Genomic DNA, 72,089 nt, shown 5'->3' with positions numbered 1-72,089 from the left:
TTCTTTAAAATACAAGTTGATTTTTTTTCGAAATTCACAATCAACATTTTGTAATAGGCGAAGTAAATTTTTAAACATGCAACAAACTTCTTGAAATACACGAAGAATAACTATTTTCAACTGCATGACGAACATATTTGCGTAGCAAAATAAAATATCACTCTAACTATATATTTTGGGGATCTGTAAAAGTAATGAAAAACAAAGAGAAAGAAAACCGGAACTTGAGCAATGTTTGGGACCGACTTGCTACTTTGTAGTTGGGCCTGGCCCATTTGCTGACCATAGAAGGGCGAGCGCTTGATCCAACTCACGTGAAGCCATATATGTGCGTTATAGCCACATCTCACTTACTGCGAGACCAAAGGAGTGTCGCATTTAGCATTCCCTTGAATGGCCAGCTCAACATAGGTTCTGCCTCTGTTTTTGGAAAGCTTGCATCTAGAGTAAAACTTGTTTAGGAACCCTTCTGCATTGTTTTTTCTTCTCTATTCTGTGTTTAGGAATCCTTCCGTATTGTATCTAGAGGTGGAACTAAAGTTTAGTCCCATAGTTTAATGGAAGTTGGACCTCCTTATAAGGGAAGATGCTTCCCCACATGTATGAGCATGAGAATAAGAGGGACATTCACGCTCGCTCCTCCTCCGCCGGCCGCCGCGCCGCAGGAATGAGCCGAGCCCTCCTACTCTTGCGCCTATCAAAGGGAGGTCGCTCCTCTCAGAGAGACGCACCAGAACTTCTTCTTCTCGCCACTGGTTCCAATCTCTGAGCTGCTGTTGTCTTCCTCATCCCGGCATGCGGCGTGCACCGCGAGTCGGAACAGTAGGTCCCTGAAACCGCACATCTTTGAGTCCTGTACGGGAGAAGGGTGATAAGGTTTTTGGGGAGCGCTCCGTGCAACCACTAACTTCTTCATCACGGATGCCCCAGACTCTGAGGACTTCTTCCCCGATGTCGACAACCTCCTCGACGACATGGCTGGCGAGGACACCGACCGCAAGTCCAGTGCTACTGCTGCTGCTGCTATCCCGTACGTGTTCTTACTCTTTCTGTTAGAGGTCCTGCCACAGTTCCTTGTTCTAGTGTTTGCCCTACATATGTTAAGTTCTATTTCATATATGCAACTTGCTCTACTGTCTGCTCTAAATATGTTCGGTCTAGTACATATTTGCATATGTTATTTTTCTTCTCTTTGTCAGATTGCATGACTTGCTTTATCTCTGCTATTTTAGTCATGCTTTATCTAGTATTTCTGTTAATAAAATCATATGGTAAATTGCTCATATTTCCAACAATCCAAAAACCTCATTATAGGCACCAAGTGGTTTTGCTGCTTTCATGAGACCTCCTACATTTGAGGGTATCCGCTATAAGAGGTGGCGTGTGAGAGCAGTCTTATGGTTTCAAACCATGAGTTGCTATGACGCCACTCTTGGCAAACCTGAAGGAGAGTATGATGCTCAACAGGAACACACTTTTCAGAAAATGGATACCCTGTTTAAGGCTGCTCTCTTGAGTGTTCTTGGTGAGAACATAGTTGATGCTTATGCGTCAATTGATAATGGAAAAGATATGTGGGACGCACTCGAGGCCAAGTTTGGGGTCTCGGATGCTGGCACCGAGCTGTACATCATGGAGCAATTCTATGATTACAGAATGCCTAAAGAGCGCTCCGTGGTTGAGCAAGCTCATGAGATACAGTCATTTGCTAGAGAACTTGAGCACTTCAATTATATGCTACCGGACAAGTTTGTTGCTGGAGGTATCATCACTAAGTTTCCTCCTTCGTGGAGGAACTTTGCTACCTTACTGAAGCATAAGAGGCAGGAGTTTTTCGTTCTGGATCTCATTGGTACTCTTGATGTGGAAGAAAAGGCGAGAGCAAATGACAACCGTGCTCGAGGTATTGAGGGAGGTTCTAGTGCCAATCTGGTACAAAAGAAAAACTTCCAGCCCCACAAGTTCAAGAACAAGGGCAAGATTGATGGTAAAGCAAAATTTGATGGGAAGAACAAGGCTGTACAGCACACCAACTTCAAGAAGAAGAATACAAGAAGAAAGGTGTTTGTCATGTGTGCGGAGATCCTGACCATTGGGCTCATAGTTGCCCTAATCGTTATGACAAGCGTCATCTTGGGTAAGGCGGCAAGAACTGACATGAAAGATATTGGGTATGGTATATTTTCCACTATTCTTTCAGTATGTCATTCTCCTGATTGGTTGATTGACACGGGTGCTAATGTGCATGTATGCGATGATATTTCCATGTTTTTGTCTTATCAGACCGAGGGACTTCCATTGTGCTGACGGGCAACGGTTCAAGTGCTTCTGTTCGTGGTGTTGGCACGGTCGATCTGAAGTTTATTTCGGGGAAGATCGTGCGGCTGGAGAACATGCATTATGTCCCTTCCATCAATAAAAATCTTGTTAGCAGATCTCTTCTGTGTAGAAATGGCTACAAGCTTGTCTTTGAGTCAAATAAAATTTTAATATCCAAGTTGTTGGGGAATGTAGTAATTTCAAAAAAATCCTACGCACACGCAAGATCATGGTGATGCATAGCAGCGAGAGGGGAGAGCTTCATCCACGTACCCTCGTAGACCGTAAGCGGAAGCGTTATGAGAACGCGGTTGATGTAGTCGTACGTCTTCACGATCCGACCGATCCAAGTACCGAATGTACGGAACCTCCGAGTTCAGCACACGTTCAACTCGGTGACGCCCCACGAACTCCGATCCAGCAGAGCTTTGAGGGAGAGTTCTGTCAGCACGACGACGCGATGACGGTGATGATGATGCTACCGACGCAGGGCTTCGCCTAAGCACCGCTACGATATGGATGATGTGGATTATGATGGAGGGGGGCACCAAACACGGCTAAAAGATCAACTGATCAACTTGTGTGTTTTAGGGTGCCCCCTCCCCACGTATATAAAGGAGGAAGGGGAGGCCAGCCTGTCGGGACCCCGATCCTAGGTCACACCGATCTAGCATGTAACACATCATATCACCTTGCGGCCTCACGCACGGTATCCCCACGGGTGTCGCCTTACCATGGCCTGGGACCGTTTGCGCCTTTTGGCTCACGTATATGATAGTGTCGCTAGCATCCATATGACAGAGAACCCGGGCCGACATGACTAGTCGTGAAACCAAAGTGGCACTAACTTACAGGGACATGCATACATGAATCAACCTCGAGCATGTCGGTCAACATCGTATGAATCCGGGCTGTAGCAACTTGGCTAACAGGACTCCGGGAACCCGGGCTGTAGCAGGCTAACAGGACTCCAGATGTCTCCGCGTGACATTTCCCCGAAGGGACAGACACAGGAACAAAGTGAATCACATGCCGGCCAGTCTAAGTGTTCCAGAGCAGTAGTGCTGGGCTAACAGGACTCCGGTAAACTGGGCTGTAGCGGACTACCAAGGCTCAGTGGAAGCACTAGACTACATTTTCCCATAAGAGAGGCTACCAAGGATAAACAATTAGATTGTCGGATCCACACATAGCAATACACGTTACACGTACGCATAACATGCCAGTATGTGCTGTACAACATGGCATCACAACATAACTCAAACTCATATATATATAAAGGTCCGGAAGAGCCACATAACATTCAATACAAACAGGGGTCTCATGACCCATCATTCAGAGCATACAAGCAACGGAAGCATTACATGTCTGAGTACAAACAACTATAAAAGAAAAGGGCTGAGAAGCCTGACTACCTACAAGACCCTCCAAAGGGTACAAGATCGTAGTTGGGATACAAGCTACTCGTCGAAGTCACTAGTGTAACCAACAGCAAAACATAAATAAGCAAACGTGAGTACGAATGTACTCAGCAAGTCTTACATCAGAACTATCTACATATGCAACATTATCAACAAAGGGGGTGGTGGAGTCTTAACAGCAGCAAGCCAGCTTTGAATCAGTGGCTAACCTATACTACAAGTATTAGAAACTTCTTTGAGGTGAGAAGATGCACATGAGTCCACATATTCACCATATCAATACTCCACTACGGATCCGTTCCCGTCTCCCTATGAGAAGGCCATCCATAGCACTCATGCTTATCTTGCGGATTTTAGAGTATCCACTTCAAGTTGTCTATGTACTACATAAGTCCTCCAAGTTTCCATATCCGAGGAAAACGGCTATTCGAATAGATAAGGTTAACCCTGCAGGGGTGTACTTCTTCACACACGCTCTCGCCACTTATCGCCCTGTATACGTCATGTACCTCGACAACCTTCAAGCGGAAGCCGGGCGAGGGTGTCGGCCACGACCTTACTAACCACACAAGTCTCTCGTCCAGGTTTATCGCCTATTCAAGTTCCATCCGCAAGGAGTTCCGGCCGAAGTCTCCAGTACGGCCCCAAACGATGTGTGTAGGGTTCCCAAGCCCACCATCCGGGTGCCACTTGGTACACCGTGCCATGGTGCCTAGTCTGTCCCAAGCCCGTCCCGTCGGATACCACCTGGTAGACAAGTAGCACTACCTACAAACACCAGAAACTAGTTGCAACTACTGGACAGAGATCAAGTGGATTAATAAGCCGAGAGGGGCCGGATAACCGGAACCCAATGTGTGGTAGTAACTGGACTTGGATAACATACACAGAACTCAGTGCTTAGGGACGGTTCCAATGAGACAACCCACCATGTACTCCTACATGGCCTCTCATCGCTACCTTTACCAAAACGTGTTCACACACTTAGCCTTTATGGGTAGGACATGTTCACCACTCCGATTCATTCCCGATGAATCCGACCTGACACAACTCTAAGCATAACTGACATAAAGAAAACAAGCATGGATGAGCAGGCACATCAAGGCTCAAGAAACTCCTACTCATGCTAGTGGGTTTCAACTATTTACTGTGGCAATGACAGGTCATGCAGAGGAAATGGGTTCAACTACCGCAGCAGAAAGTAACAGTTGAATCGTTGTTGTCCTAATGCAGTATAAGGAGCAGGGGCGAGAGAGTGGGATTTATCGAAATGCTCAAGGGGGTTGCTTGCCTGATAGAACGATGAAGGGGTACGGCTCCTCTGACAGGTACTCGGGAACACCTTCCGGAGTGGAACCTATCGAGAAGAAACGGTGCCGGCAATCAATACACAAACAATGCAACAATATGATGCATGAACATGACATGTGCAAATGGTAGTGTTTGGGCTAATGCAAGATGCTACCAAATCGGTTGAAGCCCATTTGAATCAAAGATTCAAATGCAAACTCGAAATGAAGCATTTAAAATGCCCATATTATGTTTTCACTTACACAACATGTATAAGTTAGTTTTTCATGCATGAAGCTGGCATAAATGGATTCCTTGCATTTTTCTTATAATTTTTCATATATAAATTATTTCATTATGAGCTACGGTTGAATTTCTATGAATTTTAGAAGTTTATATCATTTTCTGGATTTTCCTAATTATTCTAATTTAAACTAAATCCAGAAATGACTTATTGCGTCAGCATGATGTCGGTGTGATGTCAGCAAGTCAACAGGTGCGGTCCAGGTCAAACCTAACCAGTGGGACCCACTGGTCAGTGACAAACTAAACTAACCTAGTTTAATTAGCACTAACCTAGGTTAAACTAATTAGTTTTAAACGTAAATTAGACTAATTAATTGGGCGGGGTCCGCATGTCATAGACCCAGGGGAGGTCAAATCCCCTGGTCAACTGGGCAAACCTGCCGGCGGCTTGACGCCGGCGAGGCCAGACGCGGCGGTGCGCTGCGGGTTTTGCCTACCGGGCGCCATTTGGCGCGCGGAGCGCAGCTACGGGATGCAGATGCTCGTCCGCATCCAAACATGATGGTGGCGCGGCCGGGGAGTGGCCGGAGTGGCGCCGACGACGACGAGTGCGGCGGCCGGAGTTCGGGCATGCTCGGGTTGGAGCTAGGGGGCACGTGGGGAGGAGCTGATGGTGGCTACATGCTCCTGGGGAGGTGAGGAGAACGACGACGCATGCGGGAGCGGCTGGTTCGGGCTCTGGCCACGGTGGCGCCATGGCCGGCGGCCCGGAGCTCTCGGCTCTGGTGGCAGAGGCGGCTAGAGGAGAGGAACGAGCTCAGGGAGGAGGGGAAAAGGCGGCGGAGCTCACAGAGAGGCTAGCGCAGGACTCGACAGGCGCGGGGGCGGCCGGTGGGCAGCAAATCGACGGTGAGGATCTCCGGGCACCGAGGTTGAAGAAGACGTCGGGGACGGTGTTGCAGGGCCTCCGGTGAAGCCTGGCTCGAAGTGGAGGTTGAGGGAGACACGACGGAGCTTCTGGACCTGGCGGCAGGGCGAGGGAGAGCTGGTGGCCACAGAGGTGCTCGTCGGCGTTCTCGGGCGGTCGTGACGATCGCGGGAGAGAGAGACAGAGGAGGAGACAGGGACGAGGGAGAGTGAGAGGGGGTCGGGGAGGCTGCGTGGCGTCATCTAAAGAGGCCAGGGCGAAGCGGCAAGCAGGAGGTGGCCGGGCGTGCGCCGGCGTGCGTCGGCCACGCGCTTGGCGTCCTCCTGGCGCGGTGGAGACGACGACTGGCAGGGCCAGCTGGCTGGGCCGCACAGTGCGAGGCCTCAGGTAAGTGGCCCAGGTAAGTTTTCCCCTTTTTTGTTTTCTTTTCTTTTTCTGACATTTGTTTTTGACTTAAAATAAATACTAGCACAATTCTAAAAATGTTGGGATTCCTTGTGACCACTAGTTATAATATACCAGAGGCCCTCACCAATTTCCAACATTTTTGGAGCCTTTAAAATATTTATATTATTTTAAACAGCTCCAATTCAAATACATATGGGTTCATTCAAAAATCCAAAATGTTTAGCAAAAATGTGCATCACCTCTGGTTGTTGTTTGCAACATTTTCCAAAGACCATGAACATTTTTGAAGAGCATTTTGGGTTTATTGAAATTCCATTTTTAATTTGAACCTATTTGATTTGCTTTGGTGCTAGGGTTTGAAACATTCCCCATTTCAAATTCATTTGAAACTTAAACATGATGCACAAAGCAAGCCTAGATCATACCAGAACTAGGGATGTGACAACTCGCCCCAACTTGAAAGGATATCGTCCAGAGATTTAGGAGTCGGCGGAAAGAAAGCAGGGTACTCAAGTCGAAGACGATCTTCTCGCTCCCAAGTAGCTTCTCTCTCGGAATGATGAGACCACTGAACCTTGAGAAACTTGATGTTATGACATCGAGTGACACGCTTTGCTTGATCCAGAATGTGAACGGGGTACTCTCGATAAGTGAGGTTATCTTGGAGATCAAGCGTTTCGTGGTCCACTCCGCGGATGGGATCCGAGAAGCAACGCGTGAGTTGAGAGACGTGGAAGACATCATAAACTCGAGAAAGATGTGGGGGTAGTTCCAACTAGTAGGCAACATCTCCTCGTTTAGCGAGAATGCGAAAAGGACCAATGAAACGAGGAGCCAACTTGCCCTTGATACCGAAACGATGGGTACCCTTCAAAGGAGTAACCCGAAGGTAAGCCTTGTCGCCAACTTCATAAGCCACTTCCTTATGACGACGGTCATACTGGCTCTTTTGACGAGATTGGGCTGTTTTCAAATTCTCACGAATGATGCGAACTTGCTCTTCTGCCTCCTGGATCATATCCGGTCCAAAGAATTGTATTTCACCGGTTTCTGACCAGTTCAAAGGTGTTCGACATCTTCGTCCATACAGAATCTCGAAGGGTGCTTTCCTAAGACTGGATTGATAGCTATTGTTAGAAGCAAACTCGGCGAAAGGAAGACACTTCTCCCAATCCATACCGAATGAGATAACACAAGCTCTAAGCATGTCTTCAAGAATTTGGTTGACCCTTTCCACCTGACCACTTGACTGAGGGTGGAAAGCGGTATTGAAAGAAAGATGGGTTCCCATGGCATTCTGGAAACTTCCCCAGAAATGAGAGGTGAAAAGACTACCACGGTCTAAATTGATCTCTAGTGGAACACCATGGAGTGACACTATTCGGGAGATATATAAGTCAGCGAGCTGACTAGCAGTGATACTCTCTCGAACAGGTAGGAAGTGAGCCACTTTGGAAAGACGATCAATGACTACGAAGATAGCATTATTTCCTTTCTTGGTCCTGGGAAAGCCGGTGATGAAGTCCATACCAACTTTGTCCCATTTCCACTCGGGAATAGCTAAAGGTTGAAGGGTGCCAGCAGGTCTTTGATGCTCTGCCTTAACGCGACGACAAACGTCACAGTTGGCAATATACTGAGCGATTTCTCTCTTCATCCTAGTCCACCAGAACCTCTGGCGTAGGTCCTGATACATCTTTGTACTACCGGGATGAATCGTGAGAGGGGATTCATGGGCCTCCTTAAGGATCAGTTGCTGCATCTGTTGACATTTGGGAACCACCAAACGGTTTCCAAAGTAAACAACACCTCGTTCATCCATAGAGAAACAGTCGGCAACTCCCTTGGAAATATTTTTCTTGATCCGGGAGATTCTCGTATCATTCTTCTGAGCCTCTATTATCTGATCCGTAAGGGTAGGTTTCGCCACCAAGGTAGAAAGGGAACCATGAGGAGCTATGTGAAGGTTAAGCTTACAGAATTCCTCATGGAGGGGTGGTTGACATTGTTGCAACATGAGGTTGTTGCAATAGGATTTACGACTTAAAGCATCAGCCATGACATTGGCTTTGCCTGGGGTGTAGGTGATTCCTAAGTCGTAATCCGAGATCAACTCCAACCAACATCTCTGTCTGAGATTCAGATCCGGTTGGGTGAAGATATACTTGAGACTCTGATGGTCAGTGTAGATTTCGCATCGGTTACCAAGAAGGTAATGTCGCCAAGTCTTAAGTGCATAGACTATGGCTGCAAGATCTAGATCATGTGTAGGATAATTTTCCTCATGTGGATGCAACTGTCGAGATGCATAGGCAATCACATGACGATCCTGCATAAGAATGCAACCTAGTCCTTGACGCGAAGTGTCGCAATAGATAACAAAGTCTTTAGTGAAATCCGGTGGCACGAGTATGGGCACAGAAGTCAGGCGTCTTTTCAGTTCCTGAAAACTATGCTCACACTATGGGGTCCACTCAAACCTTTTATCTTTCTTGAGAAGTTCCGTGAGGGGTTTGGCCACTTTGGAGAAGTTTTCAACGAAGCGGCGACAATAACTGGCTAGACCAAGGAAACTCCTAACTTGTTTGACCGTTTCGGGTGGAGTACAATCGAGAACGGCTTTAACTCTCTCGGGATTGACAGCAATGCCCTTACCAGAGATCACGTGGCCTAGATAGGTCACTTCCGGCAACCAAAATTCACACTTGGAGAACTTGGCATAAAGGCGGTGCTCTCTGAGTTTTTCTAACACAAGTCTAAGATGTTCGGCATGCTCTTCCTCGTTCTTAGAGTAAATAAGAATACCATCGAGGTAAACCACGACGAACTTATCTAAGTACTCCATAAAGGTCGAGTTCATCAAGCGGGAGAAAGTAGCTGGAGCATTGGTTAGGCCGAAAGACATCACGGTGTACTCGTATTGACCATAACGAGTGACAAAGGCCGTTTTGGGGATGTCCCCATTTCTGATTTTGATTTGGTGGTAGCCTAACCTCAAATCCATCTTGGAAAAGACTGAGGATCCAGCGAGCTAATCATACAGGTCGTTGATCCTGGGGAGCGGATACTTGTTCTTTATCGTGACCAAATTAACGGGACGATAATCTACAACCATCCGATCCGTACCATCCTTCTTCTTGACGAAGAGGACATGACAAGCCCAAGGAGAAGAACTGGGACGGATGAAACCCTTTTGCAAGGACTCATCAAGCTGTTTCTTAAGCTCGGCTAACTCCAAAGGTGCCATCTTGTATGGTCTCCTAGAGATTGGAACAGTTCCTAGGATAAGTTCTATGACAAACTCTACATCTCTGTCAGGTGGGACACCTGTCAGTTCTTCTAGAAAGACATCCGGGAAGTCACGGACTACCGGAATATCTTCAAGGTCTGGAAGAGGGCTGGCATTAAGAGAATAGAGTTGACGCCTTGCAACTCTAGTGGAGACAGTGACTATTTTGCCAGATGGATGTGTAAGTTGAACAGATCTAGTGTAACAATCGATCTTGGCATGATGAGATGTCATCCATTCCATGCCCAAGATGATGTTAACATCTGAAGACTTGAGAGATATCAAAGAAGCAAGGAATACCAGTCTGTCAACAAGGATTTCATTACCATGGCTTACCTTGGAGGTTTGCCATTTGGAACCAGGAGTCTGGATTATTAGTGGAGTTGGCATATCACAAAATGACATGTCATGCAAATGAGCATAGCCTTTGGATATGAAGGAGTGGGATGCTCCAGTATCGAACAGAACTGAAGCTGGGTGGCAATTGACAAGAAGCGTTCCCAATACGACGCCGGGATCATCTTGAGCTTCTGTAGCTGAGACATGGTGCACACATGCTCGTTCAGTGGTGGTTGGCTTGGTACTGATCATCTTGCCTGGTGGCTTTTCACGGCCAACAGACCTCTCATACTGGGGTGCAGTATAACTGGACTAAGGGCAGTCACGTGCATAGTGTCCTAGTTCTCCGCAGGTGAAGCAAGTTCCTGAGGTAGGATGTGGTCCTACATTCGCAAGTGGTCCACTAATAGGCCTGGGTGGAGCACGTTGCTGAGTTGGGTGAGGCACCACATCGGATGGCCTCAGTGCATATCCAGATGGAAGAGCTGAGTTCGGGATCCAAATCCGTCGCTTCCGAGAGCCAGAGCGGGAGGAAGAACCCAGATCACGGTTGTGCTTACGAGACTCCTCGTAAGTGAGCTGAGCTGTCTTTGCATTAATGGCCTTATTCACAAGAGCCTGGAAAGTATCACAATGATGCAGGTGGAGATGACGACGAAACTTAGGGTTGAGACCCTTCCGGAACCTAGCCTGCTTTTTGGCGTCCGTGGGCACTTCCTGTAGCATAGCGGGCGAGGTTTCCAAACTCTATACTGTAAGTATCAACAGGCAGCTTACCCTGGGTAAAACTACAGAAATCTTCCCTCTTGCGGTCAATGAGAGCCTGAGGAATGTGGTGCTCACGAAAAGCCTCGGTGAAATCCCTCTAGGTAGGAATCTGGCCAGCTGGAAGCATAGCCTCATAGCTCTGCCACCAAATACTAGCAGGACCTTCCAGGTGATAGGTAGCATAGGTGACCTTGTCACCTTCAGCTACGTTCACAGAATGCAACTTGTGAGTGATGCTCCGGAGCCAGTCATCTGCATCGAGTGGCTCAATGGAATGATGGAAGGTGGGTGGTTTCAGACCAATGAAGTCGGTGATGGAAACCAACTTCTTACACTGATGTGCGGTGTTCTGCTCAATCTGTGCCAGCAAGCGGTTAGTCTCACGCTTGTTCCTCTCGGATGCTAACAAGAACTCTGCCATCAAAGGCTGGTCAGGAGGATCCTCATCCCTACCATCTCCGTGGTTCTTGCTATGAGCAACTGAACCTCGGTTAGCAGATGACATCCTGGCATAGAAACCAAGGAAACAAGGATGGAATTAGCATCGACATAAGGATGCGGAATGTAATGCGAAAGCATTGGAAACTCTTGAAATCCTAGGACAATTCCGGCAGCATAACGGCTGTGAATGCTCAAAAAGGATTTTGAGACATTCATCAAAGGAATAGCATAATCACTCAGCATCATAATATCAAGGTTCTGGGTCAAACTGATGACACATGGAAGTAGTAGAACTGAACAGAGACACAAACCCAACAATCCTAAGACTTTACGGTTTAGTAACACGTCATCCTAAGAGATAGAGGAGAATCCTAGTCCTTAACCCTCGTAGAAAAGAAGAGGCTGACTCAGAAAGAATGACATGAGGTAAAGGAGTAAAAAGAGCCTTACGTTCCCTTCCACAATCAATTCCCTTATATAACTAAAGCATTTCTAGACTCAACTTCGACCAGTTTGGCTTGGTAATCCTACAGTTAGTCAGGCTCTGATACCAACGCTGTCGGGACCCCGATCCTAGGTCACACCGATCTAGCATGTAACACATCATATCACCTTGCGGCCTCACGCACGGTATCCCCACGGCTGTCGCCTTACCATGGCCCGGGACCGTTTGCGCCTTTTGGCTCACGTATATGATAGTGTCGCTAGCATCCATATGACAGAGAACCCGGGCCGACATGACTAGTCATGAACCCAAAGTGGCACTAACTTACAGGGACAAACATACATGAATCAACCTCGAGCATGTCGGTCAACATCGTATGAATCCGGGCTGTAGCAACTGGGCTAACAGGACTCCGGGAACCCGGGCTATAGCAGGTTAACAAGACTCCGGATGTCTCCGCGTGACATTTCCCCGAAGGGACAGACACAGGAACGAAGTGAATCACATGCCGACCAGTCTAAGTGTTCCGGAGCAGTAGTGCTGGGCTAACAGGACTCCGGTAGACCGGGCTATAACGGACTACCAAGGCTCAGTGGAAGCACTAGACTACATTTCCCCATAAGAGAGGCTACCAAGGATAAACAACTAGATTGTTGGATCCACACATAGCAATAGTTACACGTACGCATAACATGCAAGTATGTGCTATACAACATGGCATCACAACATAACTCAAACTCATATATATAAAGGCCCGGAAGAGCCACATAGCATTCAATACAAATAGGGGTCTCATGACCCATCATTCAGAGAATACAAGCAACGGAAGCATTACATGTCTGAGTACACACAACTATAAAAGAAAAGGGCTAAGAAGCCTGACTACCTACAAGACCCTCCAAAGGGTACAAGATCGTAGCTGGGATACAAGCTACTCGTCGAAGTCACTAGTGTAACCAACTGCAAAACATAAATAAGCAAACGTGAGTATGAAGGTACTCAACAAGTCTTACATCAGAACTATCTACATATGCAACATTATCAACAAAGGGGGTGGTGGAGTCTTAACAGCAGCAAGCCAGCTTTGACTCAGTGGCTAACCTATACTACGAGTATCAGAAACTTCTTTGAGGTGAGAAGACGCACACGAGTCCACATATTCACCATATCAATACTCCACTACGGATCCGTTCCCGTCTCCCTACGAGAAGGCCATCCATAGCACTTACGCTTATCTTGCGGATTTTAGAGTATCCACTTAAAGTTGTCTATGTACTACATAAGTCCTCCAAGTTTCCATATCCGAGGAAAACGGCTATTCGAATAGATAAGGTTAACCCTGCAGGGGTGTACTTCTTCACACACGCTCTCGCCACTTATCGCCCTGTACACGTCATGTACCTCGGCAACCTTCAAGCGGAAGCCGGGCAAGGGTGTCGGCCATGACCTGACTAACCACACAAGTCTCTCGTCCAGGTTTATCTCCTACTCGAGTTCCATCCGCAAGGAGTTCCGGCCGAAGTCTCCAATACGGCCCCAAACGATGTGTGCAGGGTTCCCAAGCCCACCATCCGGGTGCCACTTGGTACACCGTGCCATGGTGCCTAGTCTGTCCCAAGACCGTCCCGTCAGACACCACCTGGTAGACAAGTAGCACTACCTACAAATGCCAGAAACTAGTTGCAACTCCTGGACAGAGATCAAGTGGATTAATAAGCCGAGAGGGGCCGGATAACTGGAACCCAATGTGTGGTAGTAACTGGACTTGGATAACATACACAGAACTCAGTGCTTAGGGACGGTTCCAATGAGACAACCCACCATGTACTCCTACATGGCCTCTCATCGCTACCTTTACCAAAACGTGTTCACACACTTAGCCTTTATCGGTAGGACATGTTCACCACTCCGATTCATTCCCGATGAATCCGACCTGACACAACTCTAAGCATAACTGGCATAAAGAAAACAAGCATGGATGAGCAGGCACATCAAGGCTCAAGCAACTCCTACTCATGCTAGTGGGTTTCAACTATTTACTGTGGCAATGATAGGTCATGCAGAGGAAATGTGTTCAACTACCGCAGCAGAAAGTAGCAGTTGAATCGTTGTTGTCCTAATGCAGTATAAGGAGCAGGGGCGAGAGAGTGGGATTTATCGAAATGCTCAAGGGGGGTTCCTTGCCTGATAGAACAATGAAGGGGTACGGCTCCTCTGACAGGTACTCGGGAACACCTTACGGAGTGGAACCTATCGAGAACAAACGGTGCCGGCAATCAATACACAAACAATGCAACAATATTGTCGGTGTACAAAAAGAGGGGTACACTTTTTGTACCCCTATAACTGTGCACGGGCAGTCTGAGCCACGGGCACCACCACACAAAGCAAGGCAAGGGAGGTGAGCCAGGGTAAGACTGAAGCTCAAGAGAACTAGAACGACGCCAAGGCCAAGACCACGAAGAGTAAAGGGGACGAAGCGGACTCCCCCGGCAAGATTCTTGCCGGGAGACAGTTCTAGCAGCCCCAGCAAGACCCTTGCCGCGGCGACTCGTCCCGCGCCTATGGAGCAAATCACCCTTGAATCCACTGCCCCCAAAGGGCAAGGATTCGGGAGACATCCCCGTGGTGGCATGCAGATCTTTGTGAAGACATTCAAGATCAGATACGCACTAAGGAGACGACAACCCTTGGCGGGATCCCAGCCGAGGAAGACCACAAGGCCCCTGGCAAGCGCCTTACTGGGGATGACAGCAGGCGCCTCGGGAAAACCCTTGCCGGGGCCTCGGCAAGGCCCTTGCCAAGGACATCCATAGGACCACCACCAGGCCCACGCCGACTAAACCTCCACCATCGTTCGCATGCAGCTGTCGAGCCAACCAGCTGGGCAGGCACCTGCGTGGCGGCATGCAGATCTTCGTGAAGAACCACCATTGCGCCACCTCAGCTGCCTGCCTACCTACATGGCATCTCAGGCATCGCTGGCCAGGGTGCGTGTCGACACAAGAAGGAGCGGAGACGGACGAGATAGATCTCTCCCCCGTCCCCGATAAAGCAAGGATACCTAGGCAAGACGCATTAAATGTGCCTTGTCATGTAATGCGAGGGATAACCTCGCATCACTGTACCCTTTCCACCTCCTGTGTGCCACTGTGGCAACCCCTTTTTCTATAAAAGGAGGCCCGAGGCGACCAGAGGAAGGATTCGACTTTTTGGAGCTCCTCACGCCCCATAGCTAGCTCAAGAACACAGATATACAATCCACCAAAGCAGGAGTAGGGTTTTACGCAATCTCGCGGCCCGAACCTAGATAAACGAACCATGTGCTATCTGTTTGATACACTCTTCTCACGACCCCGCGCCCCGCTAACCACAGTAGGGATTCTTGTGATCCCATAGGTGTCGTTCCCACCGACATCTTTGGCGCGCCAGGTAGGGGGCGCAGTTGTGAGAATCGGCTTTAGCAGTTAGCCCGACACTCCTTCATCTTCGTGACCCTTGGAGAAGAAAGGAGGCCAGAAGATCAGCACTCGAGCGATTGCAAACAAAAGCTAAGTTGCACTGAACCCTTATTTGTTCTATCCTTCTTATATGAGGTTATTCCCCCCGGAGATGTCACACCTTTGTATGAGAAACCTGCACGCCAGGGGGCTCTCCCACGATCGGCAACGCCCTTGCCCTGTTTCGAGTCTGCTCAACAGCTCAAGCTGCTGCATTGAGAATGGCAGAGTAGCCTTCCGCGATCAACAACGCTCTCGATTCTGACTCGAGTCAAGCTCGACAGTTTGAGCGTCCGCGTTCAGAACGGAAAGGTGGCTCGTCTGGCAGCACGCATACCTAGCAGGCCCATGGGGATCCGTCCCCAAAATGCCGCCAGGGGCTTCCGGGCCGGCGAGCCTACCCAATCGACGTAGGGCGCGCATACAAAGAGGAATTGAACGGGGAAATAACATGCATGAAATTAAGAGTACTGCAAAGCTATATTACATCACATCATTGCTGCGGTTCTAACTAAAGATGAAATTTGTCTTGGTCATGAACCTGCAGCGGTGGTGAAGAACGGGATGCCTAATCCCGGTGCTGGCCTTCCACCCTCTTGATTTCGTCGATGCTGCTGATGACAGGCTTGATGCGCTCCTTGAGCACCGTGAGGTCAGTACCATCCGGCAAGCTATCCATCGCGGCATCGAAGTCGAGGTCGGGATTCCAGTATGCCATCTTGGTGAGGATCTTGGTCATGACCCCCCGGCAAAGTCGCCGGGCTTCCCCGACCAACGTGGCCGCTCGGTTGGAGTGAAGATAAGCCAAGGCTCCAAGGACGCCCTTGAAGAACTGGGTCAGCTTGGTGTTGACGGTCCCGCTGTGCTCAGGGGCGTACCTCACGTTTGGCATCCCCATGGTGGCCAACAGCAAGGTGACCCTGCCGGCGACGTCCTCCAGACGGCTGATCCATTTGTTCTCGCCGGCCACATATTACTGGTGGGAGGCGGCCTCGTTCGCCCGTAGCTGCTTCTCCCCCTCCAGACTCATGGTCAAGGTCTCCTCCCGAGCCTTGCTCTCCGACAACATCTTCTTGAGATCCTCCAGCTTCAGCTTGAGATCTCTGACGGAGTTTTGTGCTTCGGAGAGCTCCCCAGTCCCGCTGATGACCGCTCCTTGTGCCTCTGCCAAGGCGCTGTTGAGCGTGCTCTTCTCGTTGGACAGCTTGAGGGCCTGCTCCTTCAGCTCGTCCCGCTCCACCTCCAACTCTCTTACTTTTCCGGCATGGGCCAGAGCCTGGGCATCGAGTGCCTCCTTGTGCCTCTGCTCCAGCTCACGAGTCCGCCACGTGACAAGGGCCTCGAGCTCCTCATCCTTGCCACGGAGTGCTGCGGCAAGCTTCGCCTCACGCGCGGTGAGGTCCTCTTCCTGGGAATCCAGTGCGGCTTGATGCTGGTTCCGGACAGCCTCGACCGCGACAGCCAAGTTCGCCGCCTTTTCCTGGGCCTTCTCGATGTCAGCCATCTTCATGGTGAGCTCGACATTGCGCTCGGCCAATTCCTCCTGAAAGGCCCTCTGCTCCTCGTGAGTCTGGTGGAACTAGGTCTGCGTCTCAGCAATGCGCGCCTTGAAATCCACCTCTGCCTGGTCCACCGTTGCTGTCCTGGACTTAACCTTGTCCAGACGGACACGGTAGAGCGCCTGGAGTTTTCGGAAGTTGGCCCCCATAGCGCGGAAAAGCTGCTCTTCTGGAGAACCATCACCGCCAACGCCCGGCTCATCGACAACCTCGAGCCCGGTGGCGGCAAGCACCTCGCCGTCAAAGACTTCCCCTTCGGCGGGTGCTCGGGAACTTGACGCCCCTGGGAGATGGACGAAAAGATCGTCGCCCACCTTCAGATATCTGCCGGGGCCCGAGGTTGAGGAGGAGGGAGGCTGATCATCAACCACCTCTTCCTCGGCAGTGGCCTTGCCGGCTTCCCCGGTAGGCCCACCGTTGGCACCCTCGGCAGAAGCCCCGCCGGTCGCCTTGGCGGCCCCCGCAGCGGTGTCCTCGGCAGCATCCTCGGCGGCCTCATCAGCGGAGACCTCATCAGCATCCCTGGCGGCCTCCTCGGTGGCAATCCTGTCGGCCTCCACTGCGGCCTCCTCAGCAATATTCCCAACAACAGTATCCACGTCCTCCATACCTATTGAAGGAGGGCCTGGGTAGTAATGGGAGCATTGAAGCCAAGAAAAAGAATAAGGAAAAAACAGAGACGGAGGACAGGCGACTCACCAGTGCCAGGCTGTGAAGCAGAAGTCCCCTCCCCGCCAGCATTCGGCGCCGTGGCAGAGTCACCAGCGCCCAAGTTCCCCTCTTCCTCCATGGGTGTGGGCTCCGTGCTTGATGCCCTTGCCGGGGACGCCCCTCGCGGCGGTGTAGTCGATGGGGGTAGCCCTCTACGGCTCCTCCTGCTGCCACTCCCCTCCTGCAAACCCGACAAGGTCAACACCATAGCGTCGAACGTCTACCACGTGTCGATAAGAGGAGGGTGACGAACTTACGCTGGGGGCTGTGCTGGGGGCTGCTGTCCGGGCTGCTCAGCACCACCAGTGGCGACTTTGAAGCACTGGCCGGGGGCTGGCCGCCCGCCAAGGCCTTGGCCCTCTTCACCCTCTGGGCCAACGTCTCTGCATCCCTGCAAAAGCAAAAACGGATCAAGATAAGTGGCTTAATTCAGGGGAATGGAAATGGCAGTAAGGGACAGTACTTACTCATCACCCATCTCCTCTTCCTCCACCACTTTCCTTTTCCTCTTCGGGCTGAGAGGCCTGAGATCAAAAGAGACCTCCGCGTCAACATCCGAGTCGACATTTGCCAGAGGAGCGAAGACAGCGGGGTTTGTGCGCGCCCAGATGAGGAAGGGGCTGTTGTCTTCTTCTTCTCAGTGGCCTTCGTCAGCCTCTTGGCTGCCGTGGCCCTCGTGTGACGCCCAGACCCCTCCAGGGTCAATTGAGGCCTCGTAGCCCTGCCGGGCCGGACCGGCTCGCCGGAGCCAGCCCGCCGTAGGACTCGCCCTCTTCCCCTGGTTGGCGTCGAGCTTGCCGCCACGTCCTCCTCCTCCTCCGACTCGTTGGCCGCGTCTTCGACAAGCGGAGCTCCAGTGTCGGCGCTGCTGACCTCCTCGGTGGCCGCCGCCCACCGGTTGAGCTCCTCTTCCTCTGCAGCCGTTGCGGCCTTGTCCTCCACACCACCGGCGCTGCCGGCCTCCATGGCAAGCTGTGCCTCCCTCGCCCTAGTGGCGATGTAGTCCAGCTCTGCCTGGGTGGTGTCCATGACAAGCCACCGCTCGACGTCAGCATTGACATACACCTCGATCAGGGTGTCAAAGAATTGCTGCACATCAGCATCCTTCGGCTCCTTCCAGCTCGGGACAGGGCCGTGCGCGTTACAGTCCAGCATCATAGCGATGATCTCGGACCGACGTGAATTATTGCACAACGGGACCACCCCCGCTGGCAACTTGAAAAACGGCCCCTTGATGGCCTTGCCGACCTTTGCAGCAGCCCTCGCGGCCTTGCCGGTCCGTTCGACCTCGCCGCCGCGACCCACATCAAGCTGGAAAAGCCGCTGGCAGAAGTGGGCATGTGCCATCACTGTGAAGTTGTGATCGAGGCCGGGGCGGAGTCACATAATGTCAGCCGGATTCGTAAAGAGCCAAGCTGGCCTCCCCTTTTTGTGCAACAGGGCGATCCGGCGGTGAATGAAGTCCGCCCCGATCATCTCAAGGGTGAGTCCGGACCGGGTGAGCCGGAGAATCCTAGTAGTGGCAACAGTGAGCCTCCCGTCAGTGGCGTCGACATTGCTCTAATCGCTGCCACGGACCGGCGGCACTCGGCGGATCTTGCAGAATTCCGGCGGGTCCTCATCCTTAATCCAGCACCACCGGCCATGCCATTCCTCCCACCTCTCCTTCACGGCACCGTCCGGGTATGCCCCCTTGGATCTTGGGATCCAGGTGACGCAACCAGAGACGGCACCTCCCGGCTGGATCCGAGGGAAGAAATAATGGCGGAAGAGCGCCGTGTTGGGTTGCATCCCGGCAAAGCCTTCGCAAAGATGCACGAAGAAAGCCATGCACGCCACCGCATTCAGAGTAAAATCCAAGAGGCGAAAGCCGAAGGTGTGCATAATGTCGCAGAAGAAATCGGAGAAAGGGGGGCATAACCCGCAAGAAAGATAATCGACGAAAAAGGGATACTGATTTGGAGCAGGATCGGCGCAAGCAGCAGGAATGACGCGCGTCACCGGGTGTCCCGAATTCTCTCCCCCCGTCTTCGCTCCCCATAGGGGCCTGAAGAAGGCCCGGAGCTCATGAACATCAACCGTCGAGGGGAAGAAAAAGGCGGACTTCGTCCGGTCCCCCGACAGCGCGCTCTCCGGCAGCTCCTCAGTCCCAGCACCCTTAGCCACCCCCTTGCCCTTGACGGATTTGGGCGCCATGGCGGCCAAGAAGTTTAGAGGGCTGAGGAAGGGGGATGGCGAAGCAACGACGGCGGGCGACGGAGGAAGCTTAGGAAGGAAGGGAGAGAAGAAACGGCGGCTCTAAGCTTGGAAAAGGCACGAGGAAAGAGGAGAAAGTGAGCAGCGCGCCCGCGGTTATTCCTTTTTTATGGGGGAAAACATGGGCCGCCTCGTTTCACATTAACTGTGGTGTGACGCATGCCCGCGGGAACCAACCCCACGCATGCTGCCCACGTCACACGCACCTCCCCACGCTGCGCCACGCGCGGGAGTCGTGGGAAGCGCAGCGCACGAAGAACCTTACCACGGTAAAAACCGCCCTGCCTGCCCGCGCACCGTTTTTGGGCCTAGCCCAACAACGCGTTGCACTTATGTGTGGGCCAGGCCCCGGGGCTCCTGTCGGTGTACAAAAAGAGGGGTACACTTTTTGTACCCCTATAACCGTGCACGGGTAGTCTGAGCCACGGGCACCACCACACCAAGCAAGGCAAGGGAGGTGAGCCAGGGTAAGACCGAAGCTTAAGAGAACTAGAACGACGCCAAGGCCAAGACCACGAAGAACAAAGGGGATGAAGCGGACTCCCCCGGCAAGATCCTTGCTGGGAGACAGTTCTAGCAGCCCCGGCAAGACCCTTGCCGCGGCGACTCATCCCACGCCTACGGAGCAAATCACCCTTGAGTCCACTTCCCCCAAAGGGCAAGGATTCGGGAGACATCCCCGTGGTGGCATGCAGATCTTTATGAAGACATTCAAGATTAGATACGCACTAAGGAGACAACAACCCTTGGCGGGATCCCAGCCGAGGAAGACCACAAGGCCCCTGGCAAGCGCCTTGCCGGGGATGACAGCAGGCGCCTCGGCAAAACCCTTGCCGGGGCCCCAGCAAGGCCCTTGCCAAGGACATCCGCAGGACCACCACCAGGCCCGTGCCGACTAAACCTCCACCGCCGTTCGCATGCAGCTGCCGACCCAACCAGCTGGGCAGGCACCTGCGTGGCGGCATGCAAATCTTTGTGAAGAGCCACCATTGCGCCACCTCAGCTGCCTCCCTACCTACATGGCATCTCAGGCATCGCTGGCCAGGGCGCGTGTCGATACAAGAAGGAGCGGCGACGGACAAGACAGATCTCTCCCCCGTCCCCGATAAAGCAAGGACACCTAGGCAAGACACATTAAATGCGCCTTGTCATGTAATGCGAGGGATAACCTCGCATCACTGTACCCTTTCCACCTCCTGTGTGCCACTGTGGCAACCCCTTTTTCTATAAAAGGAGGCCCGAGGCGACCAGAGGAAGGATTCGGCTTTTTGGAGCTCCTCACGCCCCATAGCTAGCTCAAGAACACAAATATACAATCCACCAAAGCAGGAGTAGGGTTTTACGCATCCTCACGGCCCGAACCTGGATAAACGAACCGTGTGCTATCTGTTTGATCCGCTCTTCTCACGACCCCATGCCCCGCTAACCACAGTAGGGATTCTTGTGATCCCATAGGTGTCGTTCCCACCGACAAATATGATGCATGAACATGACATGTGCAAATGGTAGTGTTTGGGCTAATGCAAGATGCTACCAAATCGGTTGAAGCCCATTTGCATCAAAGATTCAAATGCAAACTCAAAATGAAGCATTTAAAATGGCAATATTATGTTTTCACTTATACAACATGTATAAGTTGGTTTTTCATGCACGGATCTGGTATAAATGGATTCCTTGCATTTTTCTGATAATTTTTCATATATAAATTATTTCATTCTGAGCTACGGTTGAATTTCTATGAATTTTAGAAGTTTATATCATTTTCTGGATTTTCCTAATTATTCTAATTTAAACTAAATCCAGAAATGACTTATTGCGTCAGCATGACGTCTGTGTGATGTCAGCAAGTCAACAGGCACGGTCTAGGTCAAACCTGACCAGTGGGACCCACTGGTCAGTGACTAACTAAACTAACCTAGTTTAATTAGCACTAACCTATGTTAAACTAATTAGTTTTAAACCTAAACTAGACTAATTAACCGGGCGGGGCCCACATGTCATAGACCCGGGGGAGGTCAAATCCCCTGGTCAACCGGGCAAACCTGCCGGCGGCTCGACGCCGGCGAGGCCAGACGCGGCGGTGCGCTGAGGGTTTTGCCTACCAGACGCCATTTGGCGCGCGGAGCGCAGCTACGGGATGCGGACGCTCGTCCGCATCTAACCGTGGTGGTGGCGCGGCCGGGGAGTGGCGCCGGCGACGACAAGTGCGGCGGCCGGAGTTCGGGCGTGCTCAGGTTGGAGCTAGGGGGCATGTGGGGAGGAGCTGATGGTGGCTACATGCTCCTGGGGAGGTGAGGAGAACGACGACGCATGCGGGAGCGGCTGGTTCGGGCTCTGGCCATGATGGTGCCATGGCTGGCGGCACGGAGCTCTCGACTCCGGTGGCAGAGGTGGCTAGAGGAGAGGAACGAGCTTGGGGAGGAGGGGAAAAGGCGACGGAGCTCACAGAGAGGCTAACGGAGGACTCGATAGGCGCGGGGACGGCCGGTGGGCAGCAAATCGACGACGAGGATCTCCGGGCACTGAGGTTGAAGAAGACGTCGGGGATGGCGTTGCAGGGCCTCCGGCGAAGCCTGGCTCGACGTGGAGGTTGAGGGAGACATGACGGAGCTTCTGGACCTGGCGGCAGGGCGAGGGAGAGCTGGTGGCCACGGAGGTGCTCGTCGGCGTTCTCGGGCGGTTGCGACGATCGTGGGAGAGAGAGACAGAGGAGGAGACGGGGACGGGGGAGAGTGAGAGGGGGTCGAGGAGGCTGCGTGGCATCATCCAAAGAGGCCAGGGCGAAGCGGCAAGCAGGAGGTGGCCGGGCGTGCACCGGCGTGCGTCGGCCACGCGCTCGGCGTCCTCCTGGTGCGGTGGAGATGACGACTGGCAGGGCCAGCTGGCTGGGCCGGCCAGCTGGGCTGCATAGTGCCAGGCCTCAGGTAAGTGGCCCAGGTAAGTTTTCCCCTTTTTTGTTTTCTTTTCTATTTCTTACATTTGTTTTTGACTTAAAATAAATACTAGCACAATTCTAAAAATGTTGGGATTCCTTGTGACCACTAGTTATAATATACCAGAGGCCCTCACCAATTTCCAACATTTTTGGAGCCTTTAAAATATTTATATTATTTTAAACAGCTCCAATTCAAATACATATGGGTTCATTCAAAAATCTAAAATGTTTAGCAAAAATGTGCATCACCTCTGGTTGCTGTTTGCAACATTTTCCAAAGACCATGAACATTTTTGAAGAGCATTTTGGGTTTATTGAAATTCCATTTTTAACTTGAACCTATTTGAATTTGCTTTGGTGCTAGGGTTTGAAACATTCCCCATCTCAAATTCATTTGAAACTTAAAAATGATGCACACAACAAGCCTAGGTCATACCAGAACTAGGGATGTGACACAGCCGGCCTCTCTAGGCGCGCCAAGGGGGGAGGAATCCTCCTCCTAGTAGGAGTAGGATTACCCCTTTCCTAGTCCTACTAGGAGGGGGAAGGATGGAGAAGGAAAGAGGGGGCGCAACCCCTCCCCTAGTCCAATTCGGACTAGGTCCATGGGGGACGTGGAGCCAGCCCTCGTGGCTTCTCCTCCTTTTCCTTTAAAGCCCACTAAGGCCCATATGTACTCCCGTATTCCCGTAACTCCCCTGGTACTCCGAAAAATACCCGGATCACTCGGAACCTTTCTGATGTCCGAATATAGCCTTCCAATATATCGATCTTTATGGATCGATCATTTCGAGACTCCTCGTCATGTCCGTGATCTCATCCGGGACTCCGAACAACCTTCGGTACATCAAATCACATAAACTCTTAATACCAATCGTCACCGAACGTTAACCATGCGGACCCTACGGGTTCGAGAACTAGGTAGACATGACCGAGGCATGTCTCCGGTGAATAACCAATAGCGGAACCTGGATGCTCATGTTCGCTCCTACATATTCTACGAAGATCTTTATCGGTCAAACCGCATAACGGTATACGTTGTTCCCTTTGTCATCGGTATGTTACTTGCCCATGATTCGATCATCGGTATCTCAATACCTAGTTCAATCTTGTTACCAGCAAGTCTCTTTACTCGTTCCATAATGCTACATCTCGTAACTAACTCATTAGCTACATTGCTTGCAAGGCTTATAGTGATGTACATTACCGAGAGGGCCCAGAGATACCTCTCCGACAATCGGAGTGACAAATCCTAATCTTGATCCATGCCAACTCAACAAACACCATCGGAGACACCTGTAGAGCACCTTTATAATCACCCAGTTACATTGTGACGTTTGGTAGCACACAAAGTGTTCCTCCGGTATTCGGGAGTTGCATGATCGCATAGTCATAGGAACATGTATAGTTATGGAGAAAGCAATAGCAACAAACTAAACGATCATCGTGCTAAGCTAACGGATGGGTCAAGTCGATCACATCATTTCTAATGATGTGATCCTGTTAATAAAATGACAACTCATGTCTATGGTTAGGAAACATAACCATCATTGATTCAAGGACCTAGTCAAGTAGAGGCAAACTAGTGACACTCTGTTTGTCTATGTATTCACACATGTACTAAGTTTCCGGTTAATAAAATTCTAGCATGAATAATAAACATTTATCATGATATAAGGAAATATAAATAACAACTTTATTATTGCCTCTAGGGCATATTTCCTTCAGTCTCCCACTTGCATTAGAGTCAATAATCTAGTTCACAGCGTCATGTGATTTAACACCAATAGTTCACATCTTTATGTGATTAGTTCACATCTCCATGTGACTAACACCCAAAGGGTTTACTAGAGTCAATAATCTAGTTCACATGGCTATGTGATTAACACCCAAAGAGTGATCATGTTTTGCTTGTGAGAGAAATTTCGTCAACGGGTCTGCCACATTCGGAGCCATGTGTATTTTGCAAATTTTCTATGTCTACAATGCTTTGCACGGAGGTACTCTAGCTAATTGCTCCCACTTTCAATATGTATCTAGATCGAGACTTAGAGTCATCCAGATCGGTGTCAAAGCTTGCATCAACGTAACTATTTACGACGAACTCTTTGTCACCTCCATAATGGAGAAACATTTCCTTATTCCACTAAGGATATTTTTGACCGCTGTCCAGTGATCCACTCCTAGATCACTATTGTACCCTCTTGCCAAACTTATGGTAAGGTACATAATAGTTCTGGTACACAGCAGAGCATACTTTGTAGAACCTACGACTGAGGCATAGGGAATGACTTTTCATTCTCTTTCTATTTTCTGCCGTGGTCGGGTTTTGAGTCTTTACTCAAGTTCACACCTTGCAACACAGGCAAGAACTCCTTCTTTGGCTGTTCCATTTTGAACTACTTCAAAATCTTGTCAAGGTATGTACTCATTGAAAATATATCAAGCGTCTTGTTCTATCTCTATAGATCTTGATGCTCAATATGCAAGTAGCTTCACCGAGGTCTTTCTTTGAAAAACTCCTTTCAAGCACTCCTTTATGCTTTCCAAAAAATTCTACATTATTTCCGATCAACAATATGTCATTCACATATACTTATCAGAAATGCTATAGTTCTCCCACTCACTTTCTTGTAAATACAGGCTTCACCGCAAGTCTGTATAAAACCATATGCTTTGATCACTTTATCAAAGCATATATTCTAACTCTGAGATGCTTGCACCAGTCCATAGATGGATCGCTGGAGCTTGCTCACTTTGTTAGCACCTTTAGGATTGACAAAACCTTCTGGTTGCATCATATACAACTCTTCTTTAAGAAATCCATTAAGGAATGCAGTTTTGACATCCATTTGCTAGATTTCATAAAATGCGGCAACTGCTAACATGATTCGGACAGACTTTTAAGCATTGATACGAGTGATAAAATCTCATCGTAGTCAACACCTTGATCCTGTCAAAAACATTTTGCGACAATTCGAGCTTTGTAGATAGTAACACTACTATTAGTGTCCGTCTTCCTCTTGAAGATCCATTTATTCTCAATGACTCACCAATCATTGGGCAAGTCAATCAAAGTCCATACTTTGTTCTCATACATGGATCCTGTAGGTGTCAAAACCAGCGGATCTCGGGTAGGGGGTCCCGAACTGTGCGTCTAGGCCGGATGGTAACAGGAGGTAGGGGACACGATGTTTTACCCAGGTTCGGGCCCTCTTGATGGAGGTAAAACCCTACATCCTTCTTGATTAATATTGATGATATGGGTAGTACAAGAGTAGATCTACCTCGAGATCAGAGAGGCTAAACCCTAGAAGCTAGCCTATGGTATGATTGTATGTTATGGTTGTTGTCCTACGGACTAAAACCCTTCGGTTTATATAGACACCGGAGAGGGTTAGGGTTACACAAGGTCGGTTACAAAGGAGGAGATATCCATATCCGTATTGCCTAGCTTGCCTTCCACGCCAAGTAGAGTCCCATCCGGACACGAGATGAAGTCTTCAATCTTGTATCATCATAGTCTAAGAGTCCGGCCAATGGAGATAGTCCGGCTGTCCGGATACCCCCTAATCTAGGACTCCCTCAGTAGCCCCTGAACCAGGCTTCAATGACGATGAGTCCGGTGTGCAGTATTGTCTTCGGCATTGCAAGGCGGGTTCCTTCTCCGAATACATCACAGAAGAATTTGAATACGAGGATAGTGTCCGACCCTGCAAAATAAGTTCCACATTCCACCATAGAGAGAATTATATTTTCGTAGATCTAATTTGCTGGCTTGTTTTGGCAGCCTGACGTTACGTCATGGCCCGGTGATTATTCGAACCGTTTCTTTTAACCAGCCCCGCACATAACGCGAGGCAGTTTTTCGACACATCTTATCAAAGCAGAGATCGTGTCCCCTTATTACGGGATTCTCATCAATACGGGCGTGGGTAACCCAACCGCGCCATCAATTGCGGTGCTTGGGGGATAAGCGAGTTTTACCAGGCAAGTGGGGATGCTTAGTTTCGTCCGCCCATATAAAGGGATAAGGATTCACCTTTCTGTCCACGCCTTCTTCCTCCCTTACCCATCCATTTTCGCACACTCGAGCTCTAGCGCCCAAGTCTGCACTTCCCACCTCAACCTTCTCCAATCATGTCCGGAGCAGGAGGCAAGTGGATGGTCTCCTCCACCACAGAGGGAGACATCAAGAAACTGAGGAGAGCCGGATACCTGCCCGACGACATCGCGCACCGGCTCCCAGATGAGGGGCAGCTCATCCCCACCCCAGGCCCCATGAGAGGGTAGTATTCCTCACCCATTTCCTCCGCGGACTGGGGTTCCCTCTCCATCCCTTCGTCCGGGGCTCATGTTTTATTACGGCCTGGATTTCCACGATCTGGCCCCGAACTTCATACTCAACATCTTGGCGTTTATCGTCGTGTGCGAGGCCTTCCTCCGCATCAAGCCCCACTTCGGCTTATGGCTGTAGACCTTCATTTTCAAGCCAAAGGTGGTGGGCATGTTCCATGCGGAGTGCGGAGGCGCCATGGTGGGCAAGATGCCCAACGTAACATGGCTCAAGGGCTCCTTTGTGGAAACCATAAAGGGGTGGCAATCGGGGTGGTTCTATATCACCGAGCCGCGCGACCCTGCATGGGCAGCAGCCCCCGAGTTCCGATCTGGCATCCCCATGCGGCTCACCTCCTAGAAAGAGAAGGGCCTGTCCTGGGGTAGTTCGAAAGAGCTGCCCGTACTTCAAACATGTATTAAAAACATGGTGGACAAGAAGCTCAAGCTTGTCAACATAGTCCAAGTTATGCTCAACCGCCGGATACTCCCGTGCCAACAACGGGAGTTCAACTTGTGGGAGTTCAATACGGCGCAGCACCGAACTCTGAACATGCTCTTCGACACGACTCATGAAGACGCCTGGAGGGTGCTGTTCAAAAGTGCCGAGGTCCCCCCCTATTACTGAGGATCGCGGATTCAACGGGAAGCGCCAAGCCAGTGCGGTAAGCTGTTTTACTTTTCACAGGATAATTATTTTTATATAGATTGACTCTATGCGGGATCTAAACTCCCGTACCTTTGACAGGACTGGCACAAGATGGCCGGACAGATCGACTGTCCGGCTCCTTTGCCCAAAGGCCCCGCAAACGCTCTTCTGGCGAAGATGTTGACTCCGGCCCCTTATACAGTGCCGGAGAAGACCAAGAAGGCCAAGGGAACCCGAAAGAGTTCCCGACACCAGGCGTCGTCGGACTGACCGTCTGATGACTCTGCGGTGCACTCTTCCCCTGAAGACAAGGAAGAGGAAGAAGAAGATGCTCCCCACCGACTGAGGGAGACAAGAAAAGGAAGGCCGCCCCAACTGGGGAGGCCAAAGGGTCCAAGAAGGGAAGGACTCTCCTTCCGGACAGTTCCACCACCGCCGATGAAGCCGAAGACGAGTGGTTGCCCAGGGTCAAGCCCCCGGGGAGATCGTAAGTATTTGGATACCAGAGTAACTCCTAGGATTCCTTTGTCGCACTGCTTTCCCTAACTCCGAACGCAATTATGCAGGCCGCCACGAGCTAGTATCGATGTATCATCGGACGACTCCTTGGGCTTGTCGGACATGGATAGCGATCCAGTCCCGACCACCACCTCCCCTCATCCTGCCGACGATGCCGAGGTATTGTCTCAAGAGGCACCAGATCGAGGGGAGACAATCCTGGAGGCACCTCAAGGCGACCTTTCGAACTCCGGGAGCCGCGGGGACGGGGCCCCCGAGAGCTTCGAGTTCGGCCCTCAGCCGAACACCATGCTGGACCCTCCAGCGGTTCCGGGCTCGGGCAGGCGGCTTCCTTCTAAGAGGGGCAAGACGCCTGTGCCGGTGACCTCTGTCCATCCAGAGGCGCCGGACAATCTGCTGGAAGCGCTACGCAGCGCTTCCATCGACGAGGAGCATCGCACTATCATGAGTGCGGTGATCCAGAAGGTTCAGTCCGCCAAGAGAGGATTGACTGAAGCCTGTGCCAGCCTTCTAACAGGCTTCGAGGTAAGTGTTTTAAAATGTAGTAGAAATATTACCGCATAGACAGTAGCCCCTGATACTTTGTTCGATGCCCACAAAGAAAAGCCGAACAGAGGATCAAATAATATCGCAGGAGTCTAATATAAGTATGTCAATATGCATATGCAGGCTTCGCTGCTGGAGTCCGCTGCACTAACTGCGGAGGTCGCCGTACTGAAGCAGGACCTCGAGGGGTCCAAGAAAGAGCTCGGCCTTGCCAAGAGGCAGCTCGAGGAGAACAAGGGTAAGTAATACCCCGTCTATAGATATGTATGTTGGGGATCGTAGCAGAAATTTAAAATTTTCTATGCATCACCAAGATCAATCTATGGAGTAATCTAGCAACGAGGGGAAGGGGAGTGCATCTACATACCCTTGTAGATCGCTAAGCGGAAGCGTTGTAAGAACGCGGATGAAGGAGTCGTACTCACAGCGATTTAGATCGCGGTTGATTCCGATCTAAGCGCCGAACAACGGCGCCTCCGCGTTCAACACACGTGCATCCCGGTGACGTCTCCCACGCCTTGATCCAGCAAGGGGAGAAGGAGAGGTTGGGGAAGACTCCATCCAGCAGCAGCACGACGGCGTGGTGGAGCGTGGCAATCCTACAGGGCTTCGCCAAGCACCGCGGGAGAGGAGGAGGACTTGGGAGAGGGGGAGGGCTGCGCCAGAACTTGGGTGCGGCTGCCCTCCCACCCCCCACATATATATAGGGGCAAGGGAGAGGGGAGCCGGCCCCCTCAGATCCAATCTGAGGAGGGGCGGCGGCCAGGGGGGTTGCCTTGGCCCCCAAGGCAAGGGGGGCACCCCCTTTAGGGTTCCCCAAACCCTAGGCGCATGGGCCCTAGGGGGGAGGCGCCCAGCCCACTAAGGGGCTGGTCCCTCTCCACACACAGTCCGTAGGGCCCTCCGGGGCAGGTGGACCCTCCCGGTGGACCCCCGGAACCCCTTCGGTGGTCCCGGTACAATACCGATAACCCCCGAATTATTCCGGTGACCGTATGATGACTTCCCATATATAAATCTTTACCTCCAGACCATTCCGGAACTCCTCGTGACGTCCGGGATCTCATCCGAGACTCCTAACAACTTTCGTTAACCACATACATCTATTTCCTATAACCCTAGCATCATCGAACCTTAAGTGTGTAGACCCTACGGGCTCGGGAGTCATGCAGACATGGCCGAGACAACTCTCCGGTCAATAACCAACAGCGGGATCTGGATACCCATGTTGGCTCCCACATGCTCCACGATGATCTCATCGGATGAACCACGATGTCAAGGATTCAATCAATCTCGTATACAATTCCCTTTGTCTACCGGTACGATACTTGCCCGAGATTCGATCGTCGGTATCCCGATACCTTGTTCAATCTCGTTACCGGCAAGTCTCTTTACTCTTTCCGTAACACATGATCCCGTGATCAACTCCTAGGTCACATTGTGCACATTATGATGATGTCCTACCGAGTGGGCCCAGAGATACCTCTCCGTTACACGGAGTGACAAATCCCAGTCTCGATTCGTGCCAACCCAACAGACACTTTCGGAGATACCCGTAGTGCACCTTTATAGCCACCCAGTTACGTTGTGACATTTGGCACACCCAAAGCACTCCTACGGTATCCGGGAGTTGCACAATCTCATGGTCTAAGGAAATGAGACTTGACATTAGAAAAGCTTTAGCATACGAACTACACGATCTTGTGCTAGGCTTAGGATTGGGTCTTGTCCATCACATCATTCTCCTAATGATGTGATCCCGTTATCAACGACATCCAATATCCATGGTCAGGAAACCGTAACCATCTATTGATCAACGAGCTAGTCAACTAGAGGCTTACTAGGGACATGGTGTTGTCTATGTATCCGCACATGTATCTGAGTTTCCTATCAATACAATTCTAGCATGGATAATAAATGATTATCGTGAACAAGGAAATATAATAATAACACTCACAGGTCTCCCACTTGTCTAGAGTCAGTAATCTAGTTCACATCGCCATGTGATTAACACTCACAGGTCACATCGCCATGTGACAACATCCAAAGAGTTTACTAGACTCAATAATCTAGTTCACATCGCTATGTGATTAGCACTCAATGAGTTTTGGGTTTGATCATGTTATGCTTGTGAGAGAGGTTGTAGTCAACAGGTCTGCAATATTCAAATCCCTATGTATTTCGCAAAACTTTATGTCATATCGTAGATGCTGCTACCACGTTCCACTTGGATCTATTCCAAATTGTTGCTCCATTATACGTATCTGGTATCTCTACTCAGAGCTATCCGAATAGGTGTTAAGCTTGCATTGACGTAACTCTTTACGTTGAACTCTTTATCACCTCCATAACCGAGAAACATTTCCTTATTCCTCTAAGGATAATTTTGACCGCTATCTGGTGATCCACTCCTAGATCACCTTTGTACCCTCTTGCCAGACATGAGGCAAGGCACACATCTGGTGCGTTACTCAGCATGGCATACCGTATAGAGCCTATGACAAAAGCATAGGGGACGACCTTCGTCCTTCCTCTATCTTCTGCCGTGGTCAGTCTTTGACTCTTACTCAACTTCACACCTTACAACTCAGGTAAGAATCCCTTCTTTGACTGATCTATTTTGAACTCCTTCAAAAACATGTCAAGGTGTGCGTTCTTTGAAAGTATCATCAGGCGTCTTGATCTATCTCTATAGATCTTGATGCCCAATATGTAAGCAGCTTTATCCAGGTTTTCCTTTGAAAATCACTCTTCAAACAACCGTTTATGCTTTCTAGAAATTCTACACTATTTCAAATCAACAATATGTCATCCACATATAGTTATCAAAAATGTTGTAGTGCTCCCACTCACTTTCTTGTAAATACAAGTTTCTAGCAAACATTGTATAAACCTAAAAGCTTTGAACACTCCATCAAAGCATATATTCCGACTCTGAGATGCTTGCTCTAGTCCATAGAAGGATTGCTGGAGCCAGCATACCTTTTAGCATCCTTAGGATCGACAAAACCTTTTATTGTATCGCATACAACTTTTTCTTAGGAAAACTGGTAAGAAAACTTGTTTTGACATCCATCTGTCAGATTTCATAATCGAAAAATACAGCTAATGCTAACATGATTCCGACGGACTTAAGCATCGCTGCGGGTGAGAAATTCTCATCGTAGTCAACTCCTTGAACTTGTGAAAAGACTCTTTCCCACAAGTCGAGCTTCATAGACGGTAACATTACCGCCCACGTCCGTCTTCTTCTTAAAGATCAATTTATCTCAATGGCTTGCCGATCATCGGGAAAGTCCACCAGAGTCCATACTTTGTTCTGATACATGGATCCTATCTCGGATTTCATGGCTTCTAACCATTTGTCGGAATACGGGCCCACCATCGCTTCTCCATTGCTCGTAGGTTCATTGTTGTCTAACAACATGATATCTAAGACAGGATTACCGTACCACTCAGGAGTAGTACATATCCTTGTCGACCTACGAGGTTCGATAGCAACTTGATCCGAAGCTTGATGATACTATCATTAACTTCCTATTCAACAGACATAGGTGCCACAGAAAACATCTTTCTGTGTTGCATCACTCTCTGGTTGAAGTAAAGGTTCGACAACCTCATCAAGTTCTATCTTCCTCCCACTCAATTCTTTCGAGAGAAACTCCTTCTCGAGAAAGGACCCGTTCTTAGCGACAAATAATTGCCCTCGGATCTGAGATAGAAGGTATACCCAACTGTCACCTTTGGGTATCCTATGAAGATGTGTTTGTCCGCTTTTGGGTTCGAGCTTCTCCGGCTGAAGCCTTAAGCATCGCAGCCCCAAACATTAAGAAACGACAATTTTGGTTTCTTGCCAAACCATAATCATACGATGTCGTCTCAACGGACTTAGATGGTGTCCTATCTAAAGTGAATGCAGCTGTCTCTAACGCATATCCTCAAAATGAAAACGGTAGATCGGTAAGAGACATCATAGATCGCACCATATCTCATAAGGTTCGATTACGACGTCCGGACACACCATTACCCTGTGGTGTTCCAGGTGGCTTCAACTGTGAAACAATTCCACAATGTCTTAAGTGATTGCCAAACTCATAACTCAGAAATTCTCATCGATCAGATCGTAGGAATTTGATCTTCTTGTTATGATGGTTCTTAACTTCACTCTGAAACCGCTTGAACTTTTCAAATGTTTCAGACTTGTGCTTCATTAAGTAAATATACCTATATCTACTCAAATCGTCAGTGAAGATGAGAAAATAGCGATATCCACCGCACGCTTCAATTCTCATTGGATCACACGCATCAGCATGTATGATTTCCAACAAGTCACTTGCCCGTTTCATTGTACCTGAAAACGGGGTCTTAGTCATCCTGCCCATGAGGCATGGCTCGCATGTGTCAAGCGATTCAAAATCAAGTGACTCCAAACATCCATCGACACGGAGTTTCTTCATGCATCTTACGCCAATATGACCTAAGCGGCAGTGCCACAAGAAAGTGGTACTATCTACATCTTTTGGCGTGAACATGTGTATTACCACGACCGAGATTCACTGAACCATTCACATAGGGTGCATGACCATGAAAGGTATTATTCATGTAAACAGAATAACCATTATTCTCTAACTTAAATGAATAACCGTATTGCAAAGAACATGATCTAATCATATTCATGCTCAACGTAGACACCTGATAACATTTATCTAGGTTCAATACTAATCCCGAAGGCAGATGGAGCGTGCGATGGTGATCTCATCAACTTTAGAAACACTTCCAACACACATCGTCACCTCGCCCTTAGCCAGTCTCCGTTTAGTCCATAGCTTTTGCTTCAAGTCACCAATAATAGCAACTGAACCGATATCCAATACCCAGGTGCTACCAGGAGTACTAGTGAGGTACACATTAATAACACATATATACTTTGTTGAAGTTGCCAGCCTTCTTATCTACCATGCATTTGGGGTAATTCCGCTACCAGTGACCGTTCCCCTTACAATAGAAGCACTTAGTCTCGGGTTTGGGTTCAACCTTGGGTTCCTTCATTGGAGCGGCAACTGGTTTGCCACCCATGAAGTTTCCATTCTAGCCCTTGCCCTTCTTGAAACCAGTGGTCTTGTTAAACCATCAACACTTGATGCTCCTTCTTGATTTCTACCTTTTGCGGTCTTAAGCACCACGAACAGCTCCGGGATCAACTCCATCCCTTGCATGTCATAGTTCATCACGAAGATCTAGTAGCTTAGTGATAGTGGCTAGAGAACTCTATCAATCACTATCTTATCTGGAAGTTTAACTCCCACTTTATTTAAGTGATTGTAGCACCCAGACATTCTGAGCACATGCTCACTAGCTGAGCTATTCTCCTCCATCTTGTTGGCAAAAGAACTTGTCAGAGGTCTCATACCTCTCAACACGGGCATGAGCCTGAAATCCCAATTTCAGCTCTTGGAACATCTCATATGTCTTATGGCATTCAAAACGTCATTGGAATCCCGATTCTGAGCCGTAAAGTATGGTGCACTAAACTATCAAGTAGTCATCAGGATGTGTCTGTCAGGTGTTCACAACATCCACAGACGACGTTGTAGGGGTTTGCACATCGAGCGGTGCATCAAAGACGTAAGCCTTCTATGTAGCAGTGAGGACACTCCTCGGACTACGGACCCAGTCCGCATCATTGCTTACAATATCTTTCAACTTGGTCTTTCTCTAGGAACGTATTGAAACAGGGAGCTATAACGTGAGCTATTTATCTACAACATATTTGCAAAGACAATTTAGACTATGTTCATGATAATTAAGTTCATCTAATCAAATTATTTAATGAACTCCCACTCAGATAGACATCCCTCTAGTCATCTAAGTGAAACATGATGCGAGTCAACTAGGCCGTGTCCGATCATCACGTGAGACGGACTAGTCATCATCGGTGAACATCTTCATGTTGATCGTATCTTCTATATGACTCATGTTCGACCTTTCGGTCTTCCGTGTTCCAAGGCCATGTATGTATATGCTAGGATCGTCAAGTCAACCTAAGTGTATTGCGTCTATAAATCTGTCTTACACCCGTTGTATTCGAACATTAGAATCTATCACACCCAATCATCACGTGGTGCTTCGAAACAACGAACCTTCGCAACGGTGCACAGTTAGGGGGAACACTTTCTTGAAATTATTGCGAGGGATCATCTTATTTAAGCTACCGTCGTTCTAAGCAAATAAGATGTAAAACATGATAAACATCACATGCAATCAAATAGTTTCATGATATGGCCAATATCATTTTTTGCTCCTTTTGATCTCCATCTTCGGGGCGCCATGATCATCATCTTCACCGGCATGACACCATGATCTCCATCATCATGTCTTCATGAAGTCGTCTCGTCAACTATTACTTGTACTACTATGGCTAACGGTTTAGCAATAAAGTAAAGTAATTACATGACATTTAAGTTGACACATAGGTCATAAATAAATTAAGACAACTCCTATGGCTCCTGCCGGTTGTCATACTCATCGACATGCAAGTCGTGATTCCTATTACAAGAACATGATCAATCTCATACATCACATATATCATTCATCACATCCTTTTGGCCATATCACATCACAAGACATATGCTGCAAAAACAAGTTAGACGTCCTCTAATTGTTGTTGATTTTTTACATGGCTGCTATAGGTTTCTAGCAAGAACGTTTCTTACCTACGCCAAAACCACAACGTGATATGCCAATTTCTATTTACCCTTCATAAGGACCCTTTTCATCGAATCCGATCCGACTAAAGTGGGAGAGACAGACACCCGCTAGCCACCTTATGCAACTAGTGCATGTCAGTCGGTGGAACCTGTCTCACGTAAGAGTATGTGTAAGGTCGGTCCGGGATGCTTCATCCCACGATGCCGCCGAATCAAGATAAGACTAGTAACGGCAAGTAAATTGACAAAACCGACGCCCACAACAACTTGTGTTCTACTCGTGCATAGAAACTACACATAGACCTAGCTCATGATGCCACTGTTGGGGATCATAGCAGAAATTTAAAATTTTCTACGCATCACCAAGATCAATCTATGGAGTAATATAGCAACGAGGGGAAGGGGAGTGCATCTAAATACCCTTGTAGATCGCTAAGCGGAAGCGTTGCAAGAACGCGGATGAAGGAGTTGTACTCGCAGTGATTCAGATCGCGGTTGATTCCTATCTAAGCGCCGAACAACGGCGCCTCCGCGTTCAACACACGTGCAGCCCGGTGATGTCTCCCATGCCTTGATCCATCAAGGGGAGAAGGAGAGGTTGGGGAAGACTCCATCTAGCAGCAGCACGACGGCGTGGTGGTGAAGGAGGAGCGTGGCAATCCTGCAGGGCTTCGCCAAGCACCACGAGAGAGGAGGAGGACTTGGGAGAGGGGGAGGGCTGTGCCAGAACTTGGGTGCGGCTGCCCTCCCACCCCCCACATATATATAGGGGCAAGAGAGAGGGGGGCCGGCCCCCTCAGATCCAATCTGAGGAGGGGGCGGCGGCCAGGGGGTTGCCTTTCCCCCCAAGGCAAGGGGGGCGCCCCCCTTAAGGGTTCCCCAAACCCTAGGCGCATGGGCCCTAGGGGGGGGAGGCGCCCAGCCCACTAAGGGGCTGGTCCCTCTCCACACACAGCCCATAGGGCCCTCCGGGGCAGGTGGACCCTCCCAGTGGACCCCCGGAACCCCTTCGGTGGTCCCGGTACAATACCGGTAACCCCCGAATTATTCCGGTGACCGTATGATGACTTCCCATATATAAATCTTTACCTCCGGACCATTCTGGAACTCCTCGTGATGTCCGGGATCTCATCCGGGACTCCGAACAACATTGGGTAACCACGTACATCTATTCCCTATAACCCTAGCATCATCGAACCTTAAGTGTGTAGACCCTACGGGCTTGGGAGTCATGCAGACATGGCCGAGACAACTCTCCGGTCAATAACCAACAGCGGGATCTGGATACCCATGTTGGCTCCCACATGCTCCATGATGATCTCATCGTGTGAACCACGATGTCAAGGATTCAATCAATCCCGTATACAATTCCCTTTGTCTATCGGTACGATACTTGCCCGAGATTCGATCGTCGGTATCCCGATACCTTGTTCAATCTCGTTACCGGCAAGTCTCTTTACTCGTTCCATAACACATCATCCCGTGATGAACTCCTTGGTCACATTGTGCACATTATGATGATGTCCTACCGAGTGGGCCGAGAGATACCTCTCCGTTACACGGAGTGACAAATCCCAGTCTCGATTCGTGCCAACCCAACAAACACTTTCGGAGATACCCGTAGTGCACCTTTATAGCCACCCAGTTACGTTGTGACGTTTGGCACACCCAAAGCACTCCTACGGTATCCGGGAGTTGCACAATCTCATGGTCTAAGGAAATTATACTTGACATTAGAAAAGCTTTAGGATACGAACTACATGATCTTGTGCTAGGCTTACTAGGGACATGGTGTTGTCTATGTATCCACACATGTATATGAGTTTCCTATCAATATAACTCTAGCATGGATAATAAACGATTATCATGAACAAGGAAATATAATAATAACCAATTTATTATTGCCTCTAGGGCATATTTCCAACGATGTATATATAAAAAAGGATGTGATTGCAAAATGACAGGATCATTGTATGTTTGCCAGGGGCCACGACCGAGGTGGCGACCCTAAAGCAAGCGCTGACCAAGGCCGAAGATACAGCGGCCAAGGAGCGCACCGAGCGAGAGAAGCACGAGGTTCGGGTGGGCGAGGTGCAGCAAGAGCTCCAGGCTCTTGTGGCGAAGCATGAGGCGTTGGAGCTTGACTCCAAGACGCGGGAGTCTGAGCTTGCCGCGGCCCTCGAGAGTGTAAAAAGTGCCAAGGCCGAAGCCCAAAAGGCCCTCCAAAAGATCGACGCGATGAAGAAGATAGCGGCGGGCAAGGCTTTCTATATGCAAAGCAAGTATGTAAAAGTAAATTACTGATTACTTACCCAGATCCGGAGCTCTTCAGGAGCATTCGCAGATTTGCCCCATAGTGTGTCCGATGCCGCACAATTTTACCAGGCCGAGGACGGAAGCTCGACGAAGAAGTTGTTCTGGTCTCAGTATGCTGAGGCCGAACATCCGGTGCCAGTGAGTGACCAGCTGAAGCAGATGGTCGAGCTACATACGGCGGCCGATCAGGCCATGAAGAGCTTTATAGTCCGGCTGTGGCCTGGCGACGCCCTTCCGAACAGCTTCTTCGGCCTGGTGAGGCGGCTTGTGGATGCCTGCCCGCGACTGGAGGTCGTCAAGCGATCTGTCTGCATTGAAGGTGCACGCCGGGCTTTCGCTTGTGTGAAATTGCAGTGGGTCAAGCTAGACGCCGTGAAGCTAATCAAGGAGGGGCTGCTCGAGGGCAAGGAGCACCGCCACCCCGAGATGTACTACGAGGGTGTTCTGCCGGGTGCTCGTCTTATCACGAATGAGTGTTCAAAGGATGTAATATTTGAGTGAACTTGCTCGTGTGATCCTGTATGATGAAAACTTGTTTCATATGCGCTATGCAACGCTTGTGTGAATTTAAAATATTACCTTCTGTTTGGCCGTTTATCCAATCTGAGAGATGGCTAGTCCTCGGCTTCTGCCCCCATGCCACGAGTGCTGGGGTGTTCGGGATAAACCTGAGCACTCTTGTTCCCATATTTGGGTCCTTCGAGGGAGGTGCTCAGCACAACGAACAAGGCAACCGGACTAATAATGCTTTATCACTCTCACTTATCCATAGAATTCTATAATTTTAAATTTCGGCGAAGCCCTGGTATTCGGAAGGCCGAATTTGGGGCGCGATACACGCCTGTAAGCCGGACAGGGCCGACCCCTCGCCCTAAGCGGCATAAGTCTTTATGGACTCGAAAAAACCTCGCCGAACAGCGACCAGTCTCTCGCCTTATCATGACAGTCAGTTTTATCTTTCTCTACTGAGGTGCTAAGCCCGGCAGAACCGGGGCACAATCGTAGTAGTTCTCCTAGTGCTACCTTAGCCGATAGAGCGGAACGTAAGGTACCAAAACATAGGAGCCGGGCAAACCCAACATTTGACCAAAGACATGATTTGGAGCTGATGCATATAATGCTATAAGTTCGGGGTGCCACACTTGTGAAAGTGTTCGGACTTTTCACACCGCATTGTGGGGTACATAAGCCCCTGGTGTATTGGCCGTACCAGAGTGTATGGTTGCAAGGCGTCATTAATGAACACACACACACACACACACACATATATATATATAACAAAAATGCAATAATAGTCATAATGTCATGCATTGTTTTTTAAAAAATTGCGTTAAAGCAGGGTGATACAGATAGTGCGATAAGCAAAGAGTAGGACTATGTCCCTTCCAAGGGAAAACTGAGGAATGATATTAAATTGAATATTTCACTCGTTACTGTAATCAACCTGGGAATTCCGTGGTATAACGTAGCTGTCTGCCTCCTTGGTTGCTGCATCATGTGTTCGGCAATAGTGCTGCTGGACAGTGTTTCCAACGATTAAGGTCCTGAAAGAAAAAGAAAAATAACCAAATGGGAAGCCCCTCGTGCGGTTTAGGCCGTGTTTTGGGGCGTGCCGCAGTTGTGCCCCCCTCCCCACCTGTGCCCATGGTATTTTTAATGCGTAATTATGTACGCGCGGCACGATCGCCGTTGGGCTGGGATTGGGGTGGCCGCCGTATTGCTACGCGAGCTCAGATTGCGCCAGGCGGTCTATTTGCCGATTGCCTCGAGCGCGCTTGAAGGTGTCCGGGCTTTGAAGCGCCGAACTGGTTGATTGCCTTGAGAGGCTGCTTTGCACTTCTGCTGCGAGGGCCGTGGTGTGCTCCTTTGTTCGGAGAGAGCGCTTTGTGTTTCCATTGACTGTAATAACTCCGCGAGGTCCTGGCATCTTGAGATTGAGGTACGCATAATGCGGTACCGCATTGAATCTAGCAAATGCGGTTCGCCCGAGCAGCGCGTGATAACCACTGCGGAACAGGACTATATCGAAGATTAACTCTTCGCTTCGGAAATTATCCGGGGATCCGAAGACCACTTCCAGTGTAACTGAGCCTGTGCAATGGGCCTCTACACCTGGAATGACGCCCTTAAAGGTCGTTTTTGTGGGGTTTGATCCTTGAGGGGTCTATACCCATTTTGCACACTGTGTCCTGATAAAGCAGGTTCAGGCTGCTACCGCCATCCATAAGGACTCGAGTGAGGTGAAATCCGTTGATGATTGGGTCTAGGACCAGTGCAGCGAACCCGCCATGACGGATACTAGTGGGGTGGTCCCTGCGATCGAAGGTGATCGGACAGGAGGACCAAGGGTTGAACTTTGGGGAGACTGGCTCCAACGCATATACGTCCCTGAGCGCACGCTTCCGCTCCCTCTTGGGGATGTGGGTTGCGTATATCATGTTCACCGTCCGCACTTGTGGGGGAAACCTCTTCTGTCCTCCAGTGTGCGGCTGCCAGGGTTCCTCCTAGTCATCGCTATGCGGCCCCTTGTCCTTGTTTTCGGCAATTAACTTGCCGACCTGCTTGAACACCCAACAATCCCTGTTGGTGTGATTGGCTGGCTTGTCTGGGGTGCCGTGTATTTGACACGAGCGATCGAGTATACGGTCCAAGCTGGACGGACCCGGCGTACTTTGTTTGAATGGCTTTTTCCGCTGACCGGGTTTAGAGCCTTTGAATCCAGCATTGACTGCCGTGTCCTTAGTATTTTCGCTGTTAATGCGACGCTTATGCTTGTTGCGACGTGACCTGCTATTGCTGTCCTTGGTATCTGAGGTACCATGGTTCTTTGATATGTTATTACTGCGAGCCAGCCAGTTGTCTTCTCCCGCACAAAAGCGGGTCATGAGCGTCGTGAGAGCTGCCATAGATTTCAGCTTTTCCTGACCAAGGTGCCAGGCTAGCCACTTGTCTCAGATGTTGTGCTTCAAAGCCGCTAAGGCCTCCGCATCCGGACAGTCGACGATTTGATTTTTCTTTGTAAGGAACCGAGTCCAGAATTGCCTGGCCGACTCTTCTGGTTGCTGAATTATGTGGCTCAAATCATCAGCGTCTCGTGGTCGCACATAAGTGCCCTGAAAGTTGTCGAGGAATGCGGCTTCCAGATCTTCCCAACAGCTAATGGAGTCCACTGGCAAGCTGTTAAACCAATGCCGCACTGGTCCTTTGAGCTTTAGTGGGAGGTATTTGATGGCATGTAAGTCATCGCCGTGGGCCATGTGGATGTGGAGGAGGAAGTCCTCAATCCATACTGCGGGATCTGTTGTGCCATCGTATGATTCAATATTTACAGGTTTGAAACCTTCTGGGAATTGATGTTCCATTACTTCGTCTGTGAAGCATAAGGGGTGTGCGGCGCCTCTGTATTGGGCTATATCGCGACGCAGCTCGAATGGGTCTTGCCCGCTGTGTTCGGCCCGGCCGGATTTGCTTTTACTATATCCAGCGTGATGTTTGTCGTCTCGCAGTGTGGTGCGCCCTCATGATCCGTAGATCGATCTTGAATGCTTTGCCTTGTCCTCCAATATGTCTCACAGGTCTGGCGTATCTCCCCATGCCTTTTTATTTGAATGGCGTTGGGGTGGAGGCTGAGCTTTTGGCTGGAATGCCTCTCTACCGCGGCCACGAGGTGGCCGATCAGCCGTATCATACGCTTCTTCCTCCAGTCGGGGTAGTAACCTGGGCCTTGGGTAAATCTTGGAGGGGCGCTCGAGTTTGTATTCCTTGGCCGCGAGGACATCAGTCCATTTGTCAGCTAGCAGATCTTGATCAGCTTGAAGCTGCTGCTGCTTTTTCTTCAGGCTATTGCCGTGGCCATAAGCGGGCGCTTGAAGCGCTCTTGTTCGACGGGATCCTCTGGTACGGCGAATTCATCGTCGCTGAGGCTTGCCTCGTCTTCGGAGGGGGGCATGTGATTGTCATCCTCCTCCTCTCCGTCCGCCGCTCTCTCAGGAGAGCTGGCTCCTCCGTCCTCCTGCTCTAAATCTTGCTGGAGGGGTTTGTTGTTTTCTTCGGCACTATCCGGAGTGTGATTATCTCCTGTGCCGGTATCACCACTTTTGCTGTGGCGGGACTTAGAGCGGCGCTGCTGACGCTGGCGTTTGGGTTGCTTCTTGGAGGGGTTATCCTCCGCTATCCCGTCGCCATTGCCTTCTTTGGGTTTATCCATGATGTATATGTCATATGACGGGGTGGCTTTCCAGTGCCCTATAGGTGCTGGTTCATGTTCGTCTCCTACATCGTCGTCCATACCGTCGATGTCTTCAGAGTCGAAGTCGAGCATGTCGGTTAAATCATCGACAGTGGCTACGAAGTGGGTGGTGGGTGGGCGTCGAATTTCTTCATCGTCTGCATCCCAATCCTGTTGGCCATAATCCGACTAGGGCTCTCCTGACAAAGAGAGAGACCTTAGTGAATTCAGAATGCCGCCGAAGGGCGAGTGCTGGAAGATATCCGCGGCGGTGAATTCCATGATCGGCGCCCAATAGGATTCGATTGGTAGGGGCGCGGATGGTTCGGAGTCCGGAAAGGAGTCCGGCACCTTAGAGTCACGGGCTGCGCAGAGGGTTAGGCTGGTGTTCGGCTTGATCGCCGTTGAGACTGCAGCCCCTGAGGCGGTGTCTAACCACCCGTCCTCGACTGGCGCAGTTGGCTCCGAGCTAAGGGTCGGAGCTGATGCGGCGCAACCTCTGGGGTACTGTTCGGCGGCAGAGCTAGGTCATACCCATTGCGACAGTGCGGCGCGCCTGGCTGTGGCTCGAATCCATCGAAGATCAAGTCTCCGCGGATGTCGGCCGTGTAGTTCAAACTTCCAAATCTGACCTGATGGCCAGGGGCGTAGCTTTCAATCTGCTCCAGATGGCCAAGAGAATTAGCCCGTAGTGCAAAGCCACCAAATACGAAGATCTCTCCGGGGAGAAAAGTCTCAACCTGGACCGCATCGCTATCGATGATAGTAGGAGCCATCAAGCCTAACGGCGACGACACAGAGGAACTCTCAATGAAAGCACCAATGTCGGTGTCAAAACCGGCGGATCTCGGGTAGGGGGTCCCGAACTGTGCGTCTAGGCCGGATGGTAACAGGAGGCAGGGGACACGATGTTTTACCCAGGTTCGGGCCCTCTTGATGGAGGTAAAACCCTACGTCCTGCTTGATTAATATTGATGATATGGGTAGTACAAGAGTAGATCTACCATGAGATTAGAGAGGCTAAACCCTAGAAGCTAGCCTATGGTATGATTGTATGTTATGGTTGTTGTCCTACGGACTAAAACCCTTCGGTTTATATAGACACCGGAGAGGGTTAGGGTTACACAAGGTCGGTTACAAAGGAGGAGATATCCATATCCGTATTGCCTAGCTTGCCTTCCACGCCAAGTAGAGTCCCATCCGGACATGAGACGAAGTCTTAAATCTTGTATCTTCATAGTCTAATAGTCCGGCCAATGGAGATAGTCCGGCTGTCCAGATACCCCCTAATCCAGGACTCCCTCAGATCCCATCTCAGATTTCATGGTCTCAAGCCATTTTGCGGAATCTGGGCTCATTATCGCTTCCACATAGTTCGTAGGTTCTCGTTGGTCTATTAACACGACTTCCAGAATAGGATTACCATACCACTCTGGTGCGGACCGTACCCTGGTTGACCTACGAGGTTCAGTAGTAACTTGATCTGAAGTTTCATGATCATCATCACTAGCTTCCTCACTAATTGGTGTAGGAATCACTGGAACTGATTTCTGTGATAAACTACTTTCCAATTCGGGAGAAGGTACAGTTACCTTATTAAGTTCTACTTTCCTCCCACTCACTTTTTCGAGAGAAACTCCTTCTCTAGAAAGGATCCATTCTTAGCAACTAAATATCTTGCCTTCGGATCTGTGATAGAAAGTCTACCCAACAGTTTCTTTTGGGTATCCTAGAATTGAGACGCACTACTCCGATTTTGGGTTCGAGCTTATCAGTTTGAAACCTTTTCACATAAGCATCGCAACCTCAAACTTTAAGGAACGACAGCTTTGGTTTCTTGCCAAACCATAGTTCATACAGTGTCATCTCAACGGATTTAGATGGTGCCCTATTTAACATGAATGCAGCTGTCTCTAATGCATAACCCCAAAATGATAGCGGTAAATCAGTAAGAGACATCATAGATCGCGCCATATCTAGTAAAGTGCGATTACGACATTCGGACACACCATTACGCTGTGGTGTTCCAGGTGGCGTGAATTGCAAAACTATTCTGCATTGTTTCAAATGAAGACCAAACTAGTAACTCAAATATTCTCCTCCACGATAAGATCGCAGAAAGTTTATTTTCTTGTTACGATGATTTTCCACTTCACTCTGAAATTCTTTGAACTTTTCAAATGTTTCAGACGTATGTTTCATCAAGTAGATATGCCCATATCTTCTCAAATCATCTGTGAAGGTCAGAAAATAATGATACCCGTCGCGAGCCTCAACACTTATCGGATCGCATACATCAGTATGTATTGTTTCCATTAAGTCAGTTGCTCGCTCCATTGTTCCGGAGAACGGAGTCTTAGTTATCTTGTGTTGGGGAACGTAGTAATTTCAAAAAATTCCTACACACACAGAGGATCATGGTGATGCATAGCAACGAGAGGGGAGAGTGTGTCTACGTACCCTCGTAGACCGAAAGTGGAAGTGTTAGCACAACGCGGTTGATGTAGTCATACGTCTTCACGATCCGACCGATCCAAGTACCGAACGCACGACACCTCCGAGTTCAGCGCACGTTCAGCTCGATGACGTCCCACGAACTCCGATCTAGGAGAGCTTCACGGGAGAGTTTCGTCAGCACGATGGTGTGATGACGGTGATGATGATGCTACCGATGCAGGGCTTCGCCTAAGCACCGCTACAATATAATCGAGGTGGATTATGGTGGAGGGGGGCATCGCACACGGCTGGAATAGATCAATAGATCAACTTGTGTGTCTAGAGGTGCCCCCCATCGACGTATATAAAGGAGCAAGGGGGGAGGCCGGACGGCCCCTGTAGGCGCGCCAGGAGGAGGAATCCTCCTCCTAGTAGGAGTAGGATTCCCCTCTTTTCTACTCCTATTAGGAGGGGGAATGGAAGGGGGAGAGGGAGAAGGAAAGGGGGGCGCCGCCCCCCCTCTCCTAGTCCAATTCAGACCAGAGGGGGAGGGGCGTGCGGCCTGCCCTAGGCCAGCCCTCTTGCTCTCCACTAAGGCCCATAAGGCCCACTATTTCTCCCCCGGGGGGGGGGGGGGTCCGGTAACCCTCCGGCACTCCGGTTTTCTCCGAAACCATCCGGAACACTTCCGGTGTCCGAATATAGTCGTCCAATATATCCATCTTTACGTCTCGACCATTTAGAGACTCCTCATCATGTCCGTCATCATATCCAGGACTCCGAACTACGTTCGGTACATCAAAACAAAAACTCATAATACCGATCGTCACCAAACTTTAAGCGTGCGGACCCTACGGGTTTCGAGAACTATGTAGACATGACCGAGACACGTTTCCGGTCAATAACCAACATCGGAAACTAGATGTTCATATTGGCTCCCACATGTTCTACGAAGATCTTTATCGTTCAAACCGCATAACAACATACATTGTTCCCTTTGTCATCGATATGTTACTTGCCCAAGATTCGATCGTCGGTATCTCAATACCTAGTTCAATCTCGTTACCGGCAAGTCTCTTTACTCGTTCCGTAATACATCATCCCGCAACTAACTCATTAGTTACAATGCTTGCAAGGCTTATAGTGATGTGCATTATCGAGTGGGCCCAGAGATACCTCTCCGACAATCGGAGTGACAAATCCGAATCTAGATTTATGCCAACTCAACAAGTACCATCGGAGACACCTGTAGAGCACCTTTATAATCACCCAGTTACGTTGTGACGTTTGGTAGCACACAAAGTATTCCTCTGGTAATCAGGAGTTGCATAATCTCATAGTCACAGGAACATGTATAAGTCATGAAGAAAGCAATAGCAGAAAACTAAATGATCAAGTGCTAAGCTAACGAATGGGTCAAGTCAATCACATCATTCTCCTAATGTTGTGATCCCATTAATCATATGACAACTCATGTCTATGGTTAGGAAACTTAACCATCTTTGATTAATGAGCTAGTCAAGTAGAGGCATACTAGTGGCACTCTGTTTGTCTATGTATTCACACATGCACTAAGTTTCCGGTTAATACAATTCTAGCATGAATAATAAACATTTATCATGATATGAGGAAATAAATAATAACTTTATTATTGCCTCTAGGGCATATTTCCTTGAGCTTCCCACTTGCACTAGAGTCAATAATCTAGATTACACAGTAATGATTCTAACACCCATGGAGCCTTGGTGCTGATCATGTTTTTCTCGTGAGAGAGGCTTAGTCAATGGGTCTGCAACATTCAGATCCATATGTATCTTGCAAATCTCTATGTCTCCCACCTAGACTTGATCGCGGATGGAATTGAAGCGTCTCTTGATGTGCTTGGTTCTCTTGTGAAATCTGGATTCCTTTGCCAAGGCAATTGCACTAGTATTGTCACAAAAGATTTTCATTGGACCCGATGCACTAGGTATGACACCTAGATAGGATATGAACTCCTTCATCCAGACTCCTTCATTCGCTGCTTCCGAAGCAGCAATGTACTCCGCTTCACACGCAGATCCTGCCATGACGCTTTGTTTAGAACTGCTCCAACTGACAGCTCCACCGTTCAATATAAACACATATCCGGTTTGCGATTTGGAATCGTCCGGATCAGTGTCAAAGCTTGCATCAACGTAACCATTTACGATAAGCTCTTTGTCACCTCCATAAACGAGAAACATATCCTTAGTCCTTTTCAGGTATTTCAGGATGTTCTTGACCGCTATCCAGTGATCCACTCCTGGATCACTTTGGTACCTCCCTGCTAAACTAATAGCAAGGGACGCATCAGGTCTGGTACACAGCATTTCATACATGATAGAGCCTATCGCTGAAGCATAGGGATCATCTTTCATTTTGTCTCTATCTTCTGCAGTGGTAGGGAATTGAGTCTTACTCAACTTAACACCTTGTAATACAGGTAATAACCCTTTCTTTGCCTGATCCATTTTGAGCTTCTTCAAAACTTTGTCAAGGTATGTGCTTTGTGAAAGTCCAATTAAGCATCTTGATCTATCTCTATAGATCTTGATGCCCAATTTGTAAGCAGCTTCACCGAGGTCTTTCATTAAAAAACTCTTATTCAAATATCCTTTTATGCTCTCCAGAAATTCTATATCATTTCCAATCAACAATATGTCATCCACATATAATATTAGATATGCTATAGAGCTTCCACTCACTTTCTCGTAATACAGGCTTCTCCAGAAGTCTGTATAAAACCATATGCTTTGATCACACTATCAAAACATTTATTCCAACTCCGAGAGGCTTGCACCAGTCCATAAATGGATCACTAGAGCTTGCACACTTTGTTAGCACCCTTTGGATCAATAAAACCTTCAGGTTGCATCATATACAACTCTTCTTCCAGAAATCCATTCAAGAATGCAGTCTTTATATCCATTTGCCAAATTTCATAATCATAAAATGCGGCAATAGCTAACATGATTCATATGGACTTAAGCATCGTTACGGGTGAGAAGGTCTCATCGTAGTCAACTCCTTGAACTTGTCGAAAACCTTTCGCAACAAGTCGAGCTTTGTAGACAGTAACATTACCATTAGCGTCTGTCTTCTTCTTGAAGATCCATTTATTCTTGATGGCTTGCCGATCATCGGGCAAGTCAACCAAAGTCCACACTTTGTTCTCATACATGGATCCCATCTCAGATTTCATGGCCTCTAGCCATTTTGAGGAATCTAGGCTCATCACTGCTTCCTCATAGTTCGTAGGTTCATCATGGTCTAGTAACATGACCTCCAGAATAGGATTACCGTACCACTCTGGTGCGGATCTTACTCTGGTTGACCTATGAGGTTCGGTAGTAATTTGATCTAAAGTTTCATGATCATCATCATTAGCATCCTCACTAATTGGTGTAGGTGTCACAGGAACCGGTTTCTGTGATGAACTACTTTCCAATAAGGGAGCAGGTACAGTTACCTCATCAAGTTCTACTTTCCTCCCACTCACTTCTTTCGAGAGAAACTCCTTGTCTAGAAAGGATCCATTCTTAGCAACAAAAGTCTTGCCTTTGGATCTGTGATAGAAGGTGTACCCAACTCTTTCTTTTGGGTATCCTATGAAGACACATTTTTCCGATTTGGGTTCGAGCTTATCGGGTCGAAGCTTTTTCACATAAGCGTCGCAGCCCCAAACTTTAAGAAACGACAACTTTGGCTTCTTGCCAAACCACAGTTCGTAAGGAGTCATCTCAGCGGATTTAGATGGTTCCCTATTTAACGTGAATGTAGCCGTGTCTAAAGCATAACCCCAAAATGATAGTGGTAAATCAGTAAGAGACATCATAGATCGCACCATATCTAGTAAAGTACGATTACGACATTCGGACACACCATTACGCTGTGGTGTTCCGGGTGGCGTGAGTTGCGAAACTATTCCGCATTGTTTCAAATGAAGACTAAACTCGTAACTCAAATATTCTCCTCCACGATCAGATTGTAGAAACTTTATTTTCTTGTTACGATGATTTTCCACTTCACTCTGAAATTCCTTGAACTTTTCAAATGTTCAGACTTATGTTTCATCAAGTAGATATACCCACATCTGCTCAAATCATCTGTGAAGGTGAGAAAATAACGATATCCGCCGCGAGTCTCAATATTCATCGGTCCACATACATCAGTATGTATGATTTCCAACAATTCCGTTGCTCGCTCCATAGTTCCGGAGAACGGCATTTTAGTCATCTTGCCCATGAGGCACGGTTCGCAAGTACCAAGTGATTCATAATCAAGTGATTCCAAAAGTCCATCAGAATGGAGTTTCTTCATGTGCTTTATACCAATATGACCTAAACGGCACTGCCACAAATAAGTTGCACTATCATTATCGACTCTACATCTTTTAGCTTCAATACTATGAATATGTGTATCTCCACTATCGAGATTCAAAAAGAATAGACCACTCTTTAAGGGTGCATGACCATAAAAGATATTACTCATATAAATAGAACAACCATTATTCTCTGATTTAAATGAATAACCATCTCGCATCAAACAAGATCTAGATATAATGTTCATGCTCAACGCTGACACCAAATAACAATTATTCATGTCTAATACTAATCCCGGAGGTAGATGTAGAGGTAGCGTGCCGACCGCGATCACATCGCCTTTGGAACCATTTCCCACGCGCATCGTCACCTCGTCCTTTGCCAATCTTCGCTTAATCCGTAGTCCCTATTTCGAGTTGCAAATATTAGCAACAGAACCAGTATCAAATACCCAGGCACTACTGCGAGAATTAGTAAGGTACACATCAATAACATGTATATCACATATACCTTTGTTCACCTTGCCATCCTTCTTATCCGCCAAATACTTGGGGCAGTTCCGCTTCCAGTGACCAGTCTGTTTGCAGTAGAAGCACTCAGTCTCAGGCTTAGGTCCAGACTTGGGTTTCTTCTCTTGAGAAGCAACTTGTTTGCCGTTCTTCTTGAAGTTCCGTTTCTTCTTCCCTTTACCCTTTTTCTTGAAACTGGTGGTCTTGTTAACCATCAACACTTGATGCTCTTTCTTGATTTGAACCTCTGCAGCCTTTAGCATTACGAAGAGCTCGGGAATTGTCTTATGAATCCCTTGCATGTTATAGTTCATCATGAAGCTTTTGTAGCTTGGTGGCAGTGATTGAAGAACTCTGTCAATGACACTATCAACAGGAAGATTAACTCCCAGTTGAGTCAAGTGGTTATGGTACCCAGACATTCTGAGTATATGTTCACTGACAGAACTATTCTCCTCCATCTTGCAGCTGTAGAACTTATTGGAGACTTGATATCTCTCAATCCGGGCATTTGCTTGAAATATTAACTTCAACTCCTGAAACATCTCATAAGCTCCATGACGTTCAAAACGTCGTTGAAGTCTCGGTTCTAAGCCGTAAAACATGGCACACTGAACTATCGAGTAGTCATCAGCTATGCTCTGCCAGACGTTCATAACATCTGGTGTTGCTCCTGCAGCAGGTTTGGCACCTAGCTGTGCTTCCAGGACGTAATTCTTCTGTGCAGCAATGAGGATAATCCTAAAGTTACGGACCCAGTCCGTGTAATTGCTACCATCATCATTCAACTTTGCTTTCTCAAGGAACGCATTAAAATTCAACGGAACAACAACACGGGCCATCTATCTACAACAACATAGACATGCAAAAATACTATCAGGTACTAAGTTCATGATAAATTAAAGTTCATTTAATCAAATTATTAAAGAACTCCCACTTAGATAGACATCCCTCTAATCATCTAAGTCATCATGTGATCCATATCAACTAAACCATGTCCGATCATCACGTGAGATGGAATAGTTTTCAATGGTGAACATCACTATGTTGATCATATCTTCTATATGATTCACGCTCGACCTTTCGGTCTCTAGTGTTCTGAGGCCATATCTGCATATGCTAGGCTCGTCAAGTTTAACCCGAGTATTCTGCATGTGCAAAACTGGTTTGCACCCGTTCTATATGAACGTAGAGCTTATCACACCCGATCATCACGTGGTGTCTCGGCACGACGACCTTTCGCAACGGTGCATACTCAGGGAGAACACTTGTACCTTGAAATTTAGTGAGAGATCATCTTATAATGGTACCGTCGATCTAAGCAAAATAAGAGGCATAAATATAAACATCACATGCAATCAATATAAGTGATATGATATGGCCATCATCATCTTGTGCTTGTGATCTCCATCTCCGAAGCACCATCATGATCACCATTGTCACCGGCGCGACACCTTGATCTCCATCGTAGCATCGTTGTCGTCTCGCCAAATATTGCTTCTACGACTATCGCTACTGCTTAGTGATAAAGTGAAGCCATTACAGGGCGATTGCATTGAATACAATAAAGCGACAACCATATGGCTCCTGCCAGTTGCCGATAACTCGGTTTCAAAACATGATCATCTCATACAATAAAATATTATCATGTCTTGACCATATCACATCACAACATGCCCTACAAAAACAAGTTACACGCCCTCTACTTTGTTGTTGCAAGTTTTACGTGGCTGCTACGAGATGAGCAAGAACCGTTCTTACCTACGCATCAAAACCACAATGATAGTTTGTCAAGTTAGTGCTGTTTTAATCTTCTCAAGGACCGGGCGTAGCCACACTCGATTCAACTAAAGTTGGAGAAACTAACACCCGCCAGCCACCTGTGTGCAAAGCACGTCGGTAGAACCAGTCTCGCGTAAGCATACGCGTAATGTCGGTCTGGGCCACTTCATCCAACAATACCGCCGAACCAAAGTGTGACATGCTGATACGTCTCCGTCGTATCTATAATTTTTTATTGCTCCATGCCAATATTATTCAACTTTCATATACTTTTGGCAAATTTTTATACTATTTTTGGGACTAACATATAGATCCAGTGCCCAGTGCCAGTTCCTGTCTATTGCATGTTTTTGGTTTCGCAGAATATCCATATCAAACGGAGTCCAAATGGGATAAAGACGAACGGAGCTTATTTTTGGAAAATATGGAAAATTCGGAAGGAAAATCAACGCGAACCAGTGCCCGAGGTGGTCACGAGGCAGGGGGGCGCGCTCCCCCTAGGGCGCGCCCCATACCCTCGTGAGCCCACCGTAAGGTGGTTGACGCTCTTCTTTTGCCGCAAGAAAGCTAATATTCGGAAAAAATCACGGCGAAAGTTTCAGGCCAATCGGAGTTACAGATCTCCATATATACACGAAACGGTGAAACAGAGCCAGAACAGAACACATAACCAGAGAGAAACAAAGAGATAGATCCAATCTCGGAGGGGCTCTCGCCCCTCCCATGCCATGGAGGCCAAGGACCAGAGGGGAAACCCTTCTCCCATCTAGGGAGGAGGTCAAGGAAGAAGAGGAAGAAGGGGGCCCCTCCCCCCTCTCCTCCGGTGGCGCCGGAACGTCGCCGTGGCCATCATCATCATCATCACCGCGATCTTCACCAACACCTTCGCCATCTTCACCAACATCTCCATCAGCTTCCCCCCTATATCTACAGCGGTCCACTCTCCCGCAACCCGCTGTACCCTCTACTTGAACATGGTGCTTTATGCTTCATATTATTATCCAATGATGTGTTACCATCCTATGATGTCTGAGTAGATTTTCGTTGTCCTATCGGTGGTTGATGAATTGCTATGATTGATTTAATTTGCTTGTGGTTATGTTGCTGTCCTTTGGTGCCCATCATATGATTGCGCATGTGGATCACACCCTAGGGTTAGTTGTATGTTGATAGGACTATGTATTGGAGGGCAAGAGTGACAGAAGCTTCAACCTAGCATAGAAATTGATGCATATGGGATTGAAGGGGGACCAATTTATCTTAATGCTATGGTTGGGTTTTACCTTAATGAACGTTAGTAGTTGCAGATGCTTGCTAATAGTTCCAATCATAAGTGCATAGAATTCCAAGTCAGGGATGACATGCTAGCAGTGGCCTCTCCCACATAATACTTGCTATCGGTCAAGTAAAGTAGTCAATTGCTTAGGGGCAATTCCGCAACTCCTACCACCACTTTTCCACACTCGCTATATTTACTTTATTGTTTCTTTATCTAAACAGACCCTAATTTTTATTTACGTACTCTTTATTATCTTGCAAACCTATCCAACAACACCTACAAAGTACTTCTAGTTTCATACTTGTTCTAGGTAAAGCGAACATCAAGCGTGCGTAGAGTTGTATCGGTGGTCGATAGAACTTGAGGGAATATTTGTTCTACCTTTAGCTCCTCGTTGGGTTCGACACTCTTACTTATCGAAAACTGTTGCGATCCCCTATACTTGTGGGTTATCAAGACCTTTTTCTGGCGCCGTTGCCGGGGAGCAATAGCGTGGGGTGAATATTCTCGTGTCTGCTTGTTTGATTTATCACTAAGTAATTTTTATTTGCTGTTCTTAGCTGTTCTCTATCTTTAGTTATGGATATGGAACATGAAATACCAAAAAAATTAGGTGTACTTGCTACTCATGGAGATGGGGAACCTCCTAAAACCCTCGATGCTGGTTATGTGAAAAATATTATGTACTACTTTAATAATCCTGAGAAAACCCCATTCAATTATGTAACAGGAGTAACGTTGGATCAACATGAATACTTTAGGGATTATCGCTTGACACAAAAAGGGAAACTATTATGGGATCAAATATATATATTGAAGTGGTATGCTAGAAAACTATGCTCGGAATATGATTATCCTTGTTGCTCTAGGATGAATTCTCCACACCTCCCCTTTTAATGCAAATTTAATTATAAATGAAACCTTGGCTTCTTATGCTAGAGGTATATATGATTACTATGATGTGGAACAAATAGAAGAATTTGTCGCTTTTATGGGTGCTTATGAAATTGAATCTATGTTTAAAGAGTTTGATGATATTGATGATGCTTGTTATAGATCTGAAAATTTAGCTATCCTCAAATATTTCTATGAGAATTATGAATATAATTATGAAATTAATGCACTTATTAAGAAAGTCTCCGCTGTCCAAGAAGAGACTAATATTTTGCAGGAATCTATGGAAGAAGAAGTTGATGACACTGTGAGCTCATTGGATGAAAAAGATGAGGAGGAGAGCGAAGAACAAAAGGAGGAAGAGCGGATTGATCACCCTGCCCACCTTCTAATGAGAGTAACTCTTCAACTCATACATTGTTTAATTCCCCTTCGTGCTTACCGAAGGATGATTGCTATGATGACTGTTATGATCCCTATGATTCTTTTGAAATATCCCTTTATGATGATGCTTGCTATGCTTATGGCCAAGATGCCAATATGAATTATGCTTATGGAGATGAACTTGCTATAGTTCCTCATGTTAAACATGAAATTGTTGCTATTGCACCCACGCATGATAGTCCTATTATCTTTTTGAATTCTCCTGATTATACTATATCGGAGAAGTTTGCACTTATTAAGGATTATATTGATGGGTTGCCTTTTACCGTTGCACATGATGATTTTGATGAATATAATATGCATGTGCTTGCTGCTCCTACTTGCAATTATTATGAGAAAGGAACTATATCTCCACCTCTCTATGTTTCCAACATGATAAAATTGCAAGAAACTATTTATACTATGCATTGGCCTTTACTAGGTGTGCATGAATTGTTCTTTTATGACATGCCGATGCATAGTAAGAGAGTTAGACTTTGTCATTGCTTGATATATGTTGCTTTGTGCTCACTACTAAATTACAAATCATTGTTAATTAAAATTGGCTTTGATATACCTTGGGATCCGGGTGGATTCACTACTTGAGCACTATATGCCTAGCTTAATGGCTTTAAAGAAAGCGCTGCCAGGGAGACAACCTGGAAGTTTTAGAGAGTCATTTATTTCTGTTGAGTGCTTTCATATAGTTTAAAAACAAAAAAAATAAAGAGGGGAACCCAAAACTTTTTCAAAAAGGAAAGTGAAAGTGAGAAAGACAAGCATTGCTGAAGTGGGAGAGCTCCTTGAACTTTGTTCATGCTCACGACAACTTTGTGAATCTTGATTACAGAAACTTTTCAATAAAAATAATTATCCCCTTGTACAATTCCATTTTATTATAAAAATAATGTGCCAAGGTTTGCCTTTAGGATGTTTACATTTGCTTGATGGTTTGTACGGTGCAGGACAGAAACTTTGGCTGTAGTGCGCGATTTTACATTTTTAGCTGGAACGTCAAATGGTTCTGATTCTTTTTGCACTGTCTTCCTATACAATTTTTTTATTTTTCAAAATTTTGGTAGAATTTCGCAAGTATCAGAAGTATGGTGAATGTTCAGATTATTACAGACTGTTCTGTTTTAGACAGATTCTGTTTTTGATGCATAGTTTGCTTGTTTTGATGAAACTATCGATTCATATCAGTGGATTAAGCCATGAAAAAGTTATATTACAGTAGACACAATGCAAAAACAAAATATGAATTGGTTTGCAACAGTACTTAGAGTAGTGATTTGCTTTATTATACTAACGGATCTTACCGAGTTTTCTGTTGAACTTTTGTGTGGATGAAGTGTTCAATGATTGAGAAGGTCTCGATGTGAGAAGAAGGAAGAGAGGCAAGAGCTCAAGCTTGGGGATGCCCGAGGCACCCCACGTAAATATTCAAGGAGACTCAAGCGTCTAAGCTTGGGGATGCTGGGGAGGCATCCCCTCTTTCTTCAACAAATATCGGTATGTTTTTGGATTCGTTTGGTTCATGCGATATGTGCAAGTCTTGGAGCGTCTTTTGCATCTAGGTTTTTATTTTTTTATGCACCATGCTGGTATGAGATAGTCCTTGGTTGATTTATAGAATGCTCTTTGCACTTCACTTATATTTTTTGAGTATGGCTTTATAGAATGCTTCATGTGCCTCACTTATATCATTTGAAGTTTGGATTGACTGTTTCTCTTTACTTAGACAACCGCCATCTGCAGAATGCTCTTTTGCTTCACTTATATTTGTTAGAGCGTGGGCATATCTTTTGTAGAAAGAATTAAACTCTCTTGCTTCACTTATATCTATTTAGAGAGATGACAGGAACTGGTCATTCACATGGTTAGTCATAAAATCCTACATAAACTTGTAGATCGCTGAATATGATATGTTTGATTCCTTGCAATAGTTTTGCGATATAAAGATGGTGATATTAGAGACATTCTAGTGGGTAGTTGTGGATTGTAGAAATACTTGTGTTGAAGTTTGTGATTCCCGTAGCATGCACGTATGGTGAACCTTTATGTGATGAAGTCGGAGCATGATTTATTTATTGATTGTCTTCCTTATGAGTGGCGGTCGGGGACGAGCGATGGTCTTTTCCTACCAATCTATCCCCCTAGGAGCATGCGCGTAGTACTTTGTTTCGATGACTAATAGATTTTTGCAATAAGTATGTGAGTTCTTTATGACTAATGTTGAGTCCATGGATTATACACACTCTCACCCTTCCACCGTTGCTAGCCTCTCTAGTGCCGCGCAACTTTCGCCGGTACCATAAACCCACCATATACCTTCCTCAAAACAGCCACCATACCTACCTATCATGGCATTTCCATAGCCATTCCGAGATATATTGCCATGCAACTTCCATCATCATCATATACATGACTTGAGCATTCATTGTCATATTGCTTTGCATGATCGTAAGATAGCTAGCATGATGTTTTCATGGCTTGCCCGTTTTTTGATGTCATTGCTACGCTAGATCATTGCACATCTCGGTACACCACCGGAGGCATTCATATAGAGTCATATCTTTGTTCTAGTATCGAGTTGTAATATCAAGTTGTAAGTAAATAAAAGTGTGATGATCATCATTATTAGAGCATTGCCCCAGTGAGGAAAGGATGATGGAGACTATGATTCTCCCATAAGTCGGGATGAGACTCCGGACTTTACAAAAAAAATAAAAGAGGCCAAAGAAGCCCCAAAAAAAGAGGCCAAAGAAGCCTACCAAAAAAAGAGAAAATAAAAAAATGAGAGAAAAAGAGAGAAGGGGCAATGTTACTATCCTTTTACCACACTGGTGCTTCAAAGTAGCACCATGTTCTTCATATAGAGAGTCTCTTGAGTTATCACTTTCATATACTAGTGGGAATTTTCATTATAGAACTTGGCTTGTATATTCCGATGATGGGCTTCTTCAAATGCCTGAGGTCTTCATGAGAAAGCAAGTTGGATGCACAACCACTTAGTTTTAGTTGGAGCTTTCATACAGTTATAGCTCTAGTGCATCTGTTGCATGGCAATCCCTACTCCTCACATTGATATCTATTAATGGGCATCTCCATAGCCCGTTGATACACCTAGTTGATGTGAGACTTTCTCCTTTTTTTGTCTTCTCCACATAACCCCCACCATCATATTCTATTCCACCTATAGTGCTATGTCCATGGCTCACGCTCATGTATTGCGTGAAAATTGAAAAGGTTTGAGAAACGTCAAAGTATGAAACAATTGCTTGGCTTGTCATCGGGGTTGTGCATGATGTGAATGCTTTGTGTGGTGAAGATGGAGCATAGCCAGAATATATGATTTTGTAGGGATGAGCTTTCTTTGGCTATGTTATTTCAATAAGACATAATTGCTTGGTTAGTATGCTTGAAATATTATTGTCTTTATGTCAAAGGATAGATTATTGCTTTGAATCACTCGTGTCTTAATATTCATGCCATGATTAGACATATGATCAAGATTATGCTAGGTAGCATTCCACATCAAAAATTATCTTTTTTATCATTTACCTACTCGAGGACGAGCAGGAATTAAGCTTGGGGATGCTGATACGTCTCCGTCGTATCTATAATTTTTGATTGTTCCATGCCAATATTATTCAACTTTCATATACTGTTGGCAACTTTTTATACTATTTTTGGGACTAACATATAGATCCAGTGCCCAGTGCCAGTTCCTGTCTGTTGCATGTTTTTTTGTTTCGCAGAATATCCATATCAAACGGAGTCCAAACGGGATAAAAACAGACGGAGCTTATTTTTGGAAAATATGGAAAATTCGGAAGGAAAATCAACGCGAACCAGTGCCCGAGGTGGTCACGAGGCAGGGGGGCGCGCTCCCCCCTAGGGCGCACCCCATACCCTCGTGAGCCCACCGTAAGGTGGTTTACGCTCTTATTTTGCCGCAAGAAAGCTAATGTTCGGAAAAAAATCACGGCAAAAGTTTCAGGCCAATCGGAGTTACAGATCTCCATATATACACGAAACGGTGAAACAGAGCCAGAACAGAACACAGAACCAGAGAGAAACAAAGAGATAGATCCAATCTCGGAGGGGCTCTCGCACCTCCCATGCCATGGAGGCCAAGGACCAGAGGGGAAACCCTTCTCCCATCTAGGGAGGAGGTCAAGGAAGAAGAGGAAGAAGGAGCCCCTCTCCCCCTCTCCTCCGGTGGCGCCGGAACGCCGCCGTGGCCATCATCATCATCATCACTGTGATCTTCACCAACACCTCCGCCATCTTCACCAACATCTCCATAACCTTCCCCCCTCTATCTACAATGGTCCACTCTCCTGCAACCCGCTGTACCCTCTACTTGAACATGGTGCTTTATGCTTCATATTATTATCCAATGATGTGTGACCATCCTATGATGTCTGAGTAGATTTTCGTTGTCCTATCGGTGGTTGATGAATTGCTATGATTGATTTAATTTGCTTGTGGTTATGTTGCTATCCTTTGGTGCCCATCATATGATTGCGCGCGTGGATCACACCCTAGGGTTAGTTGTATGTTGATAGGACTATGTATTGGAGGGCAAGAGTGACAGAAGCTTCAACCAAGCATAGAAATTGATGCATACGGGATTGAAGGGGGACCAATTTATCTTAATGCTATGGTTGGGTTTTACCTTAATGAACTTTAGTAGTTGCTGATGCTTGCTAATAGTTCCAATCATAAGTGCATAGAATTCCAAGTCAGGGATGACATGCTAGCCGTGGCCTCTCCCACATAATACTTGCTATCGGTCAAGTAAAGTAGTCAATTGCTTAGGGGAAATTCCGCAACTCCTACCACCACTTTTCCACACTCGCTATATTTACTTTATTGTTTCTTTATCTAAACAGCCCCTACTTTTTATTTATGTACTCTTTATTATCTTGCAAACCTATCCAACAACACCTACAAAGTACTTCTAGTTTCATACTTGTTCTAGTTAAAGCGAACGTCAAGTGTGCGTAGAGTTGTATCGATGGTCGATAGAACTTGAGGGAATATTTGTTCTACCTTTAGCTCCTCATTGGGTTCGACATTCTTACTTATCAAAAACTGTTGCGATCCCCTATACTTGTGGGTTATCACATGCTGGTAAGCAGTATGACTTGTATCGTCCACAACTCACTTGTGTTCTACTCGTGCATATAACATCTATGCATAAACCTGGCTCAGATGCCACTGTTGGGGAACGTAGTAATTTCAAAAAAATTCCTACACACACACAGGATCATGGTGATGCATAGCAACGAGAGGGGAGAGTGTGTCTACGTACCCTCGTAGACCGAAAGCGGAAGCGTTAGGACAACGCGGTTGATGTAGTCGTACGTCTTCATGATCCGACCGATCCAAGTACCGAACGCACGACACCTCCGAGTTTAGCACATGTTCAACTCGATGACGTCCCATGAACTCCGATCCAGCAGAGCTTCACAGGAGAGTTTCGTCAGCACGACGGCGTGATGATGGTGATGATGATGCTACCGACGCAGGGCTTCGCCTAAGCACCGCTACGATATAATCGAGGTGGATTATGGTGGAGGGGGGCACCGCACATGGCTGGAATAGATCAATAGATCAACTTGTGTGTTTAGAGGTGCCCCCCATTGTCACATCCCTAGTTCTAGTATGCTCAAGGCTAGCTAGTCATGTGTGCATCATGTTTAAATTCCATTTAAATTTGAAATGGGGATTTGTGAAACCCTCAGAATCATTTTTGGAAATGACCCAAATAAAAATTGTTCCAAAAAGGTCCAAGAAAATGTTCATGTTGCTCTCTGAAAATATTGGTCAGAGGTAAAATTCAAACAAATATTTTAGGAGCTCATGGATATTTAATTTTGGCCATTTGGATTAATCCGATAATTATTTGCTTTGGATATATATTGTTATATATATAAAATATGGTCCAAAAATTATGCCATTTATAAAGGAGCTCTGGAATAATACCACTAGCTTCTATAAAAATTGGCATAAGAAAATAAATTGATTTAGTATTATTACTAAATCAAAACATATGTCAGAAAAATAGAAAACAGAACAGAAATATAAAACAGAGCACTTACCTGGCGCTCACCTCGCAGCCCACCTGGTGGCCAACAGGACCGGCCCAGCGCGGCTCAGCCCACCTCCTCCTGTCGTCTTCCCCGCGCCAGTAGGCAGCGCGCGTGGCCGACGGGCGCCGACGCTGCCTCGGCCACCTCCTGCTTCCCCGGCCACCTCCTGCTTCCCCGGCCACCTCCTGCTTCCACCGCGACGCCACGGCCCTTCTAGCATCGCCACGCAGCCCCTGGCTCCCTCTCTCACTGTCCTTGCTCCTCCCCCCCTCCTCTGTTTCTCGCACGCAGCCACCGAGCGGAGCTCGCCGCCGCCGTCCACTGCCACCACGGCCACCGGGCCTTCCTCGCTTCCCCGACTAGCCCACAAGCTCCGCCACTCTGTCCTCGACCCACCTCACCGAGCCACGCCCCTCCAGAAGCCCCCGAACGACCTCACCGGGCTCGTCTTCTACCTCGGACCCGCCGGCCATCACCGTCAAATTCGTCGGCTCCGGACCGTCCCCGACCTCGCCGAGCGTTCCGTCGTCTTCGCCGTGAGCCCCTGCTCCAAACCCCTCTTCCTCCCCTTGCGTTTGTGCACTCTAGCCGCCGTTTCCACCTCACCCGAGAACTCCCCGCCGCCGGACATGGCACCGTCGTGGCTAGAGCCACAAAGGCTCGAAGCCAACCTCACTTTTCTGCTCAGCGCAGCACCAGGAGCTCGTAGCCACCACCCGCTCCTCCTCTAGTGCACCGTAGCCCCTTCTCCCCTCCCCGCCGAACTCTGGCCGCCGCAAAATCTGCCGCCGTCGTCGATTTAGCCCACTCCATCGCGAGTTGTTGCCTTCGTTGGATGCGCAAGACTCCTAGCTTTCCGTAGCCGCAAACCGCGCCAGAAACCACCGCCCGAAGCTCAAATCCGAGCCGCGCCACCGTCTCGGGCCTCGCCGGTGTCGAGTCGCCGGCGGGATTGACCCCGCGGACTCAGTTGACCACGGGTGGGCCCAGTTTGACCCCTTGGTTCAATGACAGGTGGGGCCCAGCCCTGCTAGTTAATTAGGATTAGTACTAATTAAATTTAGTTAAACTAATTACACTGACATATGGGTCCCACAAGTCAGATTTGACCTGGACAACGCCCGTTGACTTGCTGACGTCACCGTGAAGTCATGCTGACGCAATTATTTATTTTCTGGATTTAAAATAAATCAGGAAATTCCAGGAAATGATTTAAACTCCAAAAATTCATAGAAATTCAACCGTAGCTCAGAATGAAATAATTTATATATGAAAAATGATCAGAAAAATCCAATCTATCCATCTGTACTGGTTTCATGCATGTTAGAACAACTTATAGGTGCTGTTTAGCACAAATCGTATTAATGGCATTTAAATATCCACATATGGAGTTTGAGTTTGAATCTTGGATTCAAACCAACTTCATTTAATCTAGTTTTAGTTGCATTAGCACAAACCACATCATATTGCCATGTCACATTCATGCATCATATTGCGCATTGCATTGATTGTGTTTTTCCTCAGTTGCCGGTGATTGTCCCCTCTCGATAGACATGTACCGGCGATGTGATCGATGACACCGATGAAGAGCTATATTATCTTCAGAAGTGCCAGGCAAGCAAAACCCCCTTGTTCATTCCGATAAAATCCCACTCTCCCGCTCCTGCTCTCTTTTACTGCATTAGGACAACAACGTCATATTTGTTACTTGCTGCGATAGCTGAACCCCTTTATCCTCTGCATGACCTGTCATTGCCACAGTAAATAGATGAAACCCACTAGCATGAGTAGGAGTTGTTTGAGCCCTGATGTGCCTACTCATTCATGCTTGTTTGTCATGCCTGCTACTGCTTAGAGTTGAGTCAGGTCTGATTCATTGGGAATGAATCAGAGGTGTGTGAACATGTCCTACTATGTGTGAACTAAGTGTGCGAACACGATTTGGTAAAGGTAGCGGTGAGAGGCCATGTAGGAGTACATGGTGGGTTGTCTCATTGCAGCCGTCCTCAGGAACTGAGTTCTGTGTTTGTGATCCATGATCAGTTACTACCACACATTGGGCTCCGGGCGCTCCAAGCTCTCTCGACTTATTAATCAACTCGATCTCTGTCCAGGAGTTGCAACTAGTTTCTGGTGTTTGTAGGTAGTGTTAGTAGTCTACCAAGTGGCACCCGGTACAGGTGGGCTTGGGACAGACTAGGCACAGTGGCACGGTGTACCAAGCGTAGATCCACCCGTCGAGGTGGGCTTGGGAACCCTGCACACATCGTTTGGGGCCGTGAGCGACACCCCGACCGGATCTCCTTGCGGATGGAACCTGAATAGGCGATAAACCTGGACGAGAGACTTGTGTGGTTAGTCAGGTCGTGGCCGACACCCTCGCTGGGTTTCCGCTTGAAGGTTGCCGAGTACATGTCGTGTAAACGGCGGTAAGTGGTGAGAGCGTGTGTGAAGAAGTACACCCCTGCAGGGTTAATATGATCTATTCGAATAGCCGTGTCCGCGGTAAAGCACTTCTGGGTTGCTTATATCAGTTCATAGACAAGTGAAAGTGGATACTCTAAAATACACAAGATAAGCGTGAGTGCTATGGATGGCGTTCTCGTAGGGAGACGGGAGCGGTTCCATAGTGGTGTATTGGTTGGTGAATATGTGGACTCGTGTGCGCCACCTCAAAAGAGTCGCTTGCAGTCGTAGTTCAGGATAGCCACCGAGTCAAAGCTGGCTTGCTGCAGTTAAACCCCCACCATCCCTTTGTTGATAATGATGCATATGTAGTTAGTTCTGATGTAAGTCTTGCTGGGTACATTTGTACTCACGTTTGCCTATTTTATGTTTTTGCAGAGAGACTTCGGTCTCGCTAGTAGTTCCGCGTGGACTTCGATGTTTAGCTTGTTACCTCAGCTACGATCTTGTGCCTTCGGCAGGATCTGGTAGATAATCAGGCTTCTTAGCCTTTTTCATTTGTAGATGTCTGTACTCAGACATGTTAAGCTTCCGCTTGTGCTTGACTTGTTTGCTCTGAATGTTGGGTCATGAGACCCATGATTGTAATATCTCGCTCCTCGGAGCCTATTGAATAAAATACTTGAGTTGTAGAGTCATTTTGTGATGCCATGTTGTATTTGCACATATCGAGCATATTGTGTGTATGTTATTGAAATGCTTGGTATGTGTGGGATCTTGCTATCTAGTTGTTTATCCTTAGTAGCCTCTCTTATCGGGAAATGTCTCCTAGTGTTTCCACTGAGCCATGGTAGTTTGCTACTGCTCCGGAACACTTAGGCTGGCCGGCATGTGTCCTTCTTCGTTCCTGTGTCTGTCCCTTCGGGGAAATGTCACGCGATGATTACCGGAGTCCTGTTAGCCCGCTACAGCCCGGTTCACCGGAGTCCTGCTAGCCCAGTGCTACAGCCTGGATTCACTCGCTGATGACCGACACATTCAATGCTGGGTCATGGATGCCTGTCCCTGTAAGTTAGTGCCACTTTGGGTTCACGACTAGCCATGTCAGCCCGGGTTCTTTGTCATATGGATGCTAGCGACACTATCATATACGTGAGCCAAAAGGCGCAAACGGTCCCGGGCCAGGTAAGGTGGCACCCGTGGGAATACCGTGCGTGAGGCCGCAAAGTGATATGATGTGTTACATGCTAGATCGGTGTGACTTAGGATTGGGGTCCTGACAGCGTTGGTATGAGAGCTTGACTGCCTGTAGGATTACCAAGCCAAACTGGTCGAAGTTGAGTCTAGAAATTCTTAGTTATATAAGGGAATTGATTGTGGGATGGAACGTAAGGCTCTTTTTACTCCTTATACCTTATGCCCTTCTGATCTGAGTCATCTTATCTTTCCTACGGGGTTAAGGAACTAGGCTTTCTCCTCTTTCTATCAGGATCACGTGTTACTAATCTGTAGACTTGTAAGATTGTTGGACTTAAGCCTCGTTTCAGTTCCTATTACTTCCGTATGTTAATTGTTGATCTCGAAACCTTGATATTGTGCTTCTGAGTGGTTATGCCACCATTTTTGTGAATGTCTCAAATCTTTTCTGAGCATTTACAGCCGTTATGCTGTCCGAGTCATCCCAGGTTTCTAAACAGTCTGATGCATTTGCAAATCCCTTCTTCCTGTTCCCGATGTCCTTTTGGTCAGATTAATCACACAAACTAGTGAGTTGAGGTACTTTATTGCCTCGACATATATGTTGGAGTTAATAATTATGACCCTAAGTGCTTAGGGGATCATCTAGTGGTCTAGACATGATTTGTGTCCCAGTGTGATGATTCTGGACTTTATTCCCGAAAGCATCCCGTGATGCAATTTAGTTAGTAGGTATTCTACTCCTTGGGTTTTGAACCCGAGATCCACCCTACTTACCTCATGTTGATAGTGTTTGCTAGTTCCTTTAGGTTATTAGTAACCTTTGCGATAGTCCTCGAAGTTCGTGGTATTTCCTTCTTCCAAATACTATGAACCACTTTATGGCAGAAGTTTGTTGGATCAAAAGATCACAACAGGAGTGCCCTCGATGAGTTCTCCATTCTATATTGCGACTCTGCTAGCTCAACTTTTCTGCATGGGTTATCCGGAAATTTTTTGTTGATCTTGGTTCAACATACTAATCTATGCATCCACAACTCAGAAAACCGTATGTTCCTTGAGTTGTCCCGCTTTAGTTGTCTTCCGACCCTCGTCTATCAATTGATAGTCAAGAGTATGCGTGCGTTCATTCATCGATGCCTATTACTCTTGTGGTCCGTCAAGCCATTCTATTCCAGAATGACTAGGAGAAACAAACTCCAGTACCTCATCCATACCCAGGATTGGGTCTTAGCAGTTGTACTCCGCAGATCAAAATACTAATCCAGTTTTTGTTCTGTTCCACCCTGGAGTGTTACCATCTTTATATTAAGATTATCATGGGAATTGCACACCATCCTATGAATTCTTGGTGCAGTGATATTTCTCTCCATCATTATTCATTTCTCGGTTCCCGTGTTGTTATAACCAGAATGCCGACAAGTGAATCGTGGTGTGTGAAATCAATACTCCTAGCAACCTTGTTGCTTGGTAGTTAAATGGACAATAACCTCATTCTTAACATGTTGGTTCTGAATCATCATTCTAAGATTGATCGTGCTACCTTGTCCATCTTCCTGGTGCACATTTCGATTGATGAGTTAGGATTTTGTCAAGTCCTCGCTCATTTGATCATATCGTCTTGCCCTGAAAAGCAAGATTGTTCTCGATCTTAGTAACATATCGGTGGTTCATGATTTTCCGAATATCTTCTCGAAAGTATCACCAGGTTGTCACCTGACTGTTATGTTGAGCTCGTGATCAAGTTGGTTTATCCTATAAACCACCCTTTCTCCAAGAATCCGTGTTGGATACCCCTGAGCTAGTTGGTTAAGCTATGCATCAACTTGGAGAGTTGGAAGATAGAAGCTTGTCCGATATAGTTCATTATAAGGGATGTCTTGTATGTGTGTTGAAGAAAGTTGATATTTTCATCGACCGAACCTCGTGATCAGTTAATGGACCTATCATTTTTATCCAACCTTTGATTGGAGTATGGGCTATCATCCAATCAGACCAGAACCAACGATATTCGTAATGTTGTCTTACTCGTGGTTGATCCCTCGAGCATACACCATTATATCTTTTGGGTCTGACCAATGCTATCACTTGTTCACTTAACTATGGAATTCCTTTTAAAAGGAAACCCAGATGAATTGTTGTTGAGCCCATTGACAACATCCTTATCTCCTCCATGATTTTGTTGAACATTAAGCTAGTGTTCGAAACTTTTGAAAGCATTTCTTCATGCTAGTTCATGAAGCATATGTTCAGATGTAAGAAGTGACTTCCTCCAGTTCATGTGCATTTGGTGCAAGTTGCCGCCGTGGATTCGAGAAAGTCAATGTTGTTTCCTTTAGAATCATCCCAAGTCAGTCATGCATGTGCGAAGTATTCTATGGTCTGAAAGACTGATCATCTTCATTCCATATGTATCCCCTAGCACACCAAGCCACTGATTGATTTGTTCAAGGAAAGGAAGTTCCTTCTTAAGAGCATGCCTTATGCAAGGACTTCAATATCCTCGATTATGGTTCCCCACCTGAACTTGGTAGTGTTTTATTGTAAGACTACCATGTGATAATGTTTTGTCTGGGACAACGTGTTCACATGTGTGTAGCAGAACCAGCTCATGTTTTGGAGCTTACTATCGTAGTTCATTCCCCGAGAATCTCGCAACATCATCTCATCGATTTGTGTTGCAAACTTTCATTTTTCTTCCTAGACTCGATGAGTCTGGAATATCCTGACACCAACCAGATCTGAATTTCAGGCAGATATGATGGTTTGGAACATTTCCCAAGAACTATAATATTGGTCCCTCGATAGCTGGTAAAGTGGATGTCATGGCCAACACACCCAGCCGGAAGACCTATTATTGTAGTATCTTGTTTGAGGAAGTTGGCCACCTTCCCATAAGGACTTCGTAGGATTTACTCCCTAGTTGTGCCTTATGCTTTTTGTCTTCCCGAAGTCCGACCTTTTACTTGATGTTCTAGATATCAAACCATAATTATCTATGGATTACGCTAGCACATCAAGGAGAAAATTAGAAGCGGAGTGCTAAATGTCTCTCGGTCGATCATCCATATTTTGTTTCCTTGGCCTCGCTAAGGTGAAATCTGAGGAGGTGTTATCTTCTTTTGCAACTGCATCTTCCACCGGTATTCATCATGGTAGTATGTTGTGTTGCCAGGATCCTTGACACGGATATTGGTAAAACCTTGATGAATATGGAAATGCTCAAGTTCTTGAGAGCATGCACAAGCGCTAGGTGTTATCATCGGCACTAACTGGATTGCTCTCAGTTTCCTCGATTATGCTATAATTTTTCAAACAGTGGACTCACTCTCTACTGTTGAGCTTCTTCCCGGTTACCAAAATTATCCCTTGTGTTGTCTTCAACAAGGTAATCCACATCATCCAAACTGGTCCGGGTATGTCATTCCACCGAACCCCTCCAAATGATCGCTCGAGAATTGCCTTAGGCTGGTATAAAGAGTTTCAATGATCTTTGAATCAAAGGTAATTCTTTCTGCCACTTAAGGGAATATTCCTATGAGCCACTTTCCCTAAGATGCCCCGTTATGGTATCATGGCAACTCAACTCCTCGCTATGTTGACACCCGCCCACTACCCTCTTAGGTATGGAATTGTTGTCTACCTAGTGAACCCTCGTCAATTGTTCCACTCCATCCCTCTAGATGTGTGTTTCGTGTCCCAGCTCGAGAGATGTGCAATGTCTTACTCTGTGAGTTGATCCTGAGTTGTTCGGTCTTCGAGAAGATAGATTCCCTAGAGTTTTCCTTTCCTCTTCTCGCCATGTTGGCTGGAGTTCTCAAAGCAAGACGACAAGGCAAAGATCGTGATTGAATCAACGTTCGTTTGAATTGCAACCTGGATCGTGAATATTGTGTTAGTTTGCATTCCCCCTTCATCTTACCCTATGCTTGAATCTCGGGACGAGATTTTTGCTTAGTGGGGGCGAGTTGTCACATCCCTAGTTCTGGTATGCTCAAGGCTAGCTTGTCATGTGTGCATCATGTTTAAATTCCATTTAAATTTGAAATGGGGATTTGTGAAACCCTCAGAATCATTTTTGGAAATGACCCAAATAAAAATTGTTCCAAAAAGGTCCAAGAAAATGTTCATGTTGCTCTCTGAAAATATTGGTCAGAGGTAAAATTCAAACAAATATTTTAGGAGCTCATGGATATTTAATTTTGGCTATTTGGATTAATCCGATAATTATTTGCTTTGGATATATATTGTTATATATATAAAATATGGTCCAAAAATTATGCCATTTATAAAGGAGCTCTGGAATAATACCACTAGCTTCTATAAAAATTGGCATAAGAAAATAAATTGATTTAGTATTATTACTAAATCAAAACATATGTCAGAAAAATAGAAAACAGAACAGAAATATAAAACAGAGCACTTACCTGGCGCTCACCTCGCAGCCCACCTGGTGGCCAACAGGACTGGCCCAGCGCGGCTCAGCCCACCTCCTCCTGTCGTCTTCCCCGCGCCAGTAGGCAGCGCGCGTGGCCGACGGGAGCCGACGCTGCCTCGGCCACCTCCTGCTTCCCCGGCCACCTCCTGCTTCCCCGGCCACCTCCTGCTTCCACCGCGACGCCACGACCCTTCTAGCATCGCCACGCAGCCCCTGGCTCCCTCTCTCACTCTCCTCGCTCCTCCCCCCTCCTCCGTTTCTCGCACGCAGCCACCGAGCGGAGCTCGTCGCCACCGTCCACTGCCACCACGGTCACCGGGCCTCCCTCGCTTCCCCGACTAGCCCACAAGCTCCGCCACTCCGTCCTCGACCCACCTCACCGAGCCACGCCCCTCCAGAAGCCCCCGAACGACCTCACCGGGCTCGTCTTCTACCTCGGACCCGCCGGCCATCACCGTCAAATTCGTCGGCTCCGGACCGTCCCCGACCTCGCCGAGCGTTCCGTCGTCATCGCCGTGAGCCCCTGCTCCAAACCCCTCTTCCTCTCCTTGCGTTTGTGCACTCTAGCCGCCGTTTCCACCTCACCCGAGAACTCCCCGCCGCCGGACATGGCACCGTCGTGGCTAGAGCCACAAAGGCTCGAAGCCAACCTCACTTTTGTGCTCAGCGCAGCACCAGGAGCTCGTAGCCACCAGCCGCTCCTCCTCTAGTGCACCGTAGCCCCTTCTCCCCTCCCCGCCGAACTCCGGCCGCCGCAAAAGCCGCCGCCGTTTTCGATTTAGCCCACTCCGTCGCGAGTTGTTGCCTCCGTTGGATGCGCAAGACTCCTAGCTTTCTGTAGCCGCAAACCGCGTCCAAAACCATCGCCCGAAGCTCAAATCCGAGCCGCGCCACCGTCTCGGGCCTTGCCGGCGTCGAGTTGCCGGCGGGATTGACCCCGCGGACTCAGTTGACCACGGGTGGGCCCAGTTTGACCCCTTGGGTCAATGACAGGTGGGGCCCAGCCCTGCTAGTTAATTATGATTAGTACTAATTAAATTTAGTTAAACTAATTACACTGACATATGGGTCCCACAGGTCAGATTTGACCTGGACAACGCCCGTTGACTTGCTGACGTCACTGTGAAGTCATGCTGACGCAATTATTTATTTTCTGGATTTACAGGAAATTCCAGAAAATGATTTAAACTTCAAAAATTCATAGAAATTCAACCGTAGCTCAGAATGAAATAATTTATATATGAAAAATGATCAGAAAAATCCAATCTATCCATCTGTACTGGTTTCATGCATGTTAGAACAACTTATAGGTGCTGTTTAGCACAAATCATATTAATGGCATTTAAATATCCACATATGGAGTTTGAGTTTGAATCTTGGATTCAAACCAACTTCATTTAATCTGGTTTTAGTTGCATTAGCACAAACCACAGCATATTTCCATGTCACATTCATGCATCATATTGCGCATTGCATTGATTGTGTTTTTCCTCAGTTGCCGGTGATTGTCCCCTCTCGATAGACGTGTACCGGCGATGTGATCGATGACACCGATGAAGAGCTATATTATCTTCAGAAGTGCCAGGCAAGCAAAACCCCCTTGTTCATTCCGATAAAATCCCACTCTCCCGCTCCTGCTCTCTTTTACTGCATTAGGACAACAACATCATATTTGTTACTTGCTGTGGTAGCTGAACCCCTTTATCCTCTGCATGACCTGTCATTGCCACGGTAAATAGATGAAACCCACTAGCATGAGTAGGAGTTGTTTGAGCCCTGATGTGCCTACTCATTCATGCTTGTTTGTCATGCCTGCTACTGCTTAGAGTTGAGTCAGGTCTGATTCATCAGGAATGAATCAGAGGTGTGTGAACATGTCCTACTATGTGTGAACTAAGTGTGCGAACACGATTTGGTAAAGGTAGCGGTGAGAGGCCATGTAGGAGTACATGGTGGGTTGTCTCATTGCAGCCGTCCTCAGGAACTGAGTTCTGTGTTTGTGATCCATGATCAGTTACTACCACACATTGGGCTCCGGGCGCTCCAAGCTCTCTCGACTTATTAATCAACTCGATCTCTGTCCAGGAGTTGCAACTAGTTTCTGGTGTTTGAAGGTAGTGTTAGTAGTCTACCAAGTGGCACCCTGTACAGGTGGGCTTGGGACAGACTAGGCACAGTGGCACGGTGTACCAAGCGTAGATCCACCTGTCGAGGTGGGCTTGGGAACCCTGCACACATCGTTTGGGGCCGTGAGCGACACCCCGGCCGGATCTCCTTGCGGATGGAACCCGAATAGGCGATAAACCTGGACGAGAGACTTGTGTGGTTAGTCAGGTCGTGGACGACACCCTCGCTGGGCTTCCGCTTGAAGGTTGCCGAGTACATGTCGTGTAAACGGCGGTAAGTGGTGAGAGCGTGTGTGAAGAAGTACACCCCTGCAGGGTTAATATGATCTATTCGAATAGCCGTGTCCGCGGTAAAGGACTTCTGGGTTGCTTATATCAGTTCATAGACAAGTGAAAGTGGATACTCTAAAATACGCAAGATAAGCGTGAGTGCTATGGATGGCGTTCTCGTAGGGAGACGGGAGCGGTTCCATAGTGGTGTATTGGTTGGTGAATATGTGGACTCGTGTGCGCCACCTCAAAAGAGTCGCTTGCAGTCGTAGTTCAGGATAGCCACCGAGTCAAAGCTGGCTTGCTGTAGTTAAACCCCCACCATCCCTTTGTTGATAATGATGCATATGTAGTTAGTTCTGATGTAAGTCTTGCTGGGTACATTTGTACTCACGTTTGCCTATTTTATGTTTTTGCAGAGAGACTTCGGTCTCGCTAGTAGTTCCGCATGGACTTCGATGTTTAGCTTGTTACCTCAGCTACGATCTTGTGCCTTCGGCAGGATCTGGTAGATAATCAGGCTTCTTAGCCTTTTTCATTTGTAGATGTCTGTACTCAGACATGTTAAGCTTCCGCTTGTGCTTGACTTGTTTGCTCTGAATGTTGGGTCATGAGACCCATGATTGTAATATCTCGCTCCTCGGAGCCTATTGAATAAAATACTTGAGTTGTAGAGTCATTTTGTGATGCCATGTTGTATTTGCACATATCGAGCATATTGTGTGTATGTTATTGAAATGCTTGGTATGTGTGGGATCTGGCTATCTAGTTGTTTATCCTTAGTAGCCTCTCTTACCGGGAAATGTCTCCTAGTGTTTCCACTGAGCCATGGTAGCTTGCTACTGCTCCGGAACACTTAGGCTCGCCGGCATGTGTCCTTCTTCGTTCCTGTGTCTGTCCCTTCGGGGAAATGTCACGCGATGATTACCGGAGTCCTGTTAGCCCGCTACAGCCCGGTTCACCGGAGTCCTGCTAGCCCAGTGCTACAGCCTGGATTCACTCGCTGATGACCGACACGTTCGATGCTGGGTCATGGATGCCTGTCCCTGTAAGTTAGTGCCACTTTGGGTTCACGACTAGCCATGTCAGCCCGGGTTCTTTGTCAGATGGATGCTAGCGACACTATCATATACGTGAGCCAAAAGGCGCAAACGGTCCCGGGCCAGGTAAGGTGGCACCCGTGGGAATACCGTGCGTGAGGCCGCAAAGTGATATGATGTGTTACATGCTAGATCGGTGTGACTTAGGATCGGGGTCCTGACACCCATCCCCGTATATAAAGGAGCAAGGGGGAAGGACGGTCGGCCCCTGTAGGCGTGCCAGGAGGAGGAATCCTCCTCCTAGTAGGAGTAGGATTCCCCTCTTTTCTACTCCTACTAGGAAGGGGAAAGGAAGGGGGGAGGGAGAAGGAAAGGGGGGCGCCGCCCCCCCTCCTAGTCCAATTCAGACCAGAGGGGGAGGGGCGCGCGGCCTGCCCTAGGCCGGGGGGGGGGGGGGGTTCCGGTTTTCTCCGAAACCATCCGGAACACTTCCAGTGTCCGAATATAGTCGTCCAATATATCAATCTTTACGTCTCGACCATTTCGAGACTCCTCGTCATGTCCATGATCATATCCGGGACTCCGAACTACCTTTGGTACATAAAAACACAAAAACTCATAATACCGATCGTCACCAAACTTTAAGCGTGCGGACCCTACGGGTTCGAGAACTATGTAGACATGACC

Source organism: Triticum aestivum, chromosome 7A, assembly GCF_018294505.1.
Source record: "Triticum aestivum cultivar Chinese Spring chromosome 7A, IWGSC CS RefSeq v2.1, whole genome shotgun sequence".
NCBI classification, from domain to species: domain Eukaryota; kingdom Viridiplantae; phylum Streptophyta; class Magnoliopsida; order Poales; family Poaceae; genus Triticum; species Triticum aestivum.
Note: the sequence above shows the minus strand (reverse complement) of the source record.